Here is a 71,675-nt window from a genome sequence, read left to right on the forward strand (position 1 = left end):
TTGGAGGCAAACACTCAACTGTTGTTTCCCCTCCCCACCACTTGTCTCCTCTTCCCAGCGTGGGGCTGTGGCTGTGGGGTGAGGCGGGGGGTGACGGGGACCCTCAGCCTGAACCGGGCCGGCAGGACAAGTGGCCAGGGGCAGAGAGGGTGGAGGAGCCAGGGTTTGGGAGCCGAAGGTGCGAGCCAGGCACCTTCCCCAAATGCACAGGACTCCTGCCCATCCTGCCGCTTTGAAACCAAAGCTCGCCTCCTTTCTAGAGGCAAAATACCCAAATATGCATGTAAAAGCAACCGGCCCCCGCTCGCTGAGCAGCTCACGCTGCGTTTCTCGGGGGTCTGAGGACATGTGACTTATTTTTTTCCTTTTTGGCCTCGTGCTTTCCAGCACAACCAAAGCACGTGGCCGATAGACTCGCAGCCCTTGTCATGTGTGTTAGACTGCTTCAAAAAGAAAAAAAAACTAGAGTAGAAACCTCAGCTGTAAGCAGAGATAAAGCCTAACGTGAGCTTCACTCCGTGGCAGTTTGGCTTTCTAGCTGTATTTTGGTTTTTGCTGTGTGTTTTCTGTGCTGTCTCTCCTCCACGTTTCCTCCCCGAGCGCCTCCTTCTGCTGTAACTTACTGCACAGCTTTTGAGCAGAGACCTGTTTGGTCAGCGCCGACCTCCTAGTCTCGTCGGTCTTTTAGTGTCAAAGTAATAAACACGACGGATTTTCAGAATACGCAGATGTCCTCTGCTTCACTTCTATTCTTTTACCGTTACAAACTGCAAAGAAACGTGAATGCCGAGGAGCTCCGGGGTTCGGCTGCAGGGACAGGGGAGGCCGGGCAGTTGCAGCACGTGTGACGGGGGGGGTCTGGAGCGGTGGGGAAGGGGCAGAAGCAGCCGGCCAAGTGGGGAGACAACCGTGTCCTGGAGAAACCCCCTGGGAGACGGTTGCATACGGGGTCAGGCATGAGCTGATGCTGGTTGAGGACCGTCACGGGGCCATGTACGAGGGGGAGTGAAAAACAAACCAGTGCCTGTAACGACTGGCCTTCTCCCACCTCGGTCAACGCGGCGGAACAACAGCAAACTGCGGAGACTGTAGAGAGAGCTGCTGAATCACAGCGAGGAAACGGACAGGGAAAGACAAAACATCCCATCACCACGTGTAGAAAATTCATAATAAATCACGTACCCAACAAGCGTTGGCATCAAACTAAACCTGCCGCCTCACGAAGAGTCTTCCTGCCCCCGCCGGGCAGTGCCGCAGTGGGCTGCAGAGCATGACGGGTGCTCGGCCAGGGGCTCGTCTGTGACCCTGCCCGTCCCCCATGCCCCATGGCATCCTGCTTCTCGCCTCCTCTTCTTCCAGGCTGGTGTTGCCCAAAAACCGTACAGCCCCTCTCCTGACTCGCGGCCTGCAAAAGGGGCCATTTGGTCATCCTGGAAAGCCGTCTGGCTGCCTGTGCCCGTGCGGTCAATGACAAGGCATGGTTGCCAGCAGAATCACACCATGCACAGAAGCACCTTTTGTAGTTTTTTTAATTTCTTTATACCCCCCCCCCCCCCCCGAAGTTGAAATACAGAGGAACGGGAAAAAAGTCTCACAACATAGTAATAAAACATCTTTATTCCCTCTTAAATATAATCTCTAAGACTATAAGCCTATAATTCCTGTTAAATCTCACTTAATTGAATGGTCTTTATAGGCTTTCCTCATTGGATAATGAACATTGAATACTGGCTTCAACACAACATCGGGAAGACAGTAGTACGGGGAATAAATCACGAACTTTTGGTACCTCGGGAAACGCTGCAGAACCTGGTGGAGACACAACCAGCAGAAGGCGCGTGCTCGCGCAGGGAACCAGGAGCGGAGCCGGGGGCTGCACTTCCCCTCCCTCCCACCGGCTTGCGGCCGGAGGACAAGGACGAGGCGAGAGCCTCAGCCTCACGCCGCACAGCCCTAGGAGGAGGGATAAGCAAGAAAATGTGGAGGAAACGAGATGTGGCAGAAGCTCTGGGAGCAGCGCTGCTGCCACGGCCACCCAGCCGGAACCCTGCTGCACCTCTCGGCTACGGCTCCTGGCTCAGCCCGCAGGTGACATGAGCCGCCGTCGCCCTCTGGCTTCTAGGTGGATTGAACCGAAGTTAAAAAACACAGGATTTTTCCCATAAGTGGGTCACTTCTCATTCAGCCAGCTATCCCCTAAGCTGATGAAGTCCTGCTGCAAACAAAGGGAATTAGACCAGCTAATGGGGTTAGGGAAGAAGAGCCCCTGAGGGCCAGGTCTGCTGGTCCAGCTGAAATGACAGCTGGAGAAGAGTCTCATGAACCCCCTTGAATTAACACGGCGTCCTGTCCTATAGGGTTTTCTCCCCATCTTGATGTGCATGGTGCTGATCCATGACAGCACAGCTGCCCTGCGGGGCCAGGGCTCAGGCAGAGGGGTGCAGGGTGCTGCTCCCCAGCCAGCCCAGTGCACGCTGCCTTCTCCCCAAGGGATGGGAAACAGCCAGGCCCAGCTGAAAAACATCTCCTCAGAGACGAAGATGAGGGAGAAACTGTGGGGTAGATCCAGTGAAAAAAGTGCTCTGCCTTCGGTGCCTTTTTACTGTCACGTAACAGAAAAAAAAAGTGTCAGCTGTCCCCCACCCCCCCACCCCCCTCCACCCCCCGTTAACTGTCACATAATTCACTCAAAAATACTGATAGGACAAACTAGAATATTTTATGGAAACCTCCTTTTGCACTCACCAGTCCCTGGAGCAAGCCAGGGGAGGTGATGAAATACATTCCCCGACACCTCCTGCTAGCAGCGTACAAAACCCAATGATCTTTCCAGACTCTTCCCTGACCAACACATGCGACTTCCCAGCACCCGTCTGTATTTTTCACTTATCATTTTTCTCTTGGTTTTACCTTGTCTTCCCTGCTGCTTTAATCATGGCCTTCTCCTGCTGGCCTCCCCCTCGTTAGGGGACGCGGTGTCAGAAGGAGGCAGTATCAAGCGAGCGCTGCTATTGAACTTCCGCGCTCGAATCTTGCCCCAGCTGGTCTAGGGAAGGCTGAGGTGGCCCTCCCACCCCCTGATTAGCAGGCAAGGCCAGGGCAGAAGCGAAGCGCAGCATCATGTCAATGCACTCTGGCAAAACCCAGCATAAGCTGCAGGAAAATGAAGAACTTCTCCAAGCCTGCCCTTACCTTTTGGGAATGAAGGTACTCAGGCCATGAGCACATCGCTCCGCCAGCTGTCGCAAAGCGCGTCGCGCCCTGAGGACAGCAGGTACCACCGAGGACAGCAGGTACCAGCTACGCGCTACCCTCTTGCAGCGTGCAGTGTCACTGCTGCAGGAGACCTGCACATCGACTCAGTGCTGGTGCCACAGCCAGGCCAACGTCTTCAAAAGTGGGTCTGGGATTTGAAGTGATGGGTTTTTGGACACCTCAAACCCACCTGCCAGACCAGGTCAGAAGTGGCATCCGCCAGTGCTTTGGCTGCAGAACGCCTTGTTTGAAAACCAGGGCTCTGGGTAGGGACCTCCGAAATGGGGGCAACCTGAATCCCTGCTCACTTGGGGAGACTGTGGCTGGCGCGAGAGTACTCAGCACCCTGGTCTGACAGCTGCAGGGAGGGACCAGCACTGGGACACGAGCCGAAGGAACTGCAGTCGCAACTGGACACGGACCGCAGCGTTTGCTATGGGTGGGGTGACTCCGTAGCACGTAATACTTGCACAAGGTGAGGGGTGGCTATCACAGCGAGAAGCTGCTCTCAGTTCACAAGGTGCTGACAGACACGGGGAAGACCACAGCACATAAATACATCCACGCACAGCCACAATCCACAGTCTCTGGCGGCTGCCAAGAGCCTAGATGTGGGGCTCACCGATAGCTGCGTTCTTCTTCTCAAACTTCATTTTGAGCTCTGACACGAGGGCATTGTGGGCGCTGCTATGACCTCTCTTCTTCAGCTGCTTGTTCGTAAACTTTGGAGTGAGGGAGCCGGACACGGTTGGCACCTGCCACCCCGGGACATCCCCCCTGGGAGCCAGGGCAGGGGGCGGCGGGGGCAAAGGGGCGGTCGGCGGCACGGGGGCAACCTGGATGTTGTTGTTGCTGTTCTCGTTGTGTAGGCTCTTGGCATCATCCTCAACAACAAACTTCTCTGCGGCATTGCTGGGCCTCTTGAACTTCAGCCACTCCATCCTGACTGTCCGGGACTGTGGGGTCTGTCTCTTTTTTATGATCCTTCTTACCGGCATGATTTTGTTGGACCGCTTATTGCGCCAGAACATGGCAGTAGAGATCATGACAGTTATCAGCACCATTATGCCCACGACACCAGCTAGCACTCCTAAGGCTTTCATGGGGTTATCTTTAGTTTGCATCAAAAAGGCGGCCATAGGCCCTTTGTGAAGAGTCTGTAAAAGGGTACAAAGAAAACACATGACTTACTCTATGGGACAGACAGTGACCCAGAAATTTCATTTGTCCAAAATATGTAACAAGCAGGGCTGACTAATGGAAGCTGTCTCTGAAAAAATGAAAGTCAAAGAGCCAGTCCAGGTTTGGAGAATTTGGATGGAGCAGGAGACTGGGCAAGCATTACAGTATTGTGAGATGGACGACTGCCGAACACAAAAGCTTACAGGAGTACTGCCGCCGAATTAGGACGGATTCCTGCGTGTCACCATAGTGGTTGTTTAACTTGCAAGAACTGAGCAAGAAAATAATTTGCTCCAGGATCTGCAGCTGTATTGTTGTACTACATTTCAGAGTTAATTTTGTAGGAATAATAGTGTTGAACCCAAACAGAAGCTTATGAGTAGAAAATGATCTTTCAAAAACAGTTGCAGGTGATACGGTGATGCAGTTTATAAGACTATTACTGAGTATGGCATTAAAAAAATTATGAGAAAACTTCACTTTATAAAATTACAGCGTACAAATGAGTAGTTAGCAGGTACGTGCTGCATTCTGTTTTCAAGTACTCTTTTACAGACATAACAAAACTCTTTGAGGTAGGGGACATGAGTAGAGCTAAAGAGCTTTGTTTTTAGAAATAAAAGAAAGAAGCAATAACATAAGCTACATATGGCATATTAAGGACAAATGAATGGCCAGTTCACTTTGCAGCTTAGCACACTGTGCGTCTCGGAGGTCCCCGTATAATTTTGCGGATTTTGCCCTGCGGGTGGAGCCTGGATCTTTTCACACTTTTCCAGTACATGATGGTGGAGATCACCATTGTTACAGAAATGGTGGAAAGGACGCCACTCATGCAAATTCCAAGTATTGTCCACGGACGCTTCTTGAGACCTAAAATATAGGATTTTACCCTGGACTTGATCTGGAAATATCAAAAATAAGAGAAATGGTCAACCCTCACACATTTATATTTGAAAGAGGCCAGTATCTATTATAAATACAGCTAGGGAACTAGGGTAAAATGTGTACAGGATAGAGAACATGTAAAATAAAGGGAGCTAAGTGTTGAACTAGGCACGGGAGAGGACACAGTTGCAATGACATTGAACTGAATCCAGAAACACTAAAAGAAGTTAGGAAGCATGTACAAACACCTGGCTGATCAGGGAACAAAGAGTAGCAGCACGGCACATAGATCACCCTTCTTCATGGCATGGTAGTCCACCCTTGGACTACATTTCCAAGAGAAGTTCATAATGAATACAAGCTCCTGCAAGGGTACCTGGACAGACAGCAGCGTTGTGCAAGGCCAGGAGATCCTTCAGAAATGGCACATTCACGAGCAAGAGCCGGTCATAAAGCTACGTGCGGCTGCGGAGAGACAGGGCTACCCACCATGCCCCACTCCTCTGGCCTCGACTCCAGGAGGGAATCATCACCCAAACTTTGCATGTCTAGTAACAGGTTATCTGCATTTTAGTCAGTGGTCTAAGCTCCCAGCTTTTAGTCAATGGGGAGAAAAGGACACCTCCAGAGTAGTGGTCACCACAAGCTAAAATAGGTATCAAAGACAGTGAGTATAAGGAGAGCCTTGTGACTAGCTTGGACTTGAACCTCTGACTTTTAGACATTTAAAGTGAGATCAGATGGATTTCCCTGTATGACTCTAAACTAGGATGCTCATCTCTTTACCCTCCCCAGTCTGTGGAGGGAGGTGACTAAGAGTATCCCCAAAGGATGCTTCAGAGTACCTCTTGTCAGGTATTACACAGGAACACTATTTTTAAATCACGTCCCTAAACTTAGGGAATATAAATTCATTAATACACACCCCATTGTCTCCACTTCACTTCTGTATTTTCACAACCTACCTCAAACACATTATCCAAGACCACCCTTCTCCTGCCCTGAATGTTTCCTATTGCCAAAGAAAAATGGGTGAAGAAATGCTATTGAAACTCATGGACCACATTACCTTACAGGTAGCAACCAATTTTCATCATTTTGCTGTGCAAAGAGTTTTTCCATTATTTAATTAGAAGTGGACCTAAGCTAGAAACCAAAAGCAGAGCAGCCCACGACTTTGGTGGAGCTGGGATTCACATCAGCTTTGCTGTTCTGCATTACATGGATTTTGTGTACTTAAGTCCCATCAGATGACAGAAATTCCACCCTGGCTTACTTAACTTGATGTGAAAGTCTGATGAATTAAGTGTCAGATAAACCCTGCTAAGTAGTACATGACCTGAAATGAGTCCACTTATGACGAGTGTTGTCAAGACCTATTTTGTAGCGAGGCACTGATGGCTAAATAGTATAGAATCATAGAATCATTGAGGTTGGAAAAGACCTCTAAGATCATCGAGTCCAACCGTCAACCCAACACCACCATGCCCACTAAACCATGTCCCTAAGCGCCTCATCTACACGTCTTTTAAATACCTCCAGGGATGGGGACTCCACCACTTCCCTGGGCAGCCTCTTCCAATGTTTAACCACTATAGGGCCAACACAGGGAGAAAGATGACATATGCTTAAGAAGATCCTATATCTCAGTAATAAATATTTGACTAGCTATTTGAAAACCTTGAATAAATGGGATTAGACAGAAGTACATGTTTATGTTGCCAGTGTACAACAGTTGCAGGGGTAAGAACTGACGGAAATCATATGGGGAGTTTCAGAATTTGGCTTCGTTCATCTCCCCCTTGTCTCACCAAGTTTGGCACCTGTTCAGAGCTTCCAGTTATGAAGAGGTGATTAATACCAAAACTAAAACCATTAATAGTTGGTTCAGCCTATATTCTAGTTGCTGGGCCTGTACTATACAAAGCTTTGCCTAGAATCAGCCTTAGATAACAACGCTTCTGTAACGTCTGCATAAAAACATAAGGCATTTTGTAAGCACACGGTGGGAGAATTTCTGTTTGTCATGGCCACGACACTCACAGGATAAATAGGAGGAATAACTTGAAAAACAAGCCTGGAACAGCATCGTCTTAGCCAGCCTGCAGAGAGGCTCATGTAAGTGCATTTGTCACCAAAAAGCTTTGCAATCTTGTCTGTGTCATCACCGTGGCCCAGTCAGTTAACGCACTGACCAGGTCTGAGAGAGGTCCGAGCACCCTCTGACAGTGAAAGTCTGGGAGCATTTGGACACCTAAGTTTAAGCGCTTTGGCTCTGAGCACTACCCTGCACATTCAAAACACCTTCAAGTCATGGTATCGATTACCAGCAGTGCCTCAGAACTGGGTCAACAAATGGCGCCACTTTGTAATTTGTTTAGCTGTTGTTTTTTCCTAAGAGGTGTGCTGCATTTTGAAGAGTACTGATTTTTCTTGGACACGCAAAAAAAAAAAAGCAGATACGCAATGAAATGAAAGCTGGTATGGGAAGCGCTGTCATACCTCTGTGGGTCAAAACCTGGAAGAAACACTCTCTTTCTTAATAGCCATCAAAGGAGTTAAAATACCACTGCTCACAAAAGACAATGCTCTGCTGTTGTTTTGGTGTGACTTCACAGTTATAATGAGCACTGGCCCGGGGAAGGGTTGGGGACAATTAGAGGGTTACAGAACCGTGGCAGAAGTTTGGAAGTAGCTAAGCTGTTCGCATCAGCTTTGAGGAAGGAGAAGTCCAATCCTGGGACAAGAATACAATTAAAAAGATTAAAAGCAACTGTTTGGATTAAAAGATGTCATCACCTATTTTTTATTTGACGGGAATGCATGGTCCCTTGCAGAACCCTTGTGACTGTCTGTCCCCTGCAGAGAAGCTCCTCAGCCCAAGTCCCGCAGGGTGCTGAAGTGTCCAGCAGTCACTGGGACTCGCCAGCTTTTGAGAGGCTCTAACATTGACACATGCCTTCGAAGCCGGTTTCGTAAGACCCAGCTATCACCGTACATGAAAGCTGCATTTACATCACTTTGCAATACAGACACGAGCATGGGGCAAGACTTCTCAAATCAAACCGACCTTCTCCGAACAATTTTTTTTTCAAGGTCCATGTAACCACCAAGGTTCCAAGGTGGAAAGAAGAGGCTACCTGCTCTGCAGATGTGGCCAAGGATGTTTAGTGCCATCAGCAACCACAGTTCCCACGGTTGCAGAGTTAGTATGAGAGAGGAGGAGATATCCACATTAATTTACAGAAGGTATTTGTTGAACCTTTCAATTAGGGGAATCTAAAACTGAGACTCACCAGCTATATTTAGAAGTCTAAATGAGTGGCCAAAGCTATTAAGAACCACGGAGTATGCTGCCTAAGTGTGGACTTAAGTCTCAGTCCATGAAGAGGTGTAAATAAACATCCCCATATACGTGCAGAACCTCAGTGGAGTCATGAAGAGGCAGAGGGATCCCCCCATCAGGCCAACCTTCAGGATCAGGAGTGGGAATCAGCTTTCTGTGAATATCTTGGGCAGCAGGAATAGATTTTTGAGTGAGACATAAGGGTGAAAAAAGAGTGGCTTTTTCAGCATATGTTTCTTGTTCTGTTGAGAAAGGGTAGGAGATTAACAGACGCCACTCAATACCAATTTCCATAAAACCAGACTCAGTTAAATTAAAAGGCCTCTGGAATTTTTTATCACTGTATTATTCCAAGAGCTAAAGGTCCTTTTGATGTGCAATACCGCTGAACTTAGCCACAAGGCATCTATCTTGAAGGACACAGCCTTGCGCTAATTGCAATGGTAAATGTTAATCAGAAAATATGTCTGTTTAATTACTTGGTGTGATTAGCACTGCAGGAAACCTCTAGAGGATGCATTCAAACATGTCCTCCTTATCCAAAATCAGTAATACATAAATGCCCACCAAACAGCTAACTAAAAGAGACTTTGTACAGCTGGAGCACAGGGGGACGAAATGTTCATTTGTAACAGCCTCTGAGAGTGTGTGCCTGTGTGTGAGTGTGTGTGTACGCAATGTCCCTATACCAAGAGACTCTTTTCTTCACAAAGTGTTAGCAGTGACTCTGCCGTCTCTGGGACGTAGGGAGTGACCAAGGGTTTTGTACACTGGCACTGCATCTCACTCACATGCAAGCCGAAATTTGAGAGTGGTTTTTGCAAGGAGATGTGGATAAAAGAAAATCCCAACCCAAATCATTGCAAGCAATGGAAGAAGTAATGCAGAAATGTACAAAAGCTTATGGAGGACGCGACATCAGATTAGTAGTGCAGATCCTGCTGAAGAGACCTGCTCAAGCGAAGAAAGAAGATGCTGTTGCTAGCTCGGGCTTTGTGTTGGGACTTGGCATCGAGAAGAGCATGGAGAAGAAGGGAAAAACTGTGTCTGAGAGGAATCCATGTCTTCACAGCCCTCTCTGCTTCCCCTTTAGACTTTATCAGGAGGGACGCTCCATCACTTTGTGCCAAACCTGTGCCCCTGGAGGGGGAGAAAAGGAAGCAGAGAGGGGACTTTGTACGAGACACCTTCTTTCATCAGGTGCTGATGTTGCTTCAAGCACTAGAAGGAAATCCAGGAAACTCTTTATCCCAAAGCATCAGCTGCTCACGCTTTCCTTCCAGATGTCCTTCATCAGCTGGTTCAGGGACACATCTTCTCCCCCAGCAGAGGAGGTGTGGGGCACCCTCCCTCCCCTCCACACCCCTCAGCCCTGTACCTTAGCCCCGCACGCTGACAGAGGGGTTACCAGCTCATCCGGGAGGGGAAGCTGGAGGCTAGATGCTGGGGGCCAACAGTGGGGACAGTGCCTGAGGCCGCCTGGTGCCACGCACTCCTGAAACGTGCGCCCTGTGAGAAGCCTGGAAGCAAGGCAGGGAGGACGGGCGCTCCCACTGTTGGCTGCGGCTAGCAATTCTTATTTGTTGTATAAAACCCACCAAAACTTATGGTTTCCATAGGAAATCGAAGTGTTAAGCAATTTATTTCCTTTACATCAGTAAGAATGGCTAAATCTCTAGACTTATCACGGAGACCCAGTATGCACAGTCCCCCAGCTCCACCTGGCAGAGCCTTGAAGCGGCATGCCCTGCCCACGCTGAGCCCCAGCGCTGCATGGCAGCTTTCATGGAGCCTGCAGCAGGGCTAGGGTAGGAAGGAAGGCTCTGCAGAGGGACCTGGACAGGCTGGATCGATGGGCCCAGGCCAACTGTATGAGGTTCAACAAGGACAAGTGCCGGGTCCTGCACTTCGGCCACAACAACCCCATGCAGCGCTACAGGCTTGGGGAAGAGTGGCTGGAAAGCTGCCCAGCAGAGAAGGACCTGGGGGTGCTGGTTGACAGCCGGCTGAACATGAGCCGGCAGTGTGCCCAGGCGGCCAAGAAGGCCAATGGCATCCTGGCCTGTATCAGAAATAGTGTGGCCAGCAGGAGTAGGGAAGTGATCGTGCCCCTGTACTCGGCACTGGTGAGGCCGCACCTCGAACACTGTGTTCAGTTTTGGGCCCCGCACTACAAGAAGGACGTCGAGGTGCTGGAGCGTGTCCAGAGAAGGGCAACGAGGCTGGTGAGGGGTCTGGAGAACAAGTCTGATGAGGAGCGGCTGAGGGAACTGGGACTGTTTAGCCTGGAGAAGAGGAGGCTGAGGGGAGACCTCATCGCTCTCTACAACCACCTGAAAGGAGGTTGTAGCGAGGTGGGGGTCGGTCTCTTCTCCCAAGTAACAAGCGATAGGACGAGAGGAAACGGCCTCAAGTTGCGCCAGGGGAGGTTTAGATTGGACCTGAGGAAAAATGTCTTTACTGAAAGAGTGGTTAAACATTGGAAGAGGCTGCCCAGGGAAGTGGTGGAGTCCCCATCCCTGGAGGTATTTAAAAGACGTGTAGATGAGGCGCTGAGGGACATGGTTTAGTGGGCATGGGGGTGTTGGGTTGATGGTTGGACTCGATGATCTTAGAGGTCTTTTCCAACCTCAATGATTCTATGATTCTATGATTCTAGGGCTGGCCAGCCCCAACAGGCAGCCCCACGCCAGGCACCCCCTCTGCTGGGGCAGACCCGAGTCCCCCGGCGGTCCTGGTGGGGCAGGCGCTGACAACGGAGACGGGGAGTTACTCCTGTGCTGCTGGTGGCTAAGTTTACCTTGCCGACGAGCACAAGTCTTCTCTGCAGACACCTTCTAACTTCCAGCAGGCTCTGAACTGTATACAAGAAGCATCATATAAATGCACCTGATAAGGAGTATCAGTGGAGTAAGAGAAGATGGAGAAAGCAGAGAAAGATGGTACTAGATAAAAGAGCAGTGGGTGCATTTTGACCAAAGGGAAGGCCAGCTGCTGTCTGTAGGATGAGATTTGCATCTTTGCCCAGTATGTGTGTGGTCCAGAGACTGTCAGGCTAATGATGTGTTTCTCATCTACTTTAAAGCCCATTTCCTCCCTGCTGGTACCTACTTAAAGGCATGGCAAGGCGGTTACAATAAATAAGAATCATGCAAGCATGCGCTGCCCACCATAAATCGCCGCTTGTTCTTTGGTTGATGTAGAAGTTGGAGTAACAGGAAACTCACAACCTACGTGTGCTATCTTTTAGAGTTTTCTTGTTTCGTCTGCTAGCAGTACTGCAATTATTAAACTTGCATCCAAAATTCTATGTACTTTAAAGCATTTCTATAAAGTTTTCTCAGTTTTCCTATGTCACTTATGTTGACTTGCAAAACTGCTCTGATCTATTTCACTCTGGCCCCAGCTACTTTCCACTCACTTTTTGTAGGGGAAAAAGATTGTTTTCTTCTCCTGAATGAAAACAAAAAAATCAGAAATTTAGCAGCCAGGATTCACCTTTACTTTCAGGAGTCTATAGCCCTTAATTTGCATCTCTCTCTAACAATCAGATGCAAGAAACTCATCTCCCAACCACACTATGCTCCTGCCTTTGTACCTTTGCAATTTCTCTGATCAAAGTGACTTTTACATTTGTGGCTGTAGAATCCAGCTTCACCACAAGGCTCTAGAAACACTCAACAAAACAGAGCTAGCAAGAAAGGAGAAGCAATGGCTGGCAACTTTTTGGCTGTTGATTTCAACTCCTGAAGCATCTTTAAAGTAGTCTCAGAAATGGAGCAAGCAGTGACTACTCTTTGGTGCCCCTCAAGGATCATCTCACATACGGATTTTTCTAAAACGTTTGCTTACCTCCTCTGTGATATCGATCTTCAGAACTGCCGTGGTACTGAAGGACGGGGAGCCCCGGTCTTTGGCCTGCACCACCACTGACCATATGCAGTCTTTGTTCTTTGTGATGTTGTGGATGATGTCCAGGGAACGGATATAGGATTTCAGCTTGATTTCCCCAGTGCTTTGGTCTATATCAAACACGTTGGCTGGATCTGCTTGCATGATGGAATAATCTACAATGTTGTTGGGTTCTTCTGCATCTTGATCTATAGCCTGGTAGGGGAAGTGCAAAGAAAAAAGATGTTATTGTTTGTATCTTTGCCTGAAGACAAAACCCTACAGGTTTCTGAGCATTCACTTCCGACAATATCCATGCTGTGAGATGACTGGGCTGTTTTTGTTTCGTCTTGGAAACAATTTCCCCTTCTCTGGTATCAGCTATGCTACATTTTCTAGTGAAAAACAGCAGGACTAGAGTTCTTTTTGTATAAGCGATTTCTATTTGAGATTAAATAAAATCAGAGGAAAAACTGAACCTATCTGTAGAATGCAAATGGTCCACTGCTGGGGAGTTTCTCACACAGCATGGGGGACAGATGTGAAGTGAATAGAGAACAATGGGATTAGCTCCGCACTATAAACTATAGCTGCCTTAATTTTTGTGCTGTGGCATTTATTCTGCTAACATTAGGTGTTGTGTAATCAGGCTTCACGATATGCATTCAAATACGTGTAACATAGGATGTTCTGCTCCTTTGCCTGTGAATTGTTAGTGCGTTTTTTTTAGCTCCTGTTCCACACTGGAGCAATGAATACAATTCTGCAAAGCGAAGGGAAAGAAGTTGTGTGGTTGAGCACCAAGGCGTGGCAGGAAGGTTAAGTATTCAAAACACTGTACTTTCATTCACTCGTCTTATTTGGGCTTCTTATGATCCAGGATCCTCCACCAGCTGATGGTTCAAATACTGTAACAGAATTTCATCTTTTGCCTATAGAATTCATTTCTCCTTCTCAGCAGTCTGTAAATACTATCATTCCACGCTTTAATCCATTTGTTACATACAAATGGGTGTGCAAAATAGAGCCCGAGGAAAAGCCAACTTTCAGGCATGCCTCATGATCCCTGAGCAACAAACAGCAGAGCTGGGGCTTTTCCAAAGCACTCTGCTTTGTGACACGCTGTGTCGACTCTCACCTCTATCTTCACCGGTGACCCGATGATCATCGTCTTTTCCTGGATGTTTTCGTTGAACTCCGGAGAGTGGTCATTGACGTCTAGCACAGTGATAAACACTTCAGCCAAGCTGTATTTCCCATCTGTGTCCTCTGCCTTCACGTAGAAGTTATACTTTGAGTTCACTTCAGCATCTAATATAGCCCAGGGCTGGGAGTAAATTATACCTGTTGATGGGTGGATTAGGAACCTGGAAAAGAAGCATGGAAAGACCTTGGGGTTTTTTGGTCAGTTAACGTGTGTTTACAGCCTGGGGCAAAGGTGGACTCTAAACATGGAAATGCTGTGCCCAAAGATTGGTACTCTTCACCTAACTCCTGTCTGGCTGATGTTTCCAAATCATTCACTCTACCTACTTTTGGCTAGTGCCTTTAGGCTTGAAAACCAGAGAACTATCAGTGTCTGGTGTTTTTCTATCTATTGTGCATTAGCCATTTTAGCTGCATTTTCTGTTAAAGCCGTTGTCCTCAGTAAATGCTCAGTGTGATGGCCTTCTCCCGGAGTGATTTCTTTGTGCTAAAACATTAAGGAACTGCCTAATTTTTTTTTCACTTTCTAAGTACAATGTATTAGATCATGTCCTGCATAAATTAAGATTGATTGATATCACCTCAATGGCTAAGGGAAGCGTGCTGCCTATCATATTTAAGCTCTTAGCTTCTCAGAATGGGTAAGAAAAATAGCTGCCCTCAGACCCCCCAAAGTGCAGGGCAAATTATGTCCTCCAAAAATAATCACTTTTCCATAGACTGGCACTGGGATGGAGTCGGTGTTCAGATTTATCTGTAGCAAGTTCAATTCTACACATTTGTAATTACTGAGATACTGTCAAAAGTGTCAGCCAAAAGCTTGGATTTATAGAGAAGATACCAACCCAGTGTCTTTTTAAAATGGACTGCCAGTGTAGGCTCCAAGCAGTAGGGTTTTTAACGGATGAAAGGTTTTATATACCCTTTAATTAATGTACAGGATAACAAAATATTTTGTGTATTCCAACTGTGAGCGCAATTGAGAGTGATTATAAAGGGGGCACTTAATAATCCAGAATCTTCAATTGTTTTCATTACCCTGTTAAATACAAATACAAAAAAATGATGAAAGCCAAGACCTGGAGGTGGAAAGAGCTGTGCAAACTCTTGGTAGGAGTCGGTGCCTGTGCTGAGTGCCTCCTTAGCACCCAGCCCAGCCTAACCATGCAGAGAGGACTCTCATCACCCCCCGTTTTAGTGGAAGAATAGAAGCACTGAGATGTGAAGAGATAACAGCAGTGTACCCCACCCCCACTGGCAGCTTGGATGTAGGATTACCAGCATAATGGTTTCATCTTCAACAGTTAACACTATTCCTCTTACTCCAGTACAACTCATTTTTCTGCCAATGCAACTGCATATCCACTGATGTAACCCCTGAGACAGAAAAAATCATGCCTCTAACTGAAACTCTCAAATCTGCATCAAACTGTGTGTTCAGCAGATCTGGTGGTCCCAGAGCTAGGAAATCAATCCAACCTTGCAGAGCCATGCCATTCTGGCACAAGGAAAAGGGGGAAAAAAAAAATTGTACTTAAGAAGGAAAAAAAAAAAGTCTTCGCATCTTAATTTCCTCATTCGACAGCATAAGAACAGTGAGTCTGAACGTCCCCGTAACTCCCATCAGAATAAAGTTGCACTCACAGTTTTTTCTAAATTCTTTGTCAACAACTTCACAAGCTTCTTTGCACGAGCTGCTACATTTTAAACCTAAGAGGTCTGCCTGCTTGACATGACCTTTGCCTGCTTGCCTCTATGCAGTTAGCAGCTAGCTTAAGGACTTAGTGAAGAGCTCAAAATAATCCATCCTGGAAATGCTCCCATATGTGTATCCTTCTGGCTACAGAAGAGGTTCACCCTTAACATCTTGGATTTGGGGCTTTGATTGTGCCTCCTAAATGGCTTTGACCTTAACAAGAAGTGTTCAGCTGTAACTCCAGGTGGATAATGTACAGAGAAAAACGGATTCTGGGGATGAGTGCCTGAAAATCTCATTCATTTCCAATATTCTGCCCTGCAGCCCCACCATGTCCAGCAGGAGCTGCAGGTTCCAGCAGCAATACCTGTGATGGCCAGTGATGCTAGCCATGGCTGGGAGCCCCAGCCAACGGGCCAGGGCAACTGCTGGGATGGAAGCAGCGTGGGAGAAACCAGTGTTTCAGGATGTTCTTACCCCAGCACTGTCCCCAAAGACAGGGAGAGGGAGGTAGGCATCGTTACAAAACCAAGTAAGCGTCAGATTCCCTTCTTCCCTGATGCAGGACTATGAGGTTTAAATATATAAAATGCTTTGAACACCCAATGCAGCTGGCCTCCAAAGCTAAAGTTCATATTCTTGAAAGTCTTGTCTTCTCTGATTTATTTTGACAAGAGTTGAAACTGAACTATTTGTACAGCTATATGGAAAGGGAAAGGGAAAGAGCAAGGGATTTTTTTTTCCCTCCAGAATTGACTTTTCACAACAACTAGACCAAAACCTCCTTTTTCTCTTACAAGTGTTTTTCAAATGGTGATTGAACAGATCCTGTGTATTGGTACTTCAGCTGCCTTATGTCTCTTTGGGGGCTTGTGAGTAAAATTCCATGGGTTCATGAAGCAGATGTTTAATGATCACACTAGTTTTTCTGTTGTTGTTTTCACAGAACTCACAAAGAACATGGCACAAATGTCCTTGGAAATGAGCAGGTCAAGAATGAGCTGTTCCTTTTTTTTTTTTTAATTCTTTTAAAACTCTGCTTAGAGGTTATGTGGTTTTCTTTTTTTTTTTTTTTTTTTTACTTACAGATCTGCTCCTGTTCCATAAATAGAGTACTTGACTTCTCCCCAAAGCCCTGAATCTGGATCTGTAGCCTTAAGAAAAGAAAATAAGAGAGTCATCCTTTACTAAATTGCAAAAAGAAACGTTTCATTTTTCTTTTAACAACAGGCCATGTAAAAACCCAAATGCTTTGCCCTCTTTTGGCCATCACATTTTTAGGGGGAAAATCACATAAACAAATGTGCACCTAGAAAACTGCAAAATCTAACACAAGGAAATGTCACTGGCTGTCCCAGGGAAGCTGCCAAGATGCCGCCCGTCTCCTGGCCAGGCTGGGGCCCAGAGGCTCTAGCAGGGAGAAAGCCACTAGATGGCTCCATCCATTGGCATTTAACACATCTTTCCCTTAACAGAGATGAAGCTAATCTCAACGACACGAACAAACTGCCCGCCCTCAAGCCTTCCTAATTATCAGTTAAATATTAATGTATATCCCCTAGACAAAATTATTTACTTTGTATAGAGTGTTTTTTAAGCCTCTGCTTGTTTAATTGATTCGATTTAAAGTAATGCATAACAAATGTTTCAATCTATACACAATATTTCAGCTTTGTTTATGTTTTAATCACTCTTGTGCCTGTGTGACTTTTAGTAATGCAGATGCTACACCAGATGATATCTTTGTTCTGGACTCTTGTCGGCTTCCTTTCTTAGCTCAGGATTAGGAAGGCTATTGATTTGGTAACAGCTATTTCCATAAGCTCCTGCTTCTCTGATAGCTCTGAGGAGGTGTTACATTGCACCGTTGTATCTGGCCGTCAAAATTCACGGCGGCAGTGGCTGGTTCATTCATTATCCTGTTTAAATATCTGAAAACTGGAACAATGTCTTTGGTCCCTGCACGGTTAACATAACACACCTGCAGCCCTACCGGTAGGTGTTCTGTAGTTCTTTAACGTGAGCTTGTCAGATTCTCTCGCCCCATCATTTTGACCTCAGTCTACTTTACGACTGCGTAACTTTCCCTAAAGCATTTGCACGCCTGGGGCTTCTGCCAGGATTGCCATCCTGAGTACGTGGAGTATCGCAGCTTGTCAAGTATATCTGTGAATCTGGGTCAAGTACCGCGTTGACAGCACATGACAGTGAATTTTACGTGGACTCCTCAGCTACGCTGTCCTGTGCACCTTGGCTCAGAATGGCCAGTTTTGTTGCTTTTGCAAACTTTTTTAAAACTTCTTTTTTCGCTGTCCACCTCCTAGAATTTTTTATTCCTTTTGCTGCAAAGAGAGTGACGTTTGGGAGTCTGTTTGCTACAGCCTTCCTGTTAGCTTCCTCTAATAACCTTTTCTGTATTGTTTACGTTCCACTTCTTCTTTCATTCCTCCATCCCTAAAATTTGCCTGCAGCGCTTTATTATTCTGATTATTTAATTTTCTTTCTTACTTGCAGCCAGCCTGTGCTGGAGATCTCCGGCAACCTGCTGCCATCACCCTTGCCCGCGAGGCCTCTGCAAGGTGACTCGCGTCACCCGCCGAGCCCCACCTGGCCAAGAGCTTTCTCGGCTTTGCGACGTGAGATCTGCTTCCAGTCCTAGCAGCTGCACTGGAGAGATACAGCGCGCACCAGCGGCTGGAAAAGCTTCTCCAGCACGTAGGGCCTGTGTAATACCCTGACTTTCTTTCTATGAAAATACGAGATACTGGAAAATCTATAGGCATATTTTTCCTGCTGTGAGAAGATACGTACATAGGGATCTTTCTTTCCCAGCTCTCCCCATTTTAATGTTATATTCTTGCCTTCATTAACTGTCTAATTATGCATTTAGCAGCCAGATTCCTCCCAGGAGGAGGAGACTAATACCTACTACGCAGCCATCTTGTTTTCTTTTTACTCATACTTAAGCAAGCAAATCCAGTAAATCCAACTCCACCTAGTCATAACTGAATCTTCCTGCTGGACACTGATTTGACTGGGGCTTTCTTAGTACTCACAGGCCGTGTGATTTGTCTTAAAAGCAGATGGCCCTTAATTAAAAACCAAAGTAAATTTGTTGTTCTGAAAATGTTTGCTTAAAACTTTATTTTTTGCAGAAGTGGGGTTTTTTTTGTTGATTCTGGAAAGGAACTTGGAGTTCAGTCTGGAAGCTGAATGGCAAGTAAGATTTGCTACTTGCCTCTGTCCACTATTTTTAAGGTACTTGAACGGTCTCCAAAGACACCTAGAAAAGAGAGCATTTCTTCAGAGGTGAATGAAACTTACTGTAACGGCAACTACGTTTGAGCCCCCCGGCGAGTTCTCGGGGATCCTGGCAATGTAGTAGCCGGAGGAGAACTTCGGGATGTTGTCATTGGTATCCAGCAAGCGTATCACTACGTCAGCTGTCGAGCTGAATTTCTCCGGTGTGTTCACCTCTATTGCGAGAAGCTAAGAAGAGAAAACCAGGAAATTACTACAAAGCAGCTATTGTTACCTCTTAAAGGAGCTTCCTTCCACTAACGATGGCACGTTGGTGCATTTTAGCCTGGTTGGACCAGACAGCTCAAAAACAGGGAGATGATGAGCTAGGTCAGTGTGCAGCCTAGGCTTGTTTGCGCATGCTTGCAATGGGCAATCAAGCTGTGGAAAGAGGACTTCAAACCTGCGTATACGTATTAGACGTCACGCGACAGATGTGATTGGTCATAACTAACCACCACAGCTCAAAAAGCCATAGCAGAAGCAAGGAAACACCCACCCCTGGAGAGCTCCTAGAACTTAGGGAAACATAAGCACTGAATAATTTTGAATAATCACGTAAATTGAATCATGATCCTTTGCAGAGGAAGCACAAATTCTTCATCAGGAACGGTCAGGGCAATAAACTGCACCAAACAGGGTAAAGAGATGAGAGAACCGGTGCCCTGGAATGTTTGGAAGCAGCAGTACCCCCACCCCCCAAATGCAGGACGGTCAGGGATCAGGCATGTAGAGCAGAATCCCACTTCACAAAGTTTGTGAGAACTCCTACCACCAGGCTTCTTGGGACTCTACCCTCGCTGCCTCGTGCTGATTAGGACTTTATCATATACCCACCAGGACTTTGGAATTGCCTCACTGTCTCTGAGGAGGAACAGAGAGCGCTGGCATAATACATTCTCATAACTCTGCTCAGCTGGAAGGGCAGGCAACCACATACGGCGAGAGCAGGGGTGGGGAGAAGCCAGCAGCACGGACGCTCTGGCTGGCTGTCAGCAGAGCTTAACACTAGTACACGCCTGTCTCGGCCCTCAGCTGGGGGATGGCACTGCTGGGTTAGCAAGTTGGTTTCTCACATTGCCCCTTAATGCACAGCTAATTGATGCAGGGAAGAGCAGCCGCCACAGAGAAGGAAGAGGATAACCCGGGCGTCTGGCGCGTGGCACTTCTCAGTAGGCAGCAGGGAGCTCCCAGACCCCCCCTTGGGAACAGACCTCAGCAAGTATTCGGTGAGTCACCTCCAAAGCCTCAGACAAGCATTTTTCCACAGGACTTCAGCTACTTAGCACCAAATGTTTTCTCTCTTAGTCTAACACAAAATAGCAGCAGTGTTTCTACTGTGTCTCTGCTCCTCAGTAGATGAGGGGAATGTCGGTCGGAAGCCTGAGCTGGTGCAGCAGCAAGCCTATTGCTCCGGCGGTGTGCGACTGCGCAAGAAAGAGCAGCGTCAGCAACAGGTACTGAGAGACACCGAGCCCTTCACAGCCTCCAGCCCAGGTGTCTGGTCCCTGACGGGTGGCTGCATCACACAGAATCAGCACTAGGACATCAGTCTTGGGCTCCGTAGGGGCTGAACCCAAATGACTAACACAATGACCATTGGTCAACCATTTGGTTTTCATGCTTGGGCAGAGACCTAGTTAACACAAAGCAGGAGGGCTCTAGAAACCTACTGAGGACAGCACACCACTGATAGACTAGCGAGCAGGCATTTAACTGAGATATGAGAGGCTCAGCTGAAAAATCTAGCTGCATGGGTTTTAATTCTCAGTAGACGTATGTCCCAGGAGCTCCTTCAAAGAGGGTGAATGCTTAAGTGAGCTTTGAGCTTTGGAAGGCGAAGCAGGGCTGCCACAGCGTCTCCCGCTCCGTTGGTGCAGCGCCTCGCTGAGACGAGGGCTGTGGGACCACATCCTTCCCGTGCCGCTCGCCGGGGCGGGAGAAGATGGAGTAGACAGGGGAAGGGCTATCTCAGTATCACCTCCCGGAGCTGTTCCTACTGTGTGAACATTTATAATGGTTGGAAATAAACAGTGAAATGGTTCTTGAAGAAATTAGTCTCGAAGGATTGCTCGTAATTACTATAGGACACATCTGCTCTAAAAGGGGAGTTTGGTCACTGCATCTCTGTGCTAACTTTTGTGTTTGGGAGTCTCGGATGGTGTTAGAGCAAAAGACATTTTTGAAGGGACAGTCATACAAACATCAGCAAAAACCTGCTCGTGAGCAATCTCAGCTCCTAAAGCAGCAGAGAGATAAAATCTTATTGCTTACCGTGCACGTGGAGCTATAACTAAATTATAACATCTGCAGTGAAATAATCTTTGCTGCTGGAATCAGCCCATCTTAGAATACCTTATAAGGGCTTAGTATTTTTACTTTGTTTTCCACATTCATTTTTTATTCCCTCTCCTTTTAGCAGCTGTAGTCCAGCTCTGTTGACATGCTGACAACACCTTCCTTCAGGGAGGGATTTTTGTCAGCTTACTTGCCTGCAATGTCTTATGCAGAGCTGGACTGTTTGTTTTATGCAGAGAGAGAAAAAAATAGCATCAAACTGTTACTTCACAGGACTACGTATCAACAATTAGTACCAGTGCCAGAAGAGCAAACTGAGATATAATCTTAAAAGGTAAACTTTTAAAATAGAGTTTGATTTTGGCAACTGAAGATGATTGCAGCCTCATCCGCTCCCGTTCTGCAGGAGATGTGAGTGTCTGCAGAATGCGAGGGGTAGGTCCAGGCTCCTGTCAAGGCGGGATGTACGCTAAGCTGAAGGAGGTGGAGGCAGGAGGCTTGGCCCCCAAAGCGTGTCAGCTCATGACAAGGTGGGACAGCAACATCTGGCCCCTGTGGCAGAGGGACCTGGGATCTAAGAGGCCAGGCTGGAGGGGTACGAACTACCACAGCTGCCATACCTTGGGAAACCCACTCCAGCTCTTGGACAGCTGAAAATAAAGGAGGTCCTGACTACCAACTGCATTTAAGAGCCAGCCCTTAAACGGAAGATAGATTTTCTCTAGTAGCCTTTGCTTCAGGTAGTTTTTCAGTGCACCTCCCAGTCAAATTAGCTTTAATTCCTCTCTGGCATTTTACTGTTCAGTTACAAACCGGAGGAGAGGGATCATTGTTTACAGAACCCCCCCCCGAAAACAGCTTCTCAAAGCTGCTGTGGGATACATGTTGTACAGAAATAAGAATATATTTCATCCAAAATTCTAACCAGAATGACTACATTGGCAATTAAAACTGGGTAGGAAGCGATTTGAACTTTCCAGGGAAATGAAGACAGCAATGAGGTCTTTATAAAGTATTTGCTGCCATATATTACTACCATATCATCCAGCTGCACCTTTTTCATTTGGAATCTAGACAAAGGCTCTGTATTTTTAGCAAAGCCTTATGGTCTTTCTCCAGTAGAAATAATTTCATCCAAAAAAAAAAAAAAAAAGTGAATAACTGCTTAAGCTAAAAAAATATATAACCTTTTTCCTGGTAATTAATTCTTTCAGTGTTCATGGCAATCACATTAACTACTTTGATTTCTATTAGTATTCATGAGGAGGCCATGTGTAACTTCTTTACTGGTCTTTTGGTAGTTTAACCTGGATAAATGTGCGCTTATTATAATTAGTTTCGGTAGCACTTTATAGCCCTTTCAGAATCTTCCATTTTAATACGGTAATGATGCCTCATATTTTTGTAGCATCTATAACCTATGAAGCTCAAAATGACTAAGGAACATTACAAGAGGAGACATGAAGCATACTGCACTGAAATGACTTGCTAAGGACACAAAGCAAACCACGTAGCAAGGGTGAGAACAAAACCCAGGAAGTTGGCTTCTGGACTGTGCTAAAAATGCCACTTTCTGTACAAAATCAAAACTAGCGTATGTTAATACTCAGCTAGATAGTTTTGGCAATTTTTTTTTTAACAATTACAGGGATTGTCTACTCCATTCTTTGCAGTCAGAACTGAACCATCTATACTCATGTTCAGAGGCAGCTGACACAAAACCAGACTACTTAATTATCTTGTTGATGAGCCGATGAATCCGTCAAGGAAGGGGATAATGCAAGGGTCCAGCTTCTGGATGAAAGCTGGTTCTTGTATGGCTGGCTTGGAGCATGGGTGAGATAGCCTCAGGTCAGTCTGCAAAAGGCCATATAGATAGATACACTCTGACAAAGGCAGTGAGCAATTTTGGGAAATTATCTGCCAGTCAGCTGGGGTCTTCAGCCTGCCAACATTCAAAAGCATGATCATGAACCAAATTACTTAGGACTAAGCAGGTAAAGTTCTGGCTCCAGAGAAATTAGGATTTCATCCTGTGAATTCATCATTGTAAGAGCAGAAATAACACCCTTAGGGTTCAGTCTAGAATGACTCAGAGCCACCAACATGTGCAGTTTCCAGAGAGATAATACTCAACGTTTTGCACTGACTGGACTAAATTCATCCACAGATGCATCCATTAAACCTTTGGAAGTTGATGAACCATGGGCAGAAATGAGTCTCCCTTACATGGAATATAATGTCACTGACAATGCATCAGACAGCTCCGGGTGGATTAAGAAGCTAAATCCCATCAGATACATAAGCCATCATACGCATATCACATACACAGGCAGAGAGGACCTGGAAAGCAGAAGTACCTTGAAGGTTAACACCTTGAATTTTTCATAGTCAATAGCAGCAGAATTTTCCACTATTATTGTAACCTGAGCCTCATTCAGGACAGTCTGGGGAACCACTCGGAAGATGCCACCAGGTCCAACAAGACGGAGGTTGAATTTAGCATTGGCTCCCTGTGAATGAAAGCAGATACGGCATTGTTTTCAGTGAACGATGCATTTCTTACAGCCTAGATTGGCCCTGTTTCTTCACACTGTATAAAATTAGAATGAGTGTTACTGCTTAGAGCCCTCTGCTCTCCATCCCCTGGGCAAGAGATTGCTAAGAAGCTTAGCTATATAATCCCTCCAGCCCTGGTCACAAGACGGACACAGCTTTTCTTAAAATAGATTGACAAGCTTGGTTGTTCTTTCAGTCATAATGAAAAAACCCTGCAGCAGGACTGGCTAAGAGAGGGACTGCTGTGGCGAGCAGCCTTGGGCTTCGCGCCACGCACAGTGAGCTACTGCAGGTGACAGAGATGACGCCACGTGCACATAGGCAGGCAAGTCCTGCCTCCTCCTGGTTCCTGCCGAGGAAAGACAACTGAACTGCCCGAGTCAGGACAGTGGACCCCTCAAAAACCCAGCCTGCGTCCTAAATGTTCACAGCCTGGGATGATGATGCAGAGCCACAAAGGTAGGCAGTTTCCAAACAGAGGTGGTACTCCACGGTTTGCACTGACTGGGTCAAGCTAGCCCAGAGTTACAGCCACTAAACCTTTTGGAAGTTGATGGACTTGGGAGGAGAGAGGAGCTCCGCTTGTGCAGGATGAAATATGACACACATTTGACAGCTCCAGGCGAAGTGAGAAGCCAAATCCCATAATACAGATAAACCTTCTAGCCAGAGAGGACATGGGAAGCAGCAGTATCTAGAAGGTTACCACCACTTGTGTGCGAGCTGGGAAGAGTGAGCCAGAGCCAGATGGACGGACCAATTCTTTTAAACCAAACCGGAGCATGGAAGAGAAAAGCTGAAATGGGGATTCTCATATTTCTGCCTTCATACCTGGGAGGCATGAAGATGAGCTGAGCCCATTTAACCAACTCTCCGAGTTCATCAATTTCTCAAACAATGTCACGGTTACATTGTGACAGCCAGCCAGATCCGCTGCCTGGCTGGTGCCGTGTTCTCCCCCTAGCACGCGTCTTGAGATGAAGAATTTCTAACAATAACTTTCATACGGGGTAACTCTACTTTCAGCTGTATCCCTGGAGGACTTGTCATGAGCAGTTCTTGCTGCAACCCTAGCTCATGTCAAAAGGAAAAGCATTCAGCACTAGCCCCCCAGGGGAACCAGAGTGATCTTGGATCCAAACTCAGTGGTCTGCGTTGTTTGGTCATACAAATCCCCACAGCTACAGAGATGACAACAGTCTCTCTTTTGCGGGGTAGTAAAGCCAAACACACAAAGCCAGAGCTGCTGGACTATGGAAAATAGCGCTGATGGGGAAAAAGTGGACCGTCTGACCATACGAAGTCCTCTGCGCTTGGGGCTGTGCATGACTGGAGGGACGGTGGCATTGGCGGGGAGAGAACTGCCTCCTTCCAATGGCTGAGTGATTTCTGACCGTGATGTCCACTGAACCCAGACCTGCTCGGAGCAAGCCATGCTGCTGCATGTCTCCAAGCAGACAGCCACGGGACACAGGAATGACCGAAGGAACAACAGCACTGAGCCCCAAGCTGTGTCTGTCGGTTGAGGAGGGCTGGGGGAGAAATTTCTGCGTAATGTTCTTGCAAGTGAAGATGGCATTTCCATCAAACTGCAGGCCTAAAACAGACCTTGCCCACGGCTTCCTCCTCCTCACCGGTACCATCCACTCCCCCAAAAGAAAGAGTCACTAATGGCTGCGACAGAAACAGACATATGTTTAATTTTCTTCCCTATATAGTCCTCTTGTGCGGAAGGGAAAACATTTCATTCTATGCCTTAAAAGAAAAGCAACGCAACCCCCCTAGAGTGATGTTTTACGCTGTACTAGGAAGCTTCTTGAGAAATCTATACGGTGTATTTAGCAATGTTTTCTGCTGATTTTATAGCCTAACTTGCAGCCTGACTATTTTGTCAGCCTACATATGATACGTATATATTTTGTCTCTAAATAGAAGAGATGGGTCTTGTTTCTTTCCTTCTGCAGCAACATCCCCTGTGACAATAGCAGGATAGACGTAGCACTGCTTTGAAAGCAGTCATTTATCTGCTTGCTGCAGAGCAGCGGGAGGGAGGGGGAAGAAGCTAGTGGCTTTGATAGAGTACAATACAGTCAAAACAGCACAATACCGAGCACAGTCATACAAGCGCACTCTTTCCAATAGTGATACAGTTCTCAGGTGCATTAAGCTTTTCTCTTGTCACTACCTAACCTCAGGCTAACTCAGATGGATGCCATTCATACAGTATTTAGCTTAGGGATCCCCATAGCAACCATCACCATAGTATCTTACGGGCATCACAGGTCAGATAGCAGGCTGAGATGGATGCAGTCTTCTTCCCTTTTCCTTTATCTGGCCAGAGTTAGTTTGGCTCTGGCATAATTTTTAAGATTACGTAAAATATCACTCCAGTGGGAATGATTTATCAAAGCATGCACTGCAGACTCTGGCTGTAACATAAGGGCCAGAAGGACAATATATTGTGATAAAATCAATGTAAGGGTATGGACTGTACTGTTTCCAGCAGGGCCTGAGAAGATACAGACAGCAATTGCACTTGAAGTTACTAAAGTGATTGGAAGCTCTAAGTAAATCTCCAAAGGCAGTACATTCTCGGGCATTACACTGACAACAACTGAACGTGACCAGTAGTTCGGGAAGTTCATAAGGACTGCTCAACTTTCGTCGCAACAAGAACTGGGCTGCAGCTTTAGGACCACCCTTCTCATCGACATAACAGTATATGACACACTAAGTATACTTCTGGGTCCAGACTCTCTGTGGTACTGGACCCTACAACTACTTTGTCTGCCCTAGGCTTTTGGAGAATGCAGGTGAAATAGTTGAGTTCCTAAAATGACGTTTCCCCAGCTGACAGCTCTTGCTAGTCTTTGGGAAAATAGGGCGGGAAAACTGAAAGTCCACATAGTTTCCACTTACCTGATCTGAATCATTGACTGTAATCTTCAATCCCCTCAAGATTTCACCCTCTGGGGGATGCTCGTACATGGTCAGTTCAAATCTGTTCTGGGGACCATTTTCTCCATAGAACGTTGGTGGATGGTTGTTGAGGTCGACCACCCGTATAGTCACCACGGCAAAAGCGTACACTGAGATGTCATCTTCCTGACTGACTTCTGATGCCTGCAGCAGGCAGGAGAGAGAGAAGGATGACGAGGGCATACTCTCTTTCCTCAGTTCCATGTTCAGGTATTGTTCTGCACGTACAAATCACCCTGACACACTAACTTGTACAAAGATTCACAGCTTTATATTTCTGTAGAAATCTCAGTCCATTTCATGTTGAAGTTTACGATGATTAGAAGGTTATGGTAATAAACCAGTCCCAATAAAGCCCCAGTAAAAAAATTCTCCTCCTAATTTGATGAGCTTAGCACCTCACCCTGGGTGAAAACAGTTCTCTAAAGACAGATAATCTAATAGAGGCAGGATAATCGCTTGCCTAAAGTGTTAACAGAATAGAAAAGGAAGACAATCTTTAAATTTGCTGTGGTATTACAGGTAGTTGATTTTTATGTTGCATGCAAGGACTGCAGCCTTGAAAACTCTGCGAGAAAAACTGTACTTGCGGTATTTAGGCAAACACTTGAAAAAGAAAAATGACACACTTTTTTTTTTTTTTTTGAGATTTAGTCTCTCATTTACAATTCTGCTTTGCTGTCTAGATGAGCTTAATTTAAGCTGGATATAGTTTGGACAGGCAAGCAAACCTAGTCGGCATTTTTCTGAACTGAAAGATCAAATCTGTCTGAGTTTCAACAATGCCAACATGCAGCCTGATTCACTGGACTGAACCCAAGATGTTTCTTCTGTCAGGACAGAAACTCCGGCTGGTGTTTTTGTAACAAAACAGCTGTCTCTAACATGCTTTTTAGCTCAAAGGGCTCAAACCCAAAGGCACTAGGCTGCTAAATTTCTCTGAAGATGCTAATCCGGTAACTGAGGCGCCTGTCACTACCTATGCTGGGTAGTACAACGCTCTTTTGGTTTCTCAGGCAGATTTTGTAGCCTGCGCGGGCTCTGGGTCACCACAGGTATAACTTCGAGATCAGAAAAGCTTGCAAGGGCTTAACTAATCCTGTATCTGGGAAGCGCTAGCAGACTGCAGTAAACCAGAGAGAGTAGGGGAAGAAATGGTGCCTGAGTTTGACTCGGACAACGGGAACTCTATGATCTCCCAGGTTCAGCAAGCTGCCTGAGCCCATTAGCAAGCAAGCGCCCTTGGGGACGCTACATCAGTTCTGGCAGCGTGCAAGGCCTCAAAGCTGCCTTCAGACAATATTGTCCTTACCGTGACAAACTCTCGTGGTTGTAATATGCATTTGCCTGAAGAAAACTGATATAGTCTTCACAATTTAACTCTAAATTTTTATACTCTTGGTCTTTAGAAACTGCTTAAAATAGAGCAGCCTGTCACACTGATACTAGCTCATCAAGGTGTTAGCTTACCAAGGTGTTAGCATGTATTTGTATGTGGCTGATCAATGCTTCAGGAGTGGATACTGACATGACATTGCATGATCTACCCCAGTCCTATTACTAGTCATAGATTTGACAGTTACCTATCTCATCACATAGAGTTTACAAGATATTAATTCCCAGTTTAGCAATAAAATCTGAAAACACGGAGAACAGTTATCTACATATTGTAAAGGATGTTGATTCTCCAGACTCAGAGATGAAATTAGGACAAGTTGACTTCATTTGAAAGAAGTAATCTGAGATACTAAATATCCCAAGGAGCAAAAGCAGTTTGTTCTCTTTTATACTCTCTGGCACTCTGCTCAAATATAGGAGGTAGTTTCTAAAAGAGGTGACGTCAGCTATAAATTGAGCTATTTTAGACAATCATGCCTACTCATGGCATTTAAGAGCAACAGTCTTCAAGTGGCCACAGAACATACCTGAACTTTTAGTTCATACACTTCTTTCTTGAGCTGATTTGGGCTTTTTATAACAGAAATGGCTCCAGTTGTGTTGCTGATTTCGAATGAACCTTCGCTTCCTGCAATAAACCCAAGATGCTCTAGTTACATGCCACACTTCCTTTTTCTGAACAAGCATGAGCAATCAACCCTACACTTCATTAAGCTTATCTTTGTCCATATGTGTATCCGTATCTGTGAGTAGATCTGAAGCCGCTTTTCAAAAATGAAGCATTTCTATGCCTGGTCACAGTGAGATGAAAACACAGATGAGGGCCAAAAAGGGTTTCCTCCCCTAGGAACGGCTCAGTGGAGCTCTGCCCGTATGGGCAGCTGCCCTCACTTTCCTCCTCCCACCCTGGTCGGGTTCCCTTCAAGCCTCAGCAACCAGGCGTGCAAATTTGGTATTCATTTCTATTATGCCGTCTTCTTTATATGCTGGTTTAGACAAAAATAGACATTCCTTATTTTAATTAGCAAATGCATAATTAAGTCTCTGAGAAACAACAACATTTCTCTCACTAATATCAGCTAAGGTGAGAAGTCTGACAATCTGTCTGAAAGAAACATAGCCACTCTTTCTGCAGACATCATCTCTGGAGAAGCATCTTCTTGCCTTAGACATCCAGTTGTTAAAAAACTCTCAGCCTCTTGCAAGGCTGTCCTGAACAAAAAGGGATTTTGGAGGATCTGGGGTAAAACGCAGGCTTTTTTCATTGAGGCAGAGTCTGACACACAGGCAGGACGGGGCTGCAGGCTGACTTTGCCGCCCCCGACCTAACTTCCATTGATCTGAGCAGAAGATCAGTTACAGGGCCGTGATCCCCTGAGACCTGGTGAATTTGTGCTGAAGCAAATGCCAGCTTGCAGAGAGGCGTCGTCGTCTCATCACGTCTCGCCGTCACGGCCAAAAGCAGGCTGGTGCCTGGGGAGGGGGCCAGACGGCGCCTCAGGGGGCCCTGCCCTGCTCTGCCAGGGGGCTATGGGCACCCCTGCATGCTACCACACATACGGTATTGGCCACTATCTACGCTTTCTACCACTGAAAGGAAAAGAGAGGAAAACCCTTACAATGAAGGAGACCAAGCCTTCCGAAATAAAGGATGATGACCTGAAAGCCCAGTCATTTTTCTTTTTCTCTAACTCAATTCCAGTGCTGATTTTTAAACCACCTGATAGTGGTTTGCAATAACTGCAACTTCATTCAAGTTCACTAGACACAACATTGAACAGATATCAACTCATACAATGGTCAATTATTAAGATACATTGGCCTGGAAAGTACGTCCTGACTGAGAGGAAGCTTAAGTCAATAGTGGTTTCAAGCCACCGTACTTCACGCTATTGTCTAGTTATCACAGGGAAATTGGTAACTCAGAGTATGTAGCATTACATGTGTTCCTTTGTACAGCACGTTCAGAGGATTGGAGTATTTTCTAAAATTATCCCACACTCCCTGGATAAAAAATTCTTATAAAGAATAAATAATTTCCTATTTGCTCTTAGTATTTTGTTGTCCCTTAACAACTCAGCCTGCAGGTATTGGAATAATGGCTTGTCACGAGTAACGCCAGGGTCTGAGGTGCAGGGGGAGAAACCTGCTGTAATTTTTTTTCCCTATCTATTTCTTAAACTTTCTATGCACTGGAAGCATATTCCCTTCCCCTCTTTTCCATTTCATGCTAACAAAATCCCATGTTAATGTGCATGAGGAAAGCCTGCTCTCCATTAGTCATATTTTATGCTACTTATCTGTCATCCCCTTCCATCTTCATTTTCCACTCTTTCCTAATCACTTACCGTTTTTATCCCATAGCACCTTTTTGGTCCTCCGCTATTTACTTTGGAAATCTAATATCTTTCCCCATTAATCCTGTTTCCCTTTGACATTTCCCCTGGTTCATCTGCCTTCGCTTATTCTCCTTACTCAATTTCTCCCTTGTCTAGCATATTTTCATCCCACTTATTTGTTTTTACTCCTCATTCTCCACCTTTCTTTTCTCATTTTCCATCTATTCTCTTCTGCAACCTTTTTTTCTCAATGTTTCTACCTCCCTTTTACCCTCTTCTATCTATTCGCTTGCATCGAGGAGAAGGAACCTCAGCATGGGTCCCATCCCACATCAAGGCAAAACCTCAGTTGTAACCCTCTCTGTCCTCTCTAGACCTTGCTGTTTAGATCACGTAACACAATGAAGAACTTACTGCATAGCTCTGCAACTACACCTCAGACTTCTCTTAGGAAATTTTGGGATCTCTCACACCCGGGAGTTGGGGAGCCCGTTTGCCATGGAAGTCTTGTTTTGGAGGAAGAGAGAACCAAACAAAACTAAAGTTGTAGCTTGGAGTTCAGTTGAGCTTAGTTGTTGACTTCACCAGCTAATGAATCATCAATTCAGCTAAGTCTCGCATTTATGCTATTAAAAGACGTGCGACAGACGCCCTCAGAATAGCTGATGAAAAGCATTAATCTTCTGATAACATCTACTTTATTCCAGTGCAGTGTACAGCCCGTGCCTCTTCACTGGTAAATATAATTTCTTTCAAGAAACCAGAGATTTGACCGTTTAGCCACTTTAATCACAATATTAATAAAAATGTCCGTCTAAATACCATGTCTGGGTCTCCCAATGCATTCTCTCACCTCCTAGATTAAATGAGAGAGATGCTCAGCAGCAGTGAATGCATCTCCCTTTACGCTTTCTGAAATGACAAGCAGGCTACTGATGCCTAACAAATCAGCAACATTAACAACTCCAAGCGTAGTTCTGTGAAGCAGATGCTAAAACTCAGTGAATCCTATCTTGGCTGTTCTCTGCTAGACTAGACGGGGCCCTGGAGTTGCTCGAGGTACCTGGCATTATTTCATGAGAGTTTGTCTCAGCTTTATTAAACTCTAGCCTACCCCATTCTAATTTAATGTCAGAACCAGTTTTGACTGCCCTTCAGATTTCGTACAAGACAAGTCTACTCACCGTTCACGATGCAGTAATGAATACCGTTAGGCTTTCCTCTGTCTCCATCAAGAGCAACAACAGTAAGGACCTCAGAGCCCTGGGGAGAAATGGGAAATCACAGTCTGTGTGGTGAGATCAAAGAGCAGTGAAATTGCAACTGCGTATTGATAAACTGAACTTCTGTAAGTCTTTCTGCAGTGAGGTGTGGGGGGAAGAGTGGGTACTTTTGCCTGTGCTGTATGGGGAATGCAGCAAGGGCCACTGACTCCCAGCCAGAAAAAAATCAGTGCTTGGCTTTGCAGAACAGGAGCTGGATGCTGCTCCTTGGACCAACTCTGTGTTGTTCCTACATCAAAAGTTATAGTTGTTCCCAGGTACGTCGCAGCCCATGCACCGTACCTCCATACGAAGTGGGGACACCCCCGCTGCTGCTCGCTCCCTACGGAGCCGCTGCGCGACCTGCCCTTGCCAGCCTGCTGCCAGCGCCGTGCCACTGCCTGCGCCGATGGCAGAGCAACCTGCTTTGGTGCGTGGGCCTCAGCTGCCCCAAGGAGGGCCAGGGCTTGCCGCAGCCTCGGGGCATGCCAGCTTGCCCAGCGCCCTGCCCTCTTGTCCTTTTTTCCGGCTCCACTTTGGGTGAGCGCCGGAGGATCAGCACTGCTCCCCGGGGGCTGCTCTGTGCCCACTGCTGTGGCAGGGCCGACAGCGCGGGTGTGAAACGCCTGCAGACCCCCCGTGGTTAGGGGTGCCTCAGCCCCGGGGGCTGGCTGGCCGCGGGAGCAATCGGAAGCTGTGCCCAGGGACACCTACCTTGAGCCACAGACTTGGACAGAGGATTTGGAGTAACCAATCTGAGACCCAAAAGGTTTAGTCTGGGTCACTACCAAGATGCCCTCTGGTAGCTGCTGCGTAGGCTCCCGGCGTCGCCGCGTGCCCCGTGGCCACGCAGTGTGCTGAGGCACAGGCAGTTGCTGAGGAGTCATCAGGTCACTTTGGTCCTACCTAATTAAGTTCAGGCAGGCAGCAAAAGCAAACAGTGGATCACAAAGCAACTTAGCCCACAGAACATTTAGGGCATAAAACTGGGATGAAAATCATGGTGATTTAACTGTCCTTAAACCTTCACTGTCTTTCTGCGCAAGTAACGTGGCCGTGTACATACATACAGAACTCGTGTACTTGGAGACCATTTGCTCGTGTGCCTACTCCTATCAACTCAGAGGGATGATGACTGTCAGCATTAAAATGCTCACACAAGTGGCAAAGAGCTGTGCAATTTAGGCCTCTGAACTAAAGCGTTACTGTTTGGGGCTGCAAAAACAGGGAACGTTGAAGTAACCGTCAGTTAATCACAAATGGCAAGACGGAACATTTTCATAACAACCCTCAAGTGAATTTTTCAAACAAGAGCAAGGTTCTGTTACAGCAACTGGAAATACAGAACTGTATTTATGATCATTTGTGCTGGAAGCTGTAATAAAATCTGCCTACTGGGCAAAATGCAGTGCTGTCCCTCTGAAGGTGACAGAGTACTTGTAAATCCTGACAACTCCACCAAGGAGAAAAGCAGCAAGTTTACAAAACTAACACCAAACGTGTAAACAACACTAAAATCAGCTAGTGCATCTCTCTCTGTGGAGTTCATTCTAATAGCAAAACCCACACTGGGAAGGACTGATTTGTGCTTCCATCATTACGATATCATAATGGTGTAAGTTATGAGCTCAGGCTGGATGTAATTAACATTTATTGACTCCCATTTCCATGGTAAACACTAACTCCTGTGTGCACCTGATAGTTATTTCAAGATCTATATGTAACTATGCAGAATAAATCAATATACATAATATCATTCATCCCAAACATCTGCAAAGTACACAAGCGTTACTTCTCTGCCTGGCTGAAAGGTAACAGCCGATGCACTGAACTGCAATATACAGTCAGGCAAGGGCCGCAGCGTACATTGGAGTTCTGGACAGAACGTAAAGACGTGATCTTTTCCTGAAACTCAAGGGAAGATCAGGTGAACAGCGTGCAGTCACACTGCCAAGGAGATAAATAGCCTAACGTTGCGCAATTTCAAGAGTAGATACCATTTCTTGTCCTATGTGTGAAGAAAATGTTAATTAAATCTTATGTATCAGGGTGAAAGCTGATCCACGCACAATATCATGCCACTGCTTAGATATAGAGAAAATTAATTAGTTTGCAGCTTCAAGATTAATATGTGGCTGAAAGCATCACGGTGGATATAACACACTAATTCGCTAAGCTGTATACTCCCTTTTAAGCAAATCTGCCATTAGGCATTTCTGAGGCGATGGCACAGCCAGGAGCTCAGTGTGCTCCTTGGATTCCGTGTCCGTGATGGATACGAAGTGGTATCTTCAGCAGCAGACACATGCCGACAAATGGCGTGTCCCCACTTGTAAGCGGTTCTCCTAAGCGTGTCCCTGCTTGCTGGATAATCTGGTGGGTTTTAGGCCTGGGAGGACCTCCTGGCCCGTTCTGCCTATCGAGCTATCACTGAGCAGAAAGTATCCTGCATTTTGGGGATGTCCGGATTGCTTCTCCCCGTGTGCTGTCCAGGGAGCAGCCCAAAGAGTCTAGAGCATTTGGGCAGAAATTCTCCCCATACCTTGCACAACCAGCTGCTGGTACCAGACTGATCAGCTAGAAAATAAAAGCACCGTAAGACCACGCAGCACACAAACACACAAAGGCTTCTAGCGTGATGTGTTCAGGTGAGGTAACTGGCAACCTGCTTAAGCCTTCAGCCAAGTCCCTCTGCAGGTCTCAGCTACGGAAGAGCTCTCAGTCACTGTCTGGGCTTAGACCAACAGGCAGAATCCTTTTTGACTTTGACGACAGCCACAGGAAGCCTTGCATGGCAAGTTTGCAATGGGTGTAAATAAGAACAAGTCTGAGATTTGGTCAGCTCATTTCACCTAGGAGTCTGTGCTGGTTTTGGCTGGGGTAGAGTTAATTTTCTTCCCAGTAGCTGGTACGGGGCTGTGTTTTGGATTTGGGCTGGGAACAGTGTTGATAACACAGGGATGTTTTCGTTACTGCTGAGCAGTGCTGACACAGGGTCAAGGCCTTTTCTGCTCCTCACCCCACCCCACCAGCGAGCAGGCTGGGGGGGCACAAGAAGCTGGGAGGGGACACGGCCGGGACAGCTGACCCCAACTGACCCAAGGGATATCCCACACCATATGGCGTCATGCTCAGCACAGAAAGCTGGGGGAAGAAGGAGGAAGGGGGGATGTTGGGAGCGATGGCGTTTGTCTTCCCAAGTCACCGGGATGCGTGATGGAGCCCTGCTTTCCTGGGGATGGCTGAGCACCTGCCTGCCCATGGGAAGCAGTGAATGAATGCCTTGTTTTGCTTTGCTTGCCTGCGCGGCTTTTGCTAGACCTGTTAAACTGTCTTGATCTCAGCCCATGAGTTTTCTCACTTTTACCCTTCCACTTCTCTCCCACATCCCACCACGGGGGGAGTGAGCGAGCGGCTGGGTGGGGCTTAGTTGCCAGCTGGGGTTAAACCACGGCAGAGTCAAATCAGAGTTTAGGTCCTAGTTTCCGATAAAGCCTGTGCTAGAAACCATAGGGCCATCTTGATTGAGATGTGAAAGATTGTGCCTGTTCTCCTGCAGGCGAAAACCAGCACTTACCGCGAGTGTATCCTCATAGACATATCCATAGTAGGGAGTCCCGATGAACATGGGAGGAGTGTCCTGAACATCCTCCACATTGACAGTAACTGTTGTTGTGGCTGAAAACACTTTGTTGTCTCCCCTGAGCTTCCCACCACCATCCTGGAAGAGAAGTCATCGTCACATCCCTCTGCTGAAACATGTCTGCAAATCAGCTTATGGCATTGCATACACCTCATGAGCCTTCGGAAGCACAGTCCCAGGAATCCCTTTTCTCTCTCAACACACAGATTAATCTCTGCTGCCCTATTCCCTTCTCTTTTCCATTTGGCCTGCTCCCTCTCTGATGAGGAAGACAGCCTGCAGTGTCTCAGAAGTAATTTCTTATATTATAATTGGTTGTGCCAATATATGCGGTCATACACAATCTTTTGTCAACAGCACAGGGGACAGGGAGTTCAAGTTTTTTGCAGGGAAAAAGAATGCTAGAAACTGATGCAAAAATTTAGTGACTAAAGTCTACAGCTTTTCATCCCACATACAGTCTTGTCGTAAACACAAGCCAATGCACAGCGGCAAGGTAGTGCATTTCTAGGGGGAAATTAAACAGTGCACGTGATCAAAGTCTCCTAGGGAGTCTCACGTGGTAAAGTGAAAGCATGGAGGAGCTGTGCAGCCAAGAGCTGTTAGCCACAGTGTGTAAACAGTCTCTGGCGACTTGACTACAATCAAATCTGTGCTCCTGATACAGCAGAGCCAATTAGAAAGATGACTTGCAGTTTCAGAAGCTTTTAACACGCTTAGTCTCAGAGCACCGGCTGGAGGTCAGTAGTCATGCTGGTGTATAAGACTGTGAATTGTTCAGCATGTCTGCTGTACCAATTCTAAAAAATTCAATTTTTTGGAAAAGATATGCTCATTTTTTCCCTCCTTACTGCCCCAAAGGCAGCATTTAAGCCAAATTTTGTTACTTCCCCTCAAACGAACCCTGGCCAAATAAATACATAAAAAGATCCGTATGTTTCTCAAAAAAACATGAGAAACTCGAAGTCACCATCAGTAGCAGCAAAATCATCCTCTTTCCACCCATGCGAGTCTGTCTGTGTGACAGGTCCCCACAGGATCCTGAGAGACTTTACTTCGGAATCCATAAACTTTTAATGCCTGTTATGAATCCTCAGCCGTGCCGCAGGCGCAGCACTGCTGAGAATGACAGCGGCAAGAAGGGATGAGCAGCAACATTTGCAGGATTTGAATAAGCTCCTGCCACAAGGCAGCAGAGAAGTGAAAGAAAGAAACGTCCACAGATATTTCCAGAAAAGAAGTCCACCGCTCGTGCTGCACTGGGTCCAGCTGTGCCCTCTGTCTTACTGTGGCTCACGACTGCGACCCGCACTGCCTGCCTGCCGGGTGCTTGCCCTTGTCGCGGCAGGGCCATGCCCTGGGCAGCACGAGGGAGCCCCGGGCACCTGCATTTGCCCAAAGGCTGATGCTTCTTGAAGCCGGGGTTGCACACACCAACCCTTCACTTCTAGGTGACTCCCGAAACGCACAGGCGACTTTCTGGAGCGGGGCTCACTGTCCTGGTGCTGGGGCCCGAGCGAAATGCGGGAAACCCACTCCCAAATGCCTCCAGATGTTGTTCAGCAGCAGACACCGGTCACCTTTCCTCCCTCACTTTTCCATGTTACCCCCCCCCCCCCCCAGATGTTACAGAGGGAGTGACTCTGCTGCCTCAATGTTATGCTTCATGTTTCAGCAACCCTTTAAGTCACACTTGTATTCGAACTAATCAGTCCTACTCAAATACAACGCCCACCTCCTCTAGTTTCAGATAAAAGCTTTATACCTTGGCTACGACGACGACAAAATGTGTTCTTGATTTCTCATAGTCCAGGGTGACCCCTGTTTTGATGCGCAGGACACCACTGTGACGGTCTATTGTAAACTTATTAGCATGGATGTTCTAGAAGAAAAGAAAAGAAGAAACAGCAAGAGATTACAGGTATGGAAATAAGATTGCCGTAGGGATTAATCTTTTATTTCATCTGCTAAGGGAAAAGACTAGAATAATGATACGGTTTGGGTGAATAATGTATTTGATGGATTTCACCTCTGTGTGTTTATGAACAATTCATGAACCAACCACGAGTCTCTCATTATTCAGAATAAATCAGTTACCTGCAATGTAGATTTTTTTTATCTTTTAGTATTTCATTGTGAAATCTTGAACTTTGGTTAACACAGCTCAGTGCACGGAAGGAGGTAGGGAGGCTTAACAGAAAAAACCACGAGGGGAAAAAGAAGAAGAAAAAAGGTGTTACCCCTCAGTGCTTCAAAGTTCTACTGGCTTAAAAAAAAAGCAGGAAGTTTGCCTGCATAGATTATTGTCAATTGGGTGGTGTTTTGGTGATTTTTCGATATACAAATAAAACCTAACACATTTGATTTCCAAAAAGGCCTAAAGAACGTCTCCCTCCATTCTTCTGGACTGGAGATATCTATAAACACACTTCCATTTGGGTATCCATACGCAATGGTCACTGTCGGATAATCTTGGCCCTTTCAGTAGACGTCACCACCTGCCCACATCAGGCTTTCGGAGAGGCTTTTTTCTGCGCAACCCGAGAATTCCCAGAGATTGTGCAAAAGACATGGCAACATTTTTTCGACAAACACACGCATTTAGCAACCTTTTTGCCACACAAATACATCAACTAGACATAGAAGTTTGAAACTGCTTTCCTCGGCTTCATAGTCTGTCAGTTTACTGGAAAAAGCCCTGTGCAAAATTGAACCCTGCACATATTGTATTTTAAACGGATCATAATTGGTGAAATCAAAACTAAATTTCAACAAGGCAGTTAAGGTGTTTTTTCACAGTGTGCCCAAGCTTGTAACACGATTAGCTTTAGTGCTATGCAAATATCTTCCAACTTGTTTCCGTATTTGTATCCAAAGTAAACATTGCAACAAATTGGTTTTGGTTTTTTTTTTTCTGTTGCCTCTTGAATAAGGGGAACTGCAGCTAATCTGGACGAAGCTGCTTGTAGGAAGAAGGAATTTGAGGAATATAGTGCGAAAAGTTGCCCTTTTGGCATGCAGAAGGTCTGTAATAGAGAAATTCAGCTTTAAATACAGAGCCCTTTCTGTTCTGCACCGGTGGGCAACACCTGAAAGGCTGGTTTCAAGCAGGCACAGCTTTGTCAGTGAGAAGGCTTAGTACCTCGTATTTCACACTGCGGTCCAGGTCTCAATTATGCACCAGCCTGCTACACCGAAGTCCACATTTGGGTTTCCAGTGCATTTTGCTTTCTAAAAAGCTGTTTCATGCTTTAGAGATCCCATACGCGTACAAGATTACGAGTTAGACTTGCTCTCCCCCTCGCTCCAAAGAAAGGGCCAGTAGGAGCCCTGCCGCGAGGAGTCCTGCTGGCAAGCACGGGAGCGACGGTGGCAACTCCAGCTCCTCCTCCTGCCTGCTGGGCTGCACTTGGCTGCTCGCAATCAGACAACACCCGCTTTGCCAACGCTTGTTTTCTTGTGCAGGGTACAAAATCGGTCCTATAGGCACTGGTAGCAGGCTCAACCCTCAAAATCTTTTTCTAACCTGATTTCTGAGATCTCAGTAGATGAGAGAGGATTTTTGAAGGTACAGGTAATACCTTACCTGCAAGAAGTAGGTGATGCTTCCTCCAGAACCCGTGTCTTTGTCCACTGCCTCAATCTTAAAGATACTGCTGCCGGAGGGAGCGTTCTGTGAGCAGAAGGAGTTACCAGAGTCACACAGAAGTGGAAAACCGGGTGAGTTAGAAGAAGTGAAAAATGAGCATGCAAGGAGGCAGAAAAAGAGAGTGATGGTAGAAAGAAAATAAATGCACTCAGGGAACCAAAGCGCGGAAAGAAAAGAGGGAAGAGATTAAAAATGGAGGAAACTTGAGAAGAACAAGAAGGAAGAAAAATGTTCTGGAATAAAAATGACAGGAAATCTCAGCTAAGACAGAGCGCATCCTATTCCCACTGAAGTCAATCCTAAAAACTCCCCATGACTCACATCTTGGAGCTTACCCACAAAATAGCACACCTGAAGTACCTACAGACTTATTCCCTAAGTTTGCAATGAATATTAAATATCTACCCAAACCCTAAACCAAAAGAATGCAGGTTAGACCTGCACATCTTATTTTACTGAAAACGTACCAGCTCCTCTTTACATCCTATTGAAATATACTTCCAGTATGCAAAGGAACTTCACCAACCTCTGGGACTTGGACTATGTAAGGTGTATTGATGAACTCCGGGCTCTCATCATTAGCATCCATTACAAGGATCCTGACTTTTTCAGAAACCTGGAGTAGAATATGAAGAACATATTATGACTGAAGCTGATTTTCAACATGTACCTGTCCATTGGCCTACTAAGGTGTAGTCAAAGGCGATGAAAAATTATGTTGTAATAGAATATCTTTGCACTACCAAAACTGAGCACATAAAAGAAAATACAGAAAATCCCATAATCCAGAAGAATTTGCTTTGTGGAGAGCACCCAGATATCTCCAACCTAAATAAGGAGTCTTGGAGTATTTTATAAATTACGGACTGGGCCTGATTTTCAAAAGTCTTTCTTCTTCTTTATGGCATTCAAGATATCATGATGTATTTTATGAGAATACATAAAAGACTGTGAAAGTTGGTACCTGACAGCCAAGAGCATTTATTAATGCCTCATTTGAGATCATGATACCAGGTTAATAGCATGCATAATTTGGATGTACAAATACACGCTACTAATATGTAACAATCCATCTTGAACAAAATGCGTCTTCTCTTCCTAAAAATACAGAAGCAAACCTATTTGACCAACAAAACTTCCCAGTTGTTTGCAAGTGGACATGTGGATGTGATCCCATTATTTCCTATTTACAGAGGTTGCCAGGGCAGCTGTGCCTGCAAGGATGCTGGCACCTCCCAAACAATTGTTGCAGTAATCTCAATTAATTTGTTTGAGATGAGGAAGAGCTCTAGCGTTATCCAGTCTTGTGGACAGCAAGAAGGTCCCACTTCTGCGGCACCTCTAGTGATGAAGCCCAGGTCCTTTTATTGGCAGACTAATAGCCTGGCTCTGACAGCATCCGTCCGTAAACTGAAAATGCCAAGGAAATTCGTAGAACTAGGATCGGATGCTTGTGCAATGCCTCAGATAAGTCCTTAATGATTAGATGTGATCAAAGCTTTATTCAGCAGCAGACAAGAAAACCCCACAACCTTAGCCCAGGCTAATCTTCTTAATGTCATGCTAGAGAAACATTGCGGGGGGGGGGAGGGACAGTCAGCTCTTGGCTGTGCAGGACTGGTTCCTATAACGTCACGCATTCCTCCAAAAAGGCTCCAGATCTTTCTCAAGTATGAATCCTACTGAGCTGACAGTGAAACTTCGTAGGAAGCTGCTGTAATTCTGCAGGCCGCTAAGTCAGTCCTTCAGCTCACACTGCATTGTAATTATCCTCAAATAGCTGCGCAATGAGCTGGAGTGAGACTTGAGTTACTGGGAGTTCAGCGGCTCTTGAAACAGGAGGTAAAACGCTAATGAGATTATGTTTTCTGATAAAATGAGGTAGTCCCTGTAAGGTAATTTAACAGGAGGAGGTATGTGGGAAGAGACAGTTTGACAAGCTACAGCGTAATTAAATACTTACTGTACTCAGGCCATCTGAAATACTGACAATAACTTCAATCTCATCTTCCTTCTGCAAACCAAGAAAATTCCTTTGTTAGGGAGGTGGTGTTTGCCCCGATTGCAAAAGGGACTGCAGATTTAAATATGTCTCAGCGGGTAGATGAAAGCAACAGCTAATACCACAACGCAGTCACAGCAGAGGCTAGGGAGACCCCTCAGAGGCTCCAGCTGCGGGGCACCTTGGGCTTTCTGTGGCTGCTGTCGAGAGACGGTGGGTCTGGGAATCCCTGTTGTCCTGTAAATTGCTAGTGAAAATCAGTCATCTTTTTCAAGAAACACTCCCTAAAAAGGCACGATTGGTTCAAAATTCTTCTGTCTCAGTATACAGTATTTTGAAGGGTTTACTAAATACTGTGTACCCTTCCCTGTGAAGGAGACGTGAAGGGTTCAGTGCCTGTGTTCCCAGAATAGGGCTGCCTTTAGGCCACTATCGCTGGGAACATCTTCAACCTATACGGTTACACGTGGGCTAAAGGGCTATGATTTAACTAGAGAAGTGTCCTGGAACACTGCTTACACAAATCTCTACTTCCTCCTAACGACAGGAGAGTCCCCTGTCTGAGGATTAGAGGGCTGTAACTGCCCCTAAACTCTTGACGGGGTGCGGGTGGGGAAAGGTAGGAATAAAGAGTAAACTCCTCTTGTGGCAAAAGCTGGACAGACAGCTGCCGAAAAATTTGATAGCGGTGTCAGTGGCGCAAGTCAACTGGAAAACAACGTGATGGGTGAAGTATGATGTCTCAGAACAGCAAAGTATATGACATGTTTCAGGGGCAAATGAGTTGGCATTGTCCCTCAAAGCCGCAGATCGAATTGAACCGAAGGAAATTCCACGAACGCACGGAGTGGTGCCATTTCACTCTACCTCTCTGTCAAGCTCCTCGATCAGCGTAACATTTCCAAGGTTCTTGTCAACAGAAAAGTAGCGTCTTGATCCAGCTTCATAGGCCAGGCCGTACGTCACGGGATCTCCTTCTGGATCAGTTCCATTCAGAGTGTACACATGGGTACCTGAAAAAATCGCCATTCGACAGCATTTCACTGTGGTTACTTCAATCAGGGAATATTCCACTGGCCTGCTCCTTAGAAACTTAGCTCCCCTGCAGGCAAAGCTTTTGTGAATCAAACCCCCTTACTGGGAAATATGGGTAAGTAGGCAGTTCAGTAGTCCTGATCGATTGCCATTTTTTAGCCTCCTGGTTAAACCGAGCTTATCAGCGCTGGTTTCTCTCACTTCAGGCCCTTTCCTGTGGAACCGCACCTAGATCAGTACTGTTCACATCGCAGTGTTTACACAGATGACAAGCTCTTGACTAACCCTCAGCCCAGGTGAGTCGGAAGCGATGCTGTTGTACGACTGGGCGGCAATCTCAGCAGTACCAAAAGGGCCCCCCCCCCCCCCGCTCTATGGGAACAACGAAATTGGATTTCGGATTGGAAATCAGATCCGGCAGCCGAAGGCAGCGCTCCCACAGGACCGGACCCAGGCTCTGAAGCTCAGGAGATGCAAGGACATTTGCAGACTTTTCCACTTTCAGAACTAATAGATGCAGAAGCCTTCTTTCCTACTTCGCTCCCCCTCATTAGCTCCCGCTCATTAAATTCTCTACTTAACACACCCACTCATGCTCATACCAATGAATAAATTCTCTAAACTCATCAATGTATTTCTTTCACAAGCTGGGGAAAGAGAGATTGTTATTTCTATTTTTAAACATCTGACAAGTCGGTGCCAGTTTCTCCAGCAAACTGACTTTGTTTATCAGAAGTGATACTTCCTGGGGGAGTTATAACACCCACGTTTTCAAAACATGGTGAGGGTTTATTAGTATTATTTTTTTAAACTTTCATGTCTGTCATTCTACTGTGCATTAATATCTTCATCCAAACAACTTCAGGCACTTCACAAATACCAGTTAACTGAGCCTCAAATACAAAACGCTGTTGTTGTTTCCTTCCAGTTGGCTGTGCCCCGAGTGAGTTACCCGAGATATCCCAGTTGTGGAGGTTTGGAACAGAAACTGCTTTACATCTAACAAAGTTCTCTGCACTGGAAATACCGTAGCCAAGCGATTCACTGGTTAGCAGTGAGTTTTGCTTGTGCGTGTGTCCTGGTTTCGGCAGGGATAGAGTTAATTTCCTTTCTAGTAGCTGGTACAGTGTTTTGGATTTAGGATGAGAACTAAGTTGATAACGCACCAATGTTTTAGTTGTTGCTGAGCAGTGCTTACACTAGGCAAGGGCTTTTCAGCTTCCCATGCCACACCGACTGAGCAGGCTGGAGGGGCACAAGAAGCTGGGAGGGGGCACAGCCAGGACAGCTGACCCCAACTGGTCAGAGGGACATTCCATCCCATGGGACGTCACGCTCAGTACATAAACTGGGGAAAGCTGGCCGGGGGGGCCGCTGCTCGGGGACTGGCTGGGCATCGGTCGGCGGGTGGTGAGCAATTGTACTGTGCATCACTTGCTTTGTGTATTATTATTGTATTATTATAATTATTATTATCATTTTATTTCAGTTATTAAACTGTTTTTATCTCAACCCACGAGTTTTTCTCACTTGTGCTCTTCCAATTCTCTCCCCCATCCCACCGGGTGGGGGGGAGTGAGCGAGCGGCTGCGTGGGGCTCAGTTGCCGACTGAGATTAAACCACGACAGTCCTTTTTGGCGCCCAACGTGGGGCTCAAACCCACGACCCTGAGATTAAGAGTCTCCTGAGATTAAACCACGACAGCGTGGGACACAAAGATACGATGGGAGAATCCCTGCTAAGAAAGTTAAGGAAGAACCAGAAGACTCCAGTTTTAAACTACTCTGGCCCTGAGTTTGAGAGATTTTTTAATTCTGTACTCAAAAGTCGTAACCTTTTTCTCACGTCCTCTCTGCAGTGGCAGCGGAGCTTTTCACTGACCAGATCCATAGGCGTCTGTTTAGCTCTGCCCACAGCACTGGCAGGTCAGCTTCTCGAATGCTTCCTCAGTTTGCAACGCAACCTTTCGCTCCTCGTTCGCTTATTCCTTGGCAAGCAAAATGTGAAGCAGACGCACCGGTGGGCTTAATGGGCGTGCAGTGTCCAGGCATCAGCGGTGATACTTAGAAAACATGGCTGTCTTTGCATAGCAAGAGATTATGCCGAGCCGTGTGGGACCTGCGCTCGCTTGTGAGTGTACTCTCTTACGATAGTTACCAGGGCAATATTTGGGCACCTTTGTACAGAAAAATGTTCACATTGCAAAAAACAATGGGCCCGTAGGAGCAGAAACGAGCCTGTTACGAGCTGGCTCAGACAGCCAACAAATAGTCAAGATTTGCAAAACAGGTTCACAAAACTACAAAACACTTTCCACATTTTTCTTGGACTTTTCCCACAAAACAGAGCAGAAAATAACAACACATCTGTAACTGAGATCCCCCCAAATTATTAGGGAAAGACAATGAGCGGTATGATGAGACACTTCTCTGATTGTAACAATTGAACTGTGTAAGTACGAAGAAATGCAAGGAGAGGAATAAACTGGGGCTGATATAAAACAGCGTCCTGAAAGGGCACCTGCCTCCTGATACAGCTGTCTACATAAGAGATGGAAATTTCAAGTCTGTTGAAGGTCCTGCAGCACCAGCACCGACTGCATTTATTCTTGTTTCTCAAAAGCTTTGTCTTAATATCACAGCTGGGGCCAGACGGAGAATTCAGGTGTCAGTTGTCAGCACTTCACTGACATCATTATCGGGGCAGTGCTTTTCTTCAGCCTTTTTCGGCCGTTAGAAGTGTTTACTTCTTAGTCGCTTTTCCGCCCTCCTTCTTCGCTTTCCCTGTCCCTTCCACTTTATACGCCGCTGGCTGTCCCGCCTGTTTCTAGCACGTGTGGATGTCCGCAGCGCTGCCTGTGCAGTGCAGAAACAGGACGGACACCGCAACCCGCGTCTGGGGGGTCTCTCGGAGCCTGCAGGAAACCACCAGGCACGCGGTCTAGTGCTGTGACCGGGGCTGCCCTGAACTACCGGCGCTGGTAGTGCACGAACTGCAGACCACTCCGCAGGGATCGCAGGGCACGTGCTGGAGACGACTAGACTGTGAAAGTTCGGGCGAATACATGTGAACCTGGGCTTGTTCTTCCAATCTCACAATTTTCTCTCCTACTTTGTCTAGGAATTTTCTTATAAGGAAAACAGGAATTTCCTTGCTGCTACATAGAACCATAGAATCATAGAATCACTGAGGTTGGAAAAGACCTCTAAGATCATTGAGTCCAACCGTTGACCCAACACCACCATGTCCACTAAACCATGTCCCTAAGTGCCTCATCTACTCGTCTTTTAAATACCTCCAGGGATGGGGACTCCACCACTTCCCTGGGCAGCCTGTTCCAATGTTTAACCACTCTTTCAGTAAAGACATTTTTCCTCACGTCCAATCTAAACCTCCCCTGGCACAACTTGAGGCCGTTTCCTCTCGTCCTATCGCTTGTTCCTTGGGAGAAGAGACCGACCCCCACCTCGCTACAACCTCCTTTCAGGTGGTTGTAGAGAGCGATGAGGTCTCCCCTCAGCCTCCTTTTCTCCAGGCTAAACAGTCCCAGTTCCCTCAGCCGCTCCTCATCAGACTTGTTCTCCAGACCCCTCACCAGCCTCGTTGCCCTTCTCTGGACACGCTCCAGCACCTCAACGTCCTTCTTGGAGTGAGGGGCCCAAAACTGAACACAGTATTCGAGGTGCGGCCTCACCAGTGCCGAGTACAGGGGCACGATCACTTCCCTACTCCTGCTGGCCACACTATTTCTGATACAGGCCAGGATGCCATTGGCCTTCTTGGCCGCCTGGGCACACTGCCGGCTCATGTTCAGCCGGCTGTCGACCAACACCCCCAGGTCCTTCTCTGCTGGGCAGCTTTCCAGCCACTCTTCCCCAAGCCTGTAGCGCTGCATGGGGTTGTTGTGGCCGAAGTGCAGGACCCGGCACTTGGCCTTGTTGAACCTCATACAATTGGCCTCATGTGAGAAGAAACATTGATATTGGTACAGACTGAGATTACTGAGGTTTCTGAGCAAGTAATGAAGGACATCATTGATCTTTACACTGGACTGTTTGCTTCCTAGCTAAAGCTGATACTTCATTTTTCACAATACAGGACACTTGTGTGCCTTTTAAATTGGATTGTGGATCAAAATTTCTTTTCTGGCTCATTATAATTCCTAATTTTGTCTGAATTGTAATTTCACTGCACAATACTCTCCGTATCATTACACCCTGGGAACACTTCTTAGCACAGTGTTAATGCCAATTAAAAATCTCCACTTACTGAAAAGGAAATAAATGAAAAAAACCAGCTAAAATCTTATCAGTGAGTACCAAGTAAACAGCCTCTCCCTGTCAGAAAGATAAGGGAATAGAAGAGTCTTTACCCGGGGATACGGCAAATGCCGTGTAAGGGCCCCGGTCGGAAGAGCTGGATGCTCCGAGTACCTAGGGGACGGCGCAGCAGGCTGGGACAGGGAAGTCCCGGGGAGCTGCACGCTGCTCCCTGCTGCGGCTGCTTCCCAGGAGCCACGCCAGGCTTTCCCTCCGTTTTCCTATTCCATCTTAAAAGTCATTTGCTCTTTGCTCCTGCCACTCAGGCGGAACGGCTGTCCCATGATGCCATTGCTCCATTTTACTTCATTTCTGACTTAAATTTATTCACGGCCAGCCTCTGTCCATGTGCTCTGGGGCTGGTTTTGCCCTCTCACTGAAAACATGCTCTCCCTCTCTTCTGTGCGACACTCAGCAATCAAATCCCCTCCCTGCCACGTTAAACAAACCCAGCACATTTTGGACTCATGCTCAGTGCCCTCATTGTCCTTTGCCGCCAGAGCTGACGTCTGTTAACAAGATGCTGAGAGGGACATCCATGGCCATGCTCCCAGGACAGGACACCTCTGTTCCCAGTGTCACAGCAAATACCACCTCGCCCGGAGTTACGCGCCTGCTCTCCACCTGTCTCAGCCGAAGGCCTGTTTCCCCACCAGGAAAGGTGATGGACAGTTAACACACAGCCTACAGGCGGCTGTTTTACCCTGCAAGCACAGGGGAGCTCAGGCTCCTGGAGGACATGGACCATACACCAAGACCACCTCAAAAATGGCTCATTTTCCCATTCACTACCAGCTACCGCTCCTTCCTGAGCACGCCCGGGCGACGCCTGCTCCCTCCCCGCACCCCGGCACACCACGCTGGCTGGCAAAGTGGAGACACGGCCAGGGTCGGCAGCCCAAAAGCCGTGGCTGCTGCAGCAGCAGCTGAAACAGGCCCCGCAGCTGCAAGCCCCTGCGGTGGGGAGAGGGGGGGGCTCATCGGCGAGCCCTCAGCATGGGGCCCGAAACACCACCCCACAGACAGCAGCAACGTGTCCCTGCGGCACCCACAGCAACCAACTCCAAGGAGAAGCCATCTGAGGGCAGTTTTCTGATGTATCTGCCGTTTCTGTTAGAAGTGGAAAAACAAAAGCGAAGACGGTAACACCTGCGAGTCCTCAGTGCATCTCTGTGCAGTGCTCTGCTTTGCAGGGGGGCTCCATTTTGCACGGCGTTAGCTCTGCTGCAGTGATGCAGAAGGCAGGTGTCGTGGTTTAACCTCAGTTGGCAACTGAGCACCACCCAGCCGCTCGCTCACTCTCCCCCCCCGGCGCCCGGTGGGATGGGGGAGAGAATCGGAAGAGTAGAAGTGAGAAAAACTTGTGGGTTGAGATAAGAACAGTTTAATAATTGAAATAAATAATAATAATAATAATAATAATGCCAATAATAAAAAAGAATATACAAAGCAAGTGATGCACGATGCAATTGCTCACCACCCGCCGACCGATGCCCAGCCAGTCCCCAAGCAGCGGCCCCCCCCGGCCAGCTTTCCCCAGTTTATGTACTGAGCATGACGTCCCATGGTATGGAATGTCCCTCTGGCCAGTTGGGGTCAGCTGTCCTGGCTGTGCCCCCTCCCAGCTTCTTGTGCCCCTCCAGCCTGCTCAGTCGGTAGAGCATGGGAAGCTGAAAAGCCCTTGCCTAGTGTAAGCACTGCTCAGCAACAACTAAACCATCGGTGTGTTATCAACATTGTTCTCATCCTAAATCCAAAACACAGCCCTGTGCCAGCTGCTAGGAAGGAAATTAACTCTTCTCCAGCTGGAACCAGGTCAGCAGGCTGCGTTTAACAGTTTTGTTCCAGTAGCTCCTAGCTTTCCTAGGGGTAAGATTTTGGTTTCTGCAAAAAGTTGAATATTTTTGCACCTTCAAACAATTTAGCTTTTCTGGAGTCGTCTGGATGTGAGGTTTTGGTGGGTCTCTAGATTCCAAGACATGGCTTGGGCTAAATTTTCCCTGTCTGTGTCCTTTCTAGTCAGAAAGGAATTACAATTTAAGAGAAGCACATTAATTCTTTCACTCAGATATTTTTTGTGACAAGGAGGGCTGGAAATAAATTGTGGGCAGAAAAAATTCCTTGCAGGTTCAGCTACTATGTCTCTGCTGGATGAAATACAGAAACACATACAGAGAGACGGCAGAATGCCAGGGTGGGATCGCTGGGCGCTGAAGGACGGATCAGGAAACACATTAGCAGGGAGTCTCCCCAGTTTGGGGAGCAGCAGGGTGACAGAAACAGGGAAGGAACAACGGATACCAGAGAGGACAAGAGGGCTTTCCACAGCCAGCTGTGAATGATGGGAAGAAATGAGACCGGGAGCATGCAGGAACAACAGGGGAAGCTTGCAGGATGGAGGGACCTGAAGCGGGCAGTCAGCCAGTGGTAGGTAGCTGGCAGCTCTAGCTTTGATCAAAGAAGAACTGCCGCTGCAAACTGGCTTTTAACTGGGGGGAGTGCATACCTGGGGGCATGGGGGAAAACGGAAAGGAAAAATGCAAGGATGAGAGGCGTGCAAAGATCTCCAGAGCACCGATAATGCTTGGGCTTTGAGGGAGTAATGAACTTAGGCCTTCTGAGCATGCTTCAATCCCTTGCTCTGCAGCTGTTCTAAGTCCCGCTCTGTCCCCACTATGAGGGCTTACAGGGATTAATGAGGCAAGATGAAACAAACAACCTGAAATAGCATCCCACACATGCCTTAAGACCTTGATTAGGAGCACACGTACATTCTGTATGTACACAGGCAACTCTCTGCAAAGAGCTGATCGCCCACCTGCCCTGCCAAACAGCCACACAAACTGCAACTGCTATTTCGGTTCGTAACTGCTCCCATTCCTCTTCAGGTCTCATGCTCTGCAGCAATAAATGGGATCTGGGAATCTGCAGACACTTTCAAGCTTTCACACAGAGACAGTATTTGCTGGTTTTATGATAACTTATGTCACAATGTATGTAACTTGGTAGATAACAACTATCTGTAAGTAAGCACAATTGCACAAGGGAAAAGAAGGTCAAGTTAAGGATGATATGAGCATGATAATGTGATTTTCTGGAATTTGAAGCGTTCGTGCAGCTGGAGCACTGCAATTTCTCTTTCTACAGTCACACAGAGAATCCGTCGTCTCCTTTTGGTGCTCCAAAATGTTGCATGTCCCTTGCCTATAGATGCCTGGGAATTTTACTAACACACACCACTTTGCCAACTGCTTGTAATCGCAGCGGGGCCAAAGACTGTAAAATTCCTGGAGGTTTATTAAAGCTGCCGTTCATGGCATTGCTCAGCTCAGACACTGGCTGCTGCCAAGAAAAGCATCCTGCCTATGACTCCAAATTTTATGTAAGTACAGGGAAGACCTAATGGCAACCTGCCCGTTTTTGCAGCACCTAAGCCTGAGTGAAGCCATCCAGAATCAAACATACGGAAGTTTTAATTCCCCTGTTTTGTCACTGATCATCCTGCTCAAACTGAAACGCGACTGCTGGAGTGTGGATGCTCGGGACTGCACACAGGCACAGGAGACCAGATTCCTCCTCCTTCTTCCAGAGGAGATTGGGGCACAGGGATGAAGAGCAACAGCCTCCTCCGCGGTGCGAGACCCCTCGCGGGGGCCACAGAAAAGTGCCAGCCTGGCAGCCATTTAGCACGGGCAGAGCGTGAGCCCTCATGGAGCTCTGGCATGAAGCTCTGACTGTGGTCTGATGCGAACACCGGTCCTCTCGCCCTGCGCAAAGCTGAACGCGCACATGGCACCGAAGCACAGAAGTGTCGGTGTCGTTTGTGCCCTCCTCTGGGAGCCTCCCTCAAACCATCCCCGAGGAGTGGCTGTGCTGACGTGGGTGGCGGGTAGCAGCAGCAGCAGCTTGCATTGAGCAAACCCCAAGCAGCCACGTCCCAAGGGAACTTCCCAAAGTGCTTTCAGAAGAGAGGACCCTGCAGTACTTACAGCTTTTAGTCAAGGCGTTCTGGGAATTAGCCCAAAGAAGCACTGGCAGCTGTGTGGCAAAGCTACCACACTTGGACTTCTCAAAAGTAAGTTCTTATCTCGCTTTCCCAAGGGTTTCTCTAGGCCCTTTGCAAAAGCCTAAACTCAACACCCCCTAACCTTTCACCTCAGAGAAAGGCTTTTGGTGGCACCTTTGGAGCTTTAAGCCAGAAGCTGCTTCTCTCTTGCCTTTTAAAGCACACTTATACAGCAAATTAGAAGTACAAGGTCTTTTCCAACCTCTATGATTCTATGATTCTATGATTCTATGATTCTACAAGCCAGCCAATGTAAACACACGTAAAGACACTCTGGACGAAGCCAGCAGGCGTGAGGCAGAGCAGCACTGAAGACGGAGCACCGTGAGCTTTCTCACTGCTGCAACCAAAGCATAAACTCTCCAGGGACCCCTGTGTACCTAGTCTGGTTGCTAACGTTACAAAAGCCCATGCAAAAGCCCATCGCGTATTTGCCACTATCCTTACTCAGGCTAGTTACAGGAACGCTAACAGAGGCTCTGATCCCTCACACTGCTGTTCTGCTGTCGAGGCATGCACGCTCTCCTTTTTCGCCTGCCTGCAGCCCCAGATCAGACGCACCGGGTCCCAGCGCTGGGCAACTGCTGCTGTAGTTTGCTGCTGCAGGGCGTGCTGTCATCTGAGAGACCGTGGGGCGCTGCGGTCCCGATGGGAAGGACGTTTTTGACTGCGTCGCGGCTCTGTGCCATCTTTAGCTCCCCGTCCCCACGCGGGTGGCTGGGGGCTCCCAGAGGCGGCAGGGAGAGGCTGGTGCTTTGTAAGTGTCTGCGAGCTGGCGCCGCACCAGGGGACGGGAGTCTGACGGCGAGCAAGTGAGTTGTACTGCCTGCAGTTTGAGCGGAGGAGTTGGCAAACACCACCCCAAACAAACTGAGTCGGGGTCCCATTTTGTGGCTATCTGGCATTACAAGCCTTACCTACACCATTAGGCAAGCGATTCCGCTGGATAATCTTACTCCAGCCATCAGCAGAGCTGTCCAGATCGCCAAGGCTGAGCAAGCGTGGCTTCCTTCTGAACCCGGGCAGAAGTACAGCAAAAATCGCAGCTCCTTGGTCTGCCTCTGGCTTTCGCGAGTGCCAGCACATTACTGTTGGCCTTCAGCTGAGGTTTCCACTTAAGGTTGACCGAGCTTATAGCAAATCCCCGCTGCACCGTAAGCAAGCTCTTTTTGAGTTCATCGGCTAGACGTGTCACTTCTGCGCTATGTGCCGCCTTCTCCCCCTCCTCTTCTCTGGCTGAGCAGGCAAAGCCACTGCTTCCCAGTCACCCTCTCCCCACCCCCTAGCATGCCCGGTGTGGATCTTGGCTGGCATTAACGCCGTTGGGCCAGAAATGGGGACTTTGAGCAAACCCCAGGCAGCTGCTTCCCAAAGCAGTGAGTGACCCTGGTCACGTTTAGGAAGGCAGAGGTGGCAGCGTCGGTCTTCCAGAGGAGGCTGTGCCCTCTGGATCCTTCCCTCACCCTCGCCTCCCCCAGCTGCCTAAGGCCTGGGGGGGGGGGGGGGGGTTTGGGTGCACCCCTCCGCACAGCCATCTCTCTCCTCTATGTACGAGGCAGATAATAAATGGGTGCTCTGGTACTTAACGTGCAATAGCTAAATACTTCCCTGATTTAGCCCGTAAAAGCTACAAACAGGAGCAAATCCTAAACAAAACCTCGGTGCAATGTTTGAAGAAAAGGTGGTGTTCATCGCTGTAATATATTTGACATAAATTTTTTTAAATGTTAGGAAATTATTCTCCCCCCATGGAAAATATTGATCATAAATCACCTTTTTGGTCTTATTTATTTTTTCTTAATGCAACTACAGTTAAAAGAAGCATAAACAGACCTGCCTCAAAATGCTGAAAGCTGAAAAATGTATCAATTTTTGAATTTTCAATGAACCAAAACTAAACCTGTTTAAAAAACATCAGTTATTTAGACAAAGCAATTTTCACTCCAAGTAGAAACATTTTCTACCATTTCTACCGAAACATGAAAAATGTGATAACTCTAAAGAAAACCACGCCTCTGTTACTTTTCAACGTACGGCTTGCTTTTACCAAGGCTGTTAAAATTACTAGCAACTTGGCTTTCTTCTCATAAGCATTTACAAAACTGGTACGAAGTCCCTCACCACCATGAATTTATTTCTGACCCCAAAGGTCTGTGCTCTGATGCTGCGAATAGATTGCTGGACCAAGAAAAGGGGAACTAAAATTCATGTTTTAAATTACAGCTACAATTCAAGCATGACATTTTAAATTGAGGCCAATTAAAAGCTTGAGAGAAAAACATGTAAGACCACAGCATATAACAATAACCTACAACAAAATATATGTTCTAATCAAAAGAGCAAGCAGCTCCATTTTCACAATTTAAACATACTAATTTTAATACTGACCAACAGGTGTGTCCTCTGAAAGGCTGAGAAGTGCCATGTTCCCGTTTGTGCTTCTGGCTCCATTATCAAAGAAATAGGGGGCATAATTTGCCTGAACTGCAATTAAAACAAAACAGAAGCCAAAGAAAAGCATTTTGTAGGTGGCAGCTATTTGGCTTTGCTACCCGACTCTCAGTAAACACGAGCTGTTTTGGGAATACCGCGAGCGCGTAACATACCCAGTTGCTGCACTGGACTTTCAGAACTATATCTGTACAGATATTTTTAATAAAATTACTCCTACGTGCCACTGTGCCAGTATTCACACAGCAGCAAATAAAGAAAGAGAGTATTTGGGGGGGGGGGGGGGGGGAGGAGGGGGGAACAACAGAAACAAATCAAGTGGCAGGATCTCTCTAAAAAAATCTCAATCAGTTCCAGACAGCTTAATTGCAAAATTAACCTTTTCAGCTTGCAATGACTGTAGACCTCTCCCCTACCCTACACATACAAGTCTGAAACTCTCCCAGTGCCTTGGTACCTTACCCAGTATTCTAAGCACATTCTGTCTTAAAATTATGCCTACTGTATGAGCAATTAGCCATAATTAAATAGTTACTTACTTGCTGCCAGACAACAGCAAACAAAGTTAAAAAAAAAAAACAAGAAACAACAAATTAGTTGTCATTCTACTGACTGACTGTTAGAGATTCAAAATAGCCCATTTGAAACACAACTCCAAATCTATAAACACAGAGGGTAACATTTGCACAGGGATCAGCTGCCAAGGAAAATATTTCAGGACAACGTTACCACATCAGTACGGATTACTACAGGATTTAAGGTTATGCTTGTATCCTCCTATATTTTTACTGAACAAAGCGATTATTGTACTCACCCAGGCAAACGTGCACCAAACCGAGAAATAAGGAGGGGGTGAAATGCCTTACATGCTTCATCCCACTGAAGAAAGGGCCAATTTCTTCTCTGTTTCAAGGGCTTGGGTTTTTTTTTTTTCCTCCTCTCTGAAAGGTCCAGGAAAGTGTCCTTCAGACTGATGTAGTGGAGAAATGTGCAAGAGGCAGTAACAGATGCTAAGAAGTTAAGCGGATGACACGTCTTAATTTCTGAGGAATTTAGAGAAGCTCCTTCCTACCACCTAATTAGACCAATTACTTTGCAGGGAGCTGTGGGACTCATTTCTGAGACAAGATTTGGAGGAATCAGTGTAACTCTCATAGGTTCTGCTGTTAGTACTGTATTTGTGCTGTCCAAACACCCAAGTCAGAGAGAAGGTAAAGTAGAAAGTCGTTTTCTTTCTGAACTCTATCTTTAATTCTCTGAGCCAGTCCTCTATTTTTGAGAGCCGAAAGAAATTTCTCTTTATTTTAGCTTTGGTAATCTTGAGAAACTACAAAGGAAGCAAATCTAACATTAGCAACAAACAGTAAACGCGATTGTTACTGTTTTAAAGGGAACAACCACATTTACAATAGGAAAAAATACACAAAATTGCATACTGAAAATGCAGGAGTCAAAATGTTCTTTTCATGAGCTGGCCTGATCATTTAATTCTTAAACTACATGAATTTCTGAAAGCATCTTTTTCCTTCAGCAGGTAATTATTAACCAACATACTAAAAAGTGTGTTTAACCACCAACGCATGGAAAAAGTTAACAAAAAGCACCTTTTTTTCATTGCTTGTTTTGGTTTTCTGCACATAAAAGGTGTTTGCACTCATTTAAAATATAAATCATCCGATAAATTATAGGATGATAGGGTTAAAAAAACAGCCGCTCTGGGAAGTTGTTCACAGACAAAGCTTCTGGCTGCTCAAAAGGAACTTCATCGCCGGTAAATACGCAGCTTCCAATCAAGGAGGTGTTTACATAGCGGCTTAGCTGTGTAAACTTGACCTGAGGCAAAGCGCTCGCCCTTTAAGGATGTGTTGATGGAGTTTTCCGGTTTTTTAATTAACAGCCTGCATTAAAGAAATGCCTAAGAAATTAATCGGAGAGTTCTCCATTGCAACGCTTTAAAATGTGAGAGAAGCTACACTTTCTTCCTGGCAGAGACCCTTGGCGCTGGTGCTGACGGCGTGCGGCACGGGTGCTGGCGAGATGGGTGCTGGCGAGATGGGTGCTGGCGAGATGGGTGCTGGCGAGATGACGGGTGCAGCCGCCAGCGCGGTGGTAGCCTGGCCCCGCACGCAGGGCTCCAGCAGAGCTGCTGCTGTTGCAGAGCTCGCTGCAGGAGGACCCGACGGTGCTGCCAACCCCGCGGGGCCTTCTCATGGCTGGAGGCCATTCCTGCTGCAGCGGTGCCTCTTGGCCACGCTGAGTGCACGGGTCCCATGTAACTCTGTGGGATGCTGCGTGTCCCGCAGCGTCCGGCTGGGCTGCAGGCAGGCAACCACCGCTCCCTCGCGAACAGCCCCGAGACACAGAAAGCAAGCGCAGAGCCAGAAAGCGGCTTCAGACCGGGCAACAGTGGAGATTTTTGGCTCCCTAGTTCATCCATGTGTTTTATCGTTAGTTGCTAAGGTTTCGGAAGAGAGAGAAGTGTTCCCTAGACATAGCCCTACAGACAAGAGCCTCCCTTCCCAGCAGCTGCCTGCGGGGTGCAGAGCTAAAGGTGGGCAGCGCTCCCGGGCTAGCTTTCATCGCACACGTAGGGGAAGGACAGGCCGGGCGGTTTCTATGTATTTTTCCTACAGAGGGAGCTGGCAGTGAGGTCCTGCCGCGTATTTCTAGCATGCCTTACCCACCAGCTGCTGAAACTGCAGGGTGAACGAATGATGGAGGAGGCCGTGGGAGAGAAGCCCTTGCCGCAGACGCGATGCTGTGATGCTCCCGTGCTGCAGACAGAGCATTTCTGCACCTTCAGATTCCCCTGGACCTGCGGTGCTGCTGGGAGGACACCTCTGCCTGCAGAACAAATCAACTGTACGGCTCCCAGAAGGGTAGAAGTAAAACTCTTGTGCACAATATTAACAAAACTCACCATCTGTCGTGGAACTTGCCAGAGAATGGTACAGAGAGCAAAAGCCTAAAAAGACTCCAAAAGGGATTAGGCAAATTAATGAAGATTAGGTTCATCGGTGACTAGCAAATGTGATGATACAGATGCAAACCCTGGCTCAGTAAGGCACTAAATTACCACCTGCCAGAAGCTCGACAGTTAAAACCAGGGGAAGGCTCTTTGTCATCTTGATCTTTTTCTAACCATCTCCTACAAGACCAGGCCTTTGGTGTGACTCCGTATGACTATTCTTGTAGAGCGGTATTTGCAAAGGCTCCGTGTCGAGCCAACGTGTGACTTCAGCAGTGGCCTGTAAAGCTCAGGGGAACCTGCAGCAGGCAACTAAGAAAAACAAATGTATTTTTAGTGCATTTAAATTCACGATATGGGGATCCGAAGCTGAAAATTGTGTGGGAGGGGATACACGTATAGAAGATGGATATAGATGTAATCCCTGTTACAGATTTAACCATGCCACCACTGTCAACAGTAGCACTAAACCACTCATAAAATCACAGAAATGCACCTGCATGGTGCCCAAAAGGAAACATAAATAGCACCTAAATGTCCTCACCTGCCTCCTCAATCCGGAACTAGCAACACACTTTTTTCTGCAGAGTATTTTCCTAGAAAAAGTGATGGAGAGCTCTTGTCAAAGTTAATAGCTGTCTGTTCCCCTGGTTGCATCCCCTGGGGATCTAAATCTCTAGAGCCTGCATCTCCAAGGAAGCAAAATGTCTCGCTTCTCCTGAATTTCAATGAGTTTGAGCTCTTAATCCCCTCAGAGTTTGAAAACCTAGCTAATATGCATCTACGCACGCTCAGATACATACCTAACACAGCAACACCCTGACAGAGTGTCTTTTTCTGTCAGAAAATATGCTTTGATCAAAGCTAATACAGCTCATGGAGCCAGGCTAATTTTGATGAATTTTCTCCTTGGGAAGAAAAGGGGCAGGAGGGGGTTTCAGGAGAGCAATATATTCTGTCCCAACAGTTTTAGGAATGGAAGGATCCCTTTCTCTATATAGAAGAAACTTTCTATTTCCTGTATTTTTAGCATATCAAGTAGCAAGAAACGTAAAAGAAGAATGAAGTATACCCGTCTGACCTGAACCAATTCGTTTCCCAGGGTGTTCTGTTTGTTTACTATTCGGTATGAAAACAAATCTAGAAAGATCCAATATTTTCAGAACAAAAGTTCTGGGTTTGGGTCACTGATTAGCAATATCTACTGGAGTTTGTTAGACAACCTGAATCTTTATAAAATAAAAGTTTAAATGTTGAAGGACGCTACAATAATGCAATGAATATTTTTGCAGACTTCACCCTTTCTGACCGCAGCTTGGGGGTACCGGTACCGGTGCAGCGTGGTTGTAACTGCTCTTTCGTGCATCGTGAAGCCCCCTGGGATGCCCGCAGCCATGGAGGCTTCTCTTCCCCCAGCGCAAACCCATACCCCAAACTGAAACCAGAACCTTCCAGGGCACAGGGGCCAGACACAAAACTAACCACACACAAGCCCCTGCCAGCTCCTGCCCTCTTATCTCTCCAGGCCTTCGAGAATCTTGAAAAAACCTGGGCCCCACCATGTTTACTTTTCGTAGCCCTAAACCCCAATTTAAGCCTAAGACTAGCAGCCTTCCTTAACCGAGTATGGCTGACGTGAAATGGGCTTCCACCGGTTCTGAGAGTTGCCCTTTTTCTATTTCCACATCCCTGAATACGGGAATCGCGGACTCCACCAAGACGGCTGTTCTTGAGCCCAACCCCAAAGCCCAACCTAAAATGTAGGCCAGACTAGAACTGGCAACAGATGCTAACACTAAACCGGCAGAAGACCACAGCCCCTCACGCTACGCAGCAATACCAATATGAGCTCAGGGTTTCCCCTCTTGGGGGGGGGGTGGGAGGAGGACTGTTTACAGCCGGCAATGAGCAAGTGCCCCTGTTCGGTCACTAGCACCCCAGCCGGCACTCGCTGCCACCCGTGCTGGCAGTCTGAGCAGGGAGGGCAAAGACTGAGCCGGCGCAGAGGTAAATTACTCTTTCCACATTGTGGGTGGCCCTTCCACCTCGGGGCGATCACATTAGAGCTGCCTACCTGGGGAATGCCTGCTTGGCATATAAATGTGAGGTCTGCATGAGTTGCATGTCAATCAGTTTTCAGATGCTTACACGCATTCGTGATTTAAAAAGAGGGAGAAAAACAAAATTAAGGAAATGACAGAGATTAAATTATCTTCCACTGTCCTGCTTTGCTTTACATTAACTATGTACAGTCTTCAGATTTTATGCCTGCTTCCATCTGAGTTAAAAACCCCTCTGTTCTAGACTCTGGACAGTTTTGGTAAGTAATGAAGTTCAGATTCATATAACAACAGCTCAAATACTCTTTTTCCTATGCTTGTCCTCCAACTCTGGGTGCATATGACTTTAAGCGTTACCTTGGAGAGGAACATTCAGCATTTTTTGTGTGTGCATTTGTGTGTGTAAATAAATTCAACTTAAAAAGCGCTGCACACTTTATATAAACCTCAGCATGTGCAGAAAGAGTCCGAATTACACTCTGGCCTTCCCTCTCTAAATCACATGCTAAGAGGGGCTGTGGGAGTTACCATCAATACCTGGAGGCATTCTGCACAGAGCAATCCACGCAGAATTGCTCGATGCAATAGCCACGAAGGAGAGAAGTGGAGCCTCAGCCATTTTCAAGACCCTTCTCAAAACTCTCCCTATTCTCACATCCTCGAATGTGACGGGTAAGTTCTTATTTAGCTTTGAAAGCAAGGGAAGGGGAGCAGGGTGGGCCTGTGACATACACCGCGGGTAAGACAGACACCCTAACAGCCCTGAGTTTGACACGGCTGTAACCACGGCTGGGCTCTCCCTTGCACGCCAAAGGGTCAGTTCACTAGCAGGTCTGTATGTATGAGTCTAACTGTATGAGGTTCAACAAGGCCAAGTGCCGGGTCCTGCACTTCGGCCACAACAGCCCCATGCAGCGCTACAGGCTTGGGGAAGGGTGGCTGGAAAGCTGCCTGGTGGAAAAGGACCTGGGGGTGTTGGTCGACAGCCGGCTGAACATGAGCCGGCAGTGTGCCCAGGCGGCCAAGAAGGCCAATGGCATCCTGGCCTGTACCAGAACTAGTGTGGCCAGCAGGAGCAGGGAAGTGATCGTGCCCCTGTACTCGGCCCTGGTGAGGCCACACCTCGAATACTGTGTTCAGTTTTGGGCCCCTCACTACAAGAAGGACGTTGAGGTGCTGGAGCGTGTCCAGAGAAGGGCAACGAGGCTGGTGAGGGGTCTGGAGAACAAGTCTGATGAGGAGCGGCTGAGGGAACTGGGGTTGTTCAGCCTGGAGAAAAGGAGGCTGAGGGGAGACCTCATCGCTCTCTACAACTCCCTGAAAGGAGGTTGTAGCGAGGTGGGGGTCGGTCTCTTCTCCCAAGGAACAAGCGATAGGACGAGAGGAAACGGCCTCAAGTTGCACCAGGGGAGGTTTACATTGGACCTGAGGAAAAATGTCTTTACTGAAAGAGTGGTGAAACATTGGAACAGGCTGCCCAGGGAAGTGGTGGAGTCCCCATCCCTGGAGGTATTTAAAAGACGTGTAGATGAGGCACTTAGGGACATGGTTTAGTGGACATGGGGGTGTTGGGTTGACGGTTGGACTCAATGATCTTAGAGGTCTTTTCCAACCTTAATGATTCTGTGATTCTATGATTCTATGAAATGAGTCCCACAGCATGGCTGTTCTCCAAACTTCTTAACAGCAGCAGGACGTGCTAAGGTAAAGTAAATGTAACAAATGCACTAGTGGCTTGGATGTTTGCTCTCAGGCTGGGACATGGGAGGGTCATAGTGCTCTTTTTGTTTCAGCAGAGCTGAGTCAGTATAAGCAGAAAGTTGAGACAAAGTTAAACGCACAGTTCCCACAACAAACAAAAGAAAACAGAAGAAAAGACTCTCGCCTGTCCAAGCCACATCATTCCTCCCCCTCAAAATCTCCCTCCAAAGGACTGAGAGATGATTTATACTGGGGCACATCATCGCTCTCCACCAACTTCCATTACTACAGAGCACAAATGATGGTGAAAATCCAGGAACAACTGTTGATGGCCATTTCAGATGGCTGTTTTTGGTGGTGAAGAACCTTACACGAGCTATCCTTAGCATTTTCTTAGCACAGCACCATAGCTGCTGTCTGGCTGCTGAGAGAAACTATGGGAAGTGCTGGGGCATCCGCAGGAACCTGAGCCAGTCTGATGGCAGGAGAGAAGACCCTAAAGTCCCTCAGATATCTTCACCATCCACCATTATCTCTATGTTTTGATTTATCAACTATAAGAGGGAAGCAGACTCCCAATACCACTGCACAGTAGGAACAGCAAAAGAGAAACAGTCCCGTGGTTTGGGTGGTTAAATCTAATCAGAGGTGCGTGCTTGAGCCCTTGGCTGTGATCACCAAACTCTGATCCTCCCTGTTGCCAGAACAAATATGCCACCTCCTGTATAAGAGTTTATGCGTCTCTCCGCAGCCCACTCCCATCACTTGGCATGTGCAAATTTGTTAAAATGACTTGGAATCTTTTATAGTCCTGCAAGATTCAAATGCAAGCCAATAAACGCCTCTTCCTCCCTCTCACTGTGTTATTCTCTTGTTATTAATTGAATGAGTTTAACACTTTTACATCTGAAAGGAAAATGATCTCATTGTTACAGTTCTGACTCACTGGGGTCTAAGTTCAGTTTTCATCTCTACCACAGACAGTCCATAAATAACCAGCCCAAGATCGTTAAATTCACATTAAAGTCATCAAAAGATAGTGATGTGATCATTAATGATCTTGGTCAAATTTATAAACCTCTCTCCGCTCAGTAATAGAAAGCGGAAAGCAATACTGTACTGTTTGGTTTGAGGAGTTTAAGGAACACGAGTTGTAACTCAGCTGTCTACACACCCTTTTTTATATTGCAGCTCCACCGAGCAGCTATGCTAAACCTCAGCAGGATACAAGAGAATGGTGAAACCCCGGATAGCATCTCGAATCACAGAATAGTCTGGGTTGGAAGGGACCTCTGAAGGTCATCTAGTCCAACCCCCCTGCCCTGGGCAGGGACATCCTCAACTAGATCAGGTTGCTCAGAGCCCCGTCCAACCTGACCTGGAATGTTTCCAGGGATGGGGCATCCACCACCTCTCGGGGCAACCTGGGCCAGTGCTTCACCACCCTCAGCATAAAACATTTCTTCCTTAGATCTAGTCTGATAAAACACATACCATGAAGAAAACTGGTAACTCAAGTGATTCAGGAAGATACTCCCCACAAAACAGAAGAAGAAAAACATGCCTCATTCATGGAAAGGAAAACCCAGATTTAGAGAGGTGACTACAAGCATCTGACCCCAAGCATTATGTCAACTTGAACCTCCTTGGAGTGTCCTAAATTGGGTAACACGAACAGAAGCACCCAACATGGCTGGTTGCTTTTGCCATTCTGGGACAAAGTTTGGGCAAACAAAAAATTAAAGCTTGCACACAAACGGCAGTTTCTTCAGGCAAGATGTAGCACATTATCTTCCTCCTTGATGCAGAAAATCTTGGCAAAAGCCATGTAACCAGAAGGCTTAATTTCCTTTCAAGAGGTAGGTTTTCTGGTACTTGGTTACTTCTCAGTGTCGGAAGGCAATTTTTTTGGTTTGGCTTATTTGTCATTTTTGACTTGCATACACTTTTAGACATACTGATCTGCTTTTGCTCCCTTGTGTCTATAAATAAATTAGAAAGCTTATAAATTAAGACTCACACGTTAAAATTAGCAACTTTTGTCTTGGGCTTTGGCAAAGTATCTTAATTATTAGGATCAGTAAAACGTTTCCATTCATCATCAGCTTTCCCAATACGGAAATCAGTTTTTGACCTTAAGCATTTTCATCTTCTTCCTTTGGCAAATGTTCATATTGCAGTAAAACCATATTCCGATTTGAAATATTTTCATTTTTTACATAAATATTGTGCTTAATACTATTCCACAGAGAAAGGGAAGATTTCAGGGGGAACGCAAACATGGATTCCCTCCAGCCCTTCCCAGGGAGAAAAACTCTGTTTTCCATCCTGCTGTACTGACTCTGACTGGCAGAACCCCTCGCTCCAGCCACTTGTGAGGAGTGGGGATGCTCTCTGTTGCAATGGAAGCAGAGGAGGAAAGAGAGAAGGGGGTAACTTCGTTGGGAATAAGCAGGAAAGCCAGAGAAATCAAGATCACAAACCTTCTCCCAGCTCGGCGGTCTCCTGTTTGTATCGCACATGTTTCACGCTGCGCATACCCTCCCACCTCACAGCCTGATCTCCTATTTGATCCAGAGCAAAGCTAGTCTCCGCCATCCTTCGGGGTGCACCTTTTTTCTCTTGGCAAGCGCCTCCCTCATTGCCCCTCTGATGAAGTACTCTCACGGCCTGGAGGCACCTGGTCAAGCACGATTATGCAGAAAAATCTGGCAGCGAGGGCAGCGGAGCACGAGGAGCTGCAGAGGTGTCACACCAGCTTCCCTTCCACAGGCACGCCGTCCCCAGCCCAGGCACCCACGGCTCTCTTAGCAGCACCGTACCCAGCTCTCCGTAAGCCAAGAAAGCTTCATACTCTCAGACACTGATGAAAGGTTACTGCATAAATTAACAGAAAGAAAATGTGTCCCTGAATAATCATAATTCTTCTGGCCCCCAACTGTTCTGGAGTAGTCCCACTGCGGAACAGGGGTTATGCACTCACATCTCTAGATATATGTAACATCCTCATGCTAGGCTTTAAATTTCTTTCAGGTTATTTTCTTGTGTCCCATATACACTTGACATACAAAGCAATAAATACGGCAAGAAACTTCTCATACTTTCCAAATGGATAGCAAGGCTTTCTAAGAGAGCAGGTACGCAATCATATCCGTACACAGTCTCATACCTGTGAAAACGCACTTTATAATCATGACCAAATCTGAGGGTGAGAGCTTTTTAAACAAATGAACCGAAACTGGAAGTCTACCTGCAGTAACAGCTGTGTTCCCTCCCACCGCCATGAAAAGCTAGAAGGAAGTCAGCAGTCTTGTTCCAGTAACTCCTAGTGAAGTGTGGTCGTGAGGTTACAAGGCAGACCTTGAAGGAGGAAATACTCGCTTTATTGTTTAAGCACGCACAGGCTGAGACCGAGTTATGGAGGTATGTATGGTCAGTATTTCGCAAGGCACAAAACAATGTCAGATTTTCCTCTCCCTAACTCCTTAAATGGCCTGAGAGAGTTGACTCAGACCAGACTCTTCTCTTGCTGGGGGAGTATTTTAAATGCCAAACTCCACACCTACCTAAATAAAACCAATTTTCATTCTCTGTGGGCCCCAGTTTACTGGACTTCTGATAGCATTTCTGCTAGGCACAAACTGTGGGAAATGACTCACTGTACTGCATCAGAAACCAATAAAAGTTACCCAGGCAGCAGAGCAAACATGCCAAGGTGGTGTCTAGGACCAGGGAGTACCCAGGGCTCCTTAGGACAAAGTGGTCTTAAAAACTGAATAACACCATTCTGTGTGGTCAGACAGCCCTGTTATTTCACATACCACAACACATTTAATGCCACGCTACAGTTTTATACAACGCTGTCATGGGGGAACCACAGCCATGATGTCCTTCTCTCCAAAGGAATTAAAAAATGGCAACGGGAGGAAAACAGAGGGAGAGCAGACACAAAACATCTAGCAATTTTAGCATTTCCACAGTCACTTTCAAACAGACGTCAAAGTGCTTCCCAACAAACTGCGGTGGTTTTTTTTTTTCCAGATAGGTGAAGAGACAGTGCTTTCATCCCCTCAGAAAAAATGCTAGTCTGCAAAACAAAAATGTCGGAGCACTTGCCTGCATGATTTATCATGAGCTATTGTCATTCACTGTGGGTGGCAGCAGAGAAGGTTTGGGGAATTCCTGGGAAAAAGTAGTACGTCTCCCATTCATTCATTCATTCATTCATTCAAAAAATACTTTATAGTGTTTGCAAAAAAGGTGCTGCAGGTAACTGGGGAAAGGAGAACATTTGCCACAGCTCCTAAGTAATTAAAGTTCCTGCTAAGCCATTTTACCAGCTTAGAGGCTTTTAAAGACCACTGCAAAATCCATTTACAATTCAGTGACCTTGCTTCTTTGGAAGCTACGTATCACTCTCCTCATTTTGTTTTGACAGGGATAGAAAAAGAACAAATAGTCCCTAGAATATCCAGGTATATTTAGATACCCTGCATTCACTTCAGCAGCATGATCTCTGATGGATGTGGTGCCGCAGAGCATGACACGGATCTGTGTGAAGGATGCCATTTCGCAGCAGACAGACAGTCCAAGTTATTTATGGAAGAACTAGTATTGTTCATTGTTTTGCCTGTAAAAATTGTACATATAACTCAGAGTTGGGGTGTGAATAATGAATGAATCAGGATTTTATAGTTTACTCAGTGTGGCTGAGAAAAATAACAAGACTTGTCAAGGCAGGGCAAGGAAATGCTTGTGTTCTTCCCATAAATCTTCTGGCTGTCGTGCATGTCACGGACGTCACTGTATTGATGCCCTGCTTACAAGGCAGTCGTATGACTTGTTGAACCAGGAGGTGTATGAAAATTAAACATGTTCCTTCCACTGCCATGTATAACCAAACCCAGCTGCTCAGTACAGGAATGGCATGAACGCAAAGACTACAGGTGAACTAAAGCCCTCGCTAGAGATCAGCTCTAGACCACACCAGCACTTCAGCCACAGGGGCTGGTGCAGTCCCTGGATTTTACTCAGGTAAATGCGTGGCACCGTGGTTGCAGATGGGTCTTCCTATGACCTCTCTTGTTGGGAAGATCATGGAACAGATCCTCCTGGAAGCTATGCTAAGGCACATAGAGGACAGGGAGGCGATTCGAGACAGCCAGTATGGCTCCACCAAGGGCAAGTCCTGCCTGACTAACCTCGTGGCCTTCTATGATGGACTGACTACATCAGTGGACACGGGAAGGGCTACAGATGTCGTCTATCTGGACTTCTGTAAGGCCTTTGACACCATCCCCCACAACATCCTTCTCTCTAAACTGGAGAGGTATGGATTTGATGGGTGGACTGTCCGGTGGGTGAGGAATTGGTTGGATGGTCACATCCAGAGGGTAGTGGTCAACGGCTCAATGTCCAGATGGAGGTTGGTGACGAGTGGTGTCCCGCAGGGGTCCATATCAGGACCGGTACTGTTTAATATCTTCATCAATGACATAGACAGTGGGATCGAGTGCACCCTCAGCAAGTTTGCAGACAACACCAAGCTGAGTGTGCAGTCGACACGCCAGAGGGACGGGATGCCATCCAGAGGGACCTGGACAAGCTTGAGAAGTGGGCCCGTGTGAACCTCATGAGGTTCAACAAGGCCAAGTGCAAGGTCCTGCACCTGGGTCAGGGCAAGCCCCAGTATCAATACAGGTAGGGGGATGAAGGGATTGAGAGCAGCCCTGCCGAGAAGGACTTGGGGATACTGGTGGATGAAAAGCTGGACATGAGCCAACAACATGCGCTCGCAGCCCAGAAGGCCAATCGTATCCCGGGCTGCATCCAAAGCAGCGTGGCCAGCAGGTCGAGGGAGGGGATTCTGCCCCTCTGCTCTGCTCTGGTGAGACCCCCCCTGGAGTCCTGCATCCAGCTCTGGAGCCCTCAGCATAAGAAAGACACGGACCCGTTGGAGCGGGTCCAGAGGAGGGTCACGAAAATGATCAGGGGGATGGAACCCCTCTCCTATGAAGAAAGGCTGAGAGAGTTGGGGTTGTTCAGCCTAGAGAAGAGAAGGCTTCAGGGAGACCTTATTGCAGCCCATCAGTACTTCAAGGGGGCTTATAAAAAAGATGGGGACAAACTTTTTAGCAGGGCCTGTTGCAACAGGACAAGGGGGAATGGCTTTAAACTAAAGGGGGGTAGATTTAGACTAGATCTAAGGAAGACATTTTTTACGCTGAGGGTGGTGAAACACTGGCCCAGGTTGCCCAGGGAGGTGGTGGATGCCCCATCCCTGGAAACATTCCAGGTCAGGCTGGACGGGGCTCTGAGCAACCTGATCTAGTTGAAGATGTCCCTGCCCAGGGCAGGGGGGTTGGACGAGATGACCTTCAGAGGTCCCTTCCAACCCAAACTATTCTATGATTCTATTCTATGAATGCAGGCGTATGCCTTAACCATTCTCAGGAGTGAATCCCACAGCTCAGCAACTCTCAAACTGCACTAAGTGCTGAGGTACTTACCTTGTTAGGATCTGGGAGATCCAACTGGCCGGGGCATACCTCAGCCTTTGCCTTCGATTACTGTAACAAGAGGAAATCTGAGTATCCAGGCAGCCTTACACCAAAGCAGTGCTTGTCCTTAACCTAGAAAGCAAGGTATACTTCAACAAATTTTCTATCTATAACAAGAGGCCTAAATAGTCAGCTTTGAGGTAATTTACCTTACCTCAAAAACACGTGGGACTATCGCTCTATTCCCACATACACTTTCCAGCAACTCTCTAACCTTTGCCTAGAGAGATTTCTACAGTCAATAGTCCTGTACGTTCTCAAAACAAGTAGTTTGGAACCAAAAACGCTGGTTCTCAAAACAAGTAGTTTAACCTGGCTGGAGCCTAGAGGTTGGCTCTTCATGCCTACTAGCTCTACCTATAGGCACTGCGCTCTTACCGTCTCCTCCCACACCTTCAAGTACTTTATCTCGAAGTACTGTGCTTATTTGAATTTTTTTTTACAATAATCTGTCAATAAAATAAATCAATATAACTATACAGCAATAATCTCAACAATAGATGTTAATTTGAGGAATGAATAAAATATCTGGGAACAGACTTCCACATCTGGTAACTGAGCTTACATGATCCAAAGTAATTGCAGTGAAGGCTGAAATACAAATTAAATGACAGAAAAATCCCTACTCATACTGTGACTTTAAGATCATTATATGGTGCCTTGAAACAGAGATGCTCAAATCCTGTAACTGAAACTGTCCTTGGTACAAAAACATTGTCCTGAAACAACAAATGCAATGCCGCACCATTTTATACCACATCGTTTTGACAATGTGCTCTCCAGTCAGTCTCATGGACAGAAATTCATGGAGTCAAATTAAAGTAGTTCAGCACAAGGAGAAAAACGTGAGGAAATTCAGACAGCAGAAGAATTTCTCTAAGACCCCAAATAGACAAAGAATGGGTGGGGGACCATCACGCCAAGAGACAAAAGATGACTTTTCTAGTCAGTGAGAACAGCCAACGAGGAAGACTTGGCATCAAAAACTGTAAAATCATGTCTAGGAACAGAAGCAGCATGGAAAAAAATTTGGGAAGGAAGTAGAGAGAAAGTTTTTTCAATAGACAGGAAAAGGTACAAAGCACATTTTATAATAAAATTACAAAGAGCAGGTTGACTTCACTTCTCAGACTTAAGGATCTGTTTTCAAAACTGTTGAGTTTTGACTTAAATTGGTGGAAATCTAGGGGAGTTCCTTTCAAAGATCATCAGGGGTGGAGCTTAGGAGGTTAAGGTCAACCACGCACATAGTGCTTTGCTAGACATAACTCCAGCTCAGATTTTTTTTTTTAATCCCTCTTTTCATCAACCACTCCCCTGAAGATTTTTGCAGAAGAAAGCAGCAGTATTGTCATATATTTAACTAAGTCAAAGGATAATGCTGAATCGTTTAACCTTGGTACATTCAAAAAACTTCAAGATAAAAGCCCAGTGACAATTGCCACCATTTATTCCTTCCCAAGTAATGAAAAGTTAACAACTGGAAAGCCAGTGAATGGAAAAGAACGCTTTAAAGAGGGACTTGCAGACACTGCTGCACTATCTCATTCGGAATCTTGTTTTCAACTATCTCACTGTTTCTCTGATAGCATTTGTAAACAGATGGACTTCACGCTTTTTTTTTTTTTTTTTTTGTATGAAAACATCTTTCTTCCCAGGCATATTGATCTCCTGGGGAAAATTCCGGGATGCAAATAGGTTTTAGCATTGCTCAGTGAACACGCCACACAGCTGGCACTGACTGTGACACAGGGCTCTGCAACAATGCTAACGGGAAGTTTTGTCTTGAGAACCCACCTAGCAAAGACAGCATTTTCCAGTGCGCTTCAGTTTTGGGAGCCGATTTTAAGAGCATGCTACAGAGATTGGATTTTCAGAGACCAGGCAAGCTGTATCGCCTACAGACTAACCGAATGGTGCCTCAGGAATATGTCTTTTTTCCCCCTGAGGTTGGGATCAGTGCTGATGACCAGAAAACATCACAGAGCCCAGCAGAAATCCACTCTTCTTCACCGACCTAAGTTCTAAGTGCCATCTTGCCTGTCGGGTGAGGGAAACCCTGCTGCTGTTTAGCTGTTGGACTTGGAGATCCTATTAGCCAGGATACATTAGTTGCTCTGACTGCACTACACTTACCACATTAATACAGTTAAGAGATTGTACAAGTGCCCGGTGGGCAGCTAATCGCAACCATCCGTCGAACAGGCATTTTTATGTGCACCGAACTTTCAAATGCTTGGGCTTGAATGCCTCCTATATAAGCTTCAAATCATCACCCGTGAGCACCTGTGCTGTGCTGCCCGCTGGGACTAACCAGCTCTTGAACTAACATCCTGGATGCAGTTCGAGGCTCCGACAGAACCCGGGCTTGCTATGACAGCTTCTTGCAACTACAGAGATTTTTGTGATTGCGGCGGGCTGCGGAAGACAGACAAGTCGTGTTCAGTGTAGGACCTCTCATCGGCACATAGTGACCCGATTTCTCTGATAATGCTTTCAGAGGCTGGCCAGACGGCACTGTGGACATAAGGTGCTTATCCTACAGCAAATCCCTGGCCTTAACCACTCCCTCGTGGAGCATCAGCCTGAAAATGTGGCATTAAATCCCCCACACCTGAAGATAGTCACAGTCAGTGCATTTAAAACACACAAACAAACATTAGCACAAAGATTGAATGATGACGTGGACAAATCCATATGCAGACACTGAACTTTTCTAGCAGAGGCTCCCGCCATTAAGACATTGAAAACAGAAGTCATTTTGGGGAATTCCTTCTGTGCTGTTAGCCCTGCTCTAAGATCAAAAGACAAAGCATGATCAGACAGTTGTGTGTTCAAAACCAACGTAGGTCATCCGATGGCTGCCATAAGGCTTCTAATACTGAAGGGCTACTGGGAACCACAGACATACGTGGGTTGGAATCAACACCCTTGCTCGTGTCATTTAATGTAGGACTGGGGAGCTCTCTTTGCTCCCCACCAGCAATTAAAAAAAAAATACTTGATGAGCCGTGCAGAGAAACTAGCTGTGATGAAGACAACTGCTCACATCTAGTGAGAACTGGTTGGTCTGAGGCAAAAGAAGACTGATGCGTAAGGGGGTTTTCCCCTGACCTTCAACCTACAAGAGGAGAAAGTCATTGCTAAGCTTTGGACTAATTCTTCTCAGAACAAACTTCAGTAAAAAGTGTACATGAACCCGATCTGCGCTCACCTTCTGACAATACTTTGCTAAAGCTATTCATGAAGGGATAGTTATCAACAACATCAGACACAATAGAATCAGGCAACAGATCTCCAGACTCGATCCAATGAATACTGAAGTCACCAGGAATCTTTCACCGGGTTTTGGCAAGAATTATCTTGTAAGAATATATAAATCTACAACAGGAAGTATTTATCCCTCTGCTTTTATATTTTCACCTGAGTTTATTATTTGGGGTGATATTATCCACGCAGGATTTTAGTTTTCCTTGGCAAATGCAATCACAAGAAGTTGCCATCGTACTCTGTACTTGGGATAAACAGAACTCCAGAGCTAAAATCCTGAATTCTTCAACTATACCCGGGCCCTTGCATCCGTTGAGGGCCACACAGTCTAGAGGGCTGAAAAGCCAAGAGCGAAAGCCCCCATTACACCTTTTGGGATCGTATTTTCTGTAAAGAATACGTAATTTTATTTCTTCTACTACCCACTTTGAAAGAAGAGGTCCCAAAACCTGCCTCTGCCCCAACACTCCCTGTCAGCAGGGATCATTGCTCCTGTGCTCCTGACAATTCACAGTCATGGTGCCAAATAAGACAGACCGATTTGGCGTTAGCTGGTGGTATTAAGCTCCAAACAAAGTGAGGGGCCACCTGGCTCGCTTAGTTGACAAGGTCAGACCAGGATCCAACGTCCGTTCTGGCAGGCGTAGAGATGCTTCAGAAACATCTTTATCGGAACTTGAAGGCTGTGCAATTTTCATGCTCGACAGCCAAACGCACACAAGAACACAAGATACAAACAAATGCATTTGTCAGCTTGGACAAGCTGAATTTACTACGTTATATAAGCATACAGCTTGTGTACTTTGAAAAGCCACTCAGCAAATATGTTTCTCCTCAGGTAATGCCAAACAAATCTACACTGAAATGAAAGGAAAACAAAAGAACAGATGCCTGTAAGTGAAGCCATGATCAGATGGTAGCTCTGTTCTACCACGTGGGGAAAATGGCCTGGTCCGTAAGAGTCAAAGTCTGCTGAGGATTCACCTTCAGAGGCTGCAACGTGACATCCCGATACCTCTAGATGAGGCAAAAAAGCATGTTTGGGCAGCAGTCACAAGCCATGCCGAAATAATTTGAGGATTCCTGCTTTAGTTCGTTCAGTCAAGACCAGGACCTCACACACGTAACATTTTTAACGTGCGTAGCCCTCAACCTGAGGTTAAGGCCAGGCTGGGAAACTGAGTAAAAATAGTCAAGTGCATTCGATGATGTCCCTGCATCCCTCCAGAGACCCAGAGTATTTCTTTAATTGTGCTGATGGTCTTTGGGGCTTATGTTTTTGCTATCAGAGAGAACATATTGCCTGAAGGAGGATCGGAGAGTGTGGAGCACACTGGTTGGAGGGTGTGGGGCAAAGAGAAAAACCATACAGCGTTTTTCAGATATAAAAGAAATGGGCTTAAGCTCACATTAGAGAACAGAATCTTCACACCTGCTAGCAATGCTTTATACAGAGCTGTAAACACACATGGCCATATTTTACAGAGTAAAACCTTGCTGCAAACACATTTAATACCAAATATGCTTTTTACATTTACTTGTGATTTGTATTCTACAGATTCCTTCTGCGAGCTACAAAAGACAAAACAGAAATAAAATATGTTTGCCCAGCGATCAGCAGCAGAACAATCAAACACAGCTCCTTCACCAACCTCCTGATTCAGATCTTGCGAGAAGGACTGGCAGCTCCTTTATCCTTGATAGAAAAATTCTATGCATGGTCAGCTCTTCAAAAATACGAAGCTGAGAGTCAGCTCTAGCTAATCTCAAGACCAGTAAGAAAATAAAGTAATAACAAGCACACAGAAGACCCAGAAACAGGTTCAATTGCTCAGTACACTAGAAACATTGCCAATAAGAGAGCATGGCCACATCCAAGTGCCCATAAACTTGACCCTTGGGAATTGCATTTGCCTGTGTGGGTTACAACAGGCCTGCCTGTCCCCATTCAACTCCCCCAAATTCTGAAGGGCACCGAGACCATTTCTATCGTACGGAAAATCATGTTAAGAGAAATAGCAGTACTCTGAGTACTGGGGGAAGAATTACTATTTGCAATCTGCATTTTGCCCAACAGCAGAAAAGCTTCCTACTCCTCATAGTCACTAGAAGGAAAACCGAATTTATGAACATCCAAGTAATTCTGGTTTAAGGACTCACCCCAGGCAGAGAAACAGCAGCATATGCAGGGGACAGTTAGGAAAGGACAGAAGATACATGAGTGAAGACCCCGATCACTGCTAATGAAATCAGCAGAGGGTGCTTCAGTTTCTCTGTTATTCAGCCCTTTGGTATTATTCTTAGCATTTATTTCAAGCTCCAGTAAGTTTTATTTATTAAGGTGATCACAC

At 46.5% G+C, this 71,675-nt stretch overlaps 1 protein-coding gene and 1 long non-coding RNA gene across 2 annotated transcripts in view; both read right to left on the minus strand.

Annotated features, from left to right (window-relative positions):
• Positions 1-1,591: 1,591 nt before the first annotated feature.
• On the minus strand, positions 1,592-52,882 carry CDHR1 (cadherin related family member 1). The gene is made up of 17 exons (XM_076338344.1): positions 52,703-52,882; positions 41,761-41,906; positions 40,855-40,905; positions 39,418-39,507; positions 38,829-38,915; positions 37,008-37,124; positions 35,177-35,320; positions 31,522-31,600; positions 28,526-28,626; positions 26,541-26,744; positions 23,423-23,575; positions 18,789-18,953; positions 16,551-16,618; positions 13,701-13,929; positions 12,524-12,778; positions 3,878-4,412; positions 1,592-1,809 (listed from the first exon to the last, which is right to left on the minus strand). The coding sequence occupies exons 1-17, from the start codon at positions 52,833-52,835 to the stop codon at positions 1,691-1,693; spliced, it is 2,676 nt and encodes an 891-aa protein (XP_076194459.1). The 5' UTR covers positions 52,836-52,882; the 3' UTR covers positions 1,592-1,690.
• A 17,187-nt stretch (positions 52,883-70,069) lies between these two features.
• Positions 70,070-71,675, minus strand: part of LOC143160563 (uncharacterized) — a 9,060-nt gene continuing 7,454 nt past the window's right edge. Inside the window, exon 3 of the long non-coding RNA XR_012995404.1 lies at positions 70,070-71,675. This exon is cut by the window's right edge and continues 895 nt beyond it. This is a non-coding gene — a long non-coding RNA (uncharacterized LOC143160563).

Source organism: Aptenodytes patagonicus, chromosome 5 (assembly GCF_965638725.1).
Source record: "Aptenodytes patagonicus chromosome 5, bAptPat1.pri.cur, whole genome shotgun sequence".
Taxonomy (NCBI): Eukaryota; Metazoa; Chordata; class Aves; order Sphenisciformes; family Spheniscidae; genus Aptenodytes; species Aptenodytes patagonicus.

Bases quoted from the DNA above. Each gene is read 5' to 3' on its own strand.
- CDHR1 (XM_076338344.1), bottom strand. From the start codon at position 52,835: ATGCTTTTCTTTGGCTTCTGTTTTGTTTTAATTGCAGTTCAGGCAAAT. The intron at 26,745-28,525 runs GTATGTTCTGTG...TGCCTGCTGCAG, and splicing joins TGTATGAACTAAAAGTTCAG to GCATCAGAAGTCAGTCAGGA. The intron at 13,930-16,550 runs GTAAGTAAAAAA...CTTCTTTTCCAG, and splicing joins TATGGAACAGGAGCAGATCT to GTTCCTAATCCACCCATCAA.